This window comes from Electrona antarctica (assembly GCF_951216825.1).
Source record: "Electrona antarctica genome assembly, chromosome: 15".
Classification (NCBI taxonomy): Eukaryota; Metazoa; Chordata; class Actinopteri; order Myctophiformes; family Myctophidae; genus Electrona; species Electrona antarctica.
Window position 1 is genome coordinate 23,836,577 of NC_136796.1, and position 60,948 is coordinate 23,897,524.

Consider the following 60,948-nt stretch of genomic DNA (forward strand, 5'->3'; position numbering starts at 1 on the left):
CTATTGCCATAGAGAATGCATTGGGCGTTTAAGTTAAATAACTCAGAAACTACAAAACATTTCAAAGTAAAAAGTTCCAGCATGTGTCTCCACAGTAAGCTGAATAATAAAAAGTGTGAATGGAGTTTCTAGGTGAAAGTGCTTTTTTGACGTGCCAATGTCTGCCATTGAGCCCCATTGTAAATGTCTCAAATTTGAAAGCACTATATTTCTAAAACTATGAAACATTTCAAAGATTCCTTTTCAGGCAAACATGTCCACCGTAAGATGAACCTAAGTAGGCTAGAATGGGGTTGCTAGGTGTAAGTATGTAGGACTAGTAGCATGCCAAAGTTTGTGCTATTGCCATAGAGAATGCATTGGGCGTTTAAGTTAAATAACTCAGAAACTACAAAACATTTCAAAGTAAAAAGTTCCAGCATGTGTCTCCACAGTAAGCTGAATAATAAAAAGTGTGAATGGAGTTTCTAGGTGAAAGTGCTTTTTTGACGTGCCAATGTCTGCCATTGAGCCCCATTGTAAATGTCTCAAATTTGAAAGCACTATATTTCTAAAACTATGAAACATTTCAAAGATTCCTTTTCAGGCAAACATGTCCACCGTAAGATGAACCTAAGTAGGCTAGAATGGGGTTGCTAGGTGTAAGTATGTAGGACTAGTAGCATGCCAAAGTTTGTGCTATTGCCATAGAGAATGCATTGGGCGTTTAAGTTAAATAACTCAGAAACTACAAAACATTTCAAAGTAAAAAGTTCCAGCATGTGTCTCCACAGTAAGCTGAATAATAAAAAGTGTGAATGGAGTTTCTAGGTGAAAGTGCTTTTTTGACGTGCCAATGTCTGCCATTGAGCCCCATTGTAAATGTCTCAAATTTGAAAGCACTATATTTCTAAAACTATGAAACATTTCAAAGATTCCTTTTCAGGCAAACATGTCCACCGTAAGATGAACCTAAGTAGGCTAGAATGGGGTTGCTAGGTGTAAGTATGTAGGACTAGTAGCATGCCAAAGTTTGTGCTATTGCCATAGAGAATGCATTGGGCGTTTAAGTTAAATAACTCAGAAACTACAAAACATTTCAAAGTAAAAAGTTCCAGCATGTGTCTCCACAGTAAGCTGAATAATAAAAAGTGTGAATGGAGTTTCTAGGTGAAAGTGCTTTTTTGACGTGCCAATGTCTGCCATTGAGCCCCATTGTAAATGTCTCAAATTTGAAAGCACTATATTTCTAAAACTATGAAACATTTCAAAGATTCCTTTTCAGGCAAACATGTCCACCGTAAGATGAACCTAAGTAGGCTAGAATGGGGTTGCTAGGTGTAAGTATGTAGGACTAGTAGCATGCCAAAGTTTGTGCTATTGCCATAGAGAATGCATTGGGCGTTTAAGTTAAATAACTCAGAAACTACAAAACATTTCAAAGTAAAAAGTTCCAGCATGTGTCTCCACAGTAAGCTGAATAATAAAAAGTGTGAATGGAGTTTCTAGGTGAAAGTGCTTTTTTGACGTGCCAATGTCTGCCATTGAGCCCCATTGTAAATGTCTCAAATTTGAAAGCACTATATTTCTAAAACTATGAAACATTTCAAAGATTCCTTTTCAGGCAAACATGTCCACCGTAAGATGAACCTAAGTAGGCTAGAATGGGGTTGCTAGGTGTAAGTATGTAGGACTAGTAGCATGCCAAAGTTTGTGCTATTGCCATAGAGAATGCATTGGGCGTTTAAGTTAAATAACTCAGAAACTACAAAACATTTCAAAGTAAAAAGTTCCAGCATGTGTCTCCACAGTATTAAGCTGAATAATAAAAAATCACACCCGTGTGAACTGAGTGGTGCAAGGTCTTATATAGCCTGATCAGCTGTGGTCTGACGTGATGTCAGTGACCATAGTAACCATGCTCATTTGTTTGGGTCCCACGTACAGGTACACACACGTACAGGTACACACATACATAGACACAGACAAAGCTGGTTGTTGGAGTGGTTTGCACCACTCAAAAGTGTGAATGGAGTTTCTAGGTGAAAGTGCTTTTTTGACGTGCCAATGTCTGCCATTGAGCCCTAATGTAAATGTCTCAAATTTGAAAGCACTATGAAACATTTCAAAGATTCCTTTTCAGGCAAACATGTCCACCGTAAGATGAACCTAAGTAGGCTAGAATGGGGTTGCTAGGTGTAAGTATGTAGGACTAGTAGCATGCCAAAGTTTGTGCTATTGCCATAGAGAATGCATTGGGCGTTTAAGTTAAATAACTCAGAAACTACAAAACATTTCAAAGTAAAAAGTTCCAGCATGTGTCTCCACAGTAAGCTGAATAATAAAAAGTGTGAATGGAGTTTCTAGGTGAAAGTGCTTTTTTGACGTGCCAATGTCTGCCATTGAGCCCCATTGTAAATGTCTCAAATTTGAAAGCACTATATTTCTAAAACTATGAAACATTTCAAAGATTCCTTTTCAGGCAAACATGTCCACCGTAAGATGAACCTAAGTAGGCTAGAATGGGGTTGCTAGGTGTAAGTATGTAGGACTAGTAGCATGCCAAAGTTTGTGCTATTGCCATAGAGAATGCATTGGGCGTTTAAGTTAAATAACTCAGAAACTACAAAACATTTCAAAGTAAAAAGTTCCAGCATGTGTCTCCACAGTAAGCTGAATAATAAAAAGTGTGAATGGAGTTTCTAGGTGAAAGTGCTTTTTTGACGTGCCAATGTCTGCCATTGAGCCCCATTGTAAATGTCTCAAATTTGAAAGCACTATATTTCTAAAACTATGAAACATTTCAAAGATTCCTTTTCAGGCAAACATGTCCACCGTAAGATGAACCTAAGTAGGCTAGAATGGGGTTGCTAGGTGTAAGTATGTAGGACTAGTAGCATGCCAAAGTTTGTGCTATTGCCATAGAGAATGCATTGGGCGTTTAAGTTAAATAACTCAGAAACTACAAAACATTTCAAAGTAAAAAGTTCCAGCATGTGTCTCCACAGTAAGCTGAATAATAAAAAGTGTGAATGGAGTTTCTAGGTGAAAGTGCTTTTTTGACGTGCCAATGTCTGCCATTGAGCCCCATTGTAAATGTCTCAAATTTGAAAGCACTATATTTCTAAAACTATGAAACATTTCAAAGATTCCTTTTCAGGCAAACATGTCCACCGTAAGATGAACCTAAGTAGGCTAGAATGGGGTTGCTAGGTGTAAGTATGTAGGACTAGTAGCATGCCAAAGTTTGTGCTATTGCCATAGAGAATGCATTGGGCGTTTAAGTTAAATAACTCAGAAACTACAAAACATTTCAAAGTAAAAAGTTCCAGCATGTGTCTCCACAGTAAGCTGAATAATAAAAAGTGTGAATGGAGTTTCTAGGTGAAAGTGCTTTTTTGACGTGCCAATGTCTGCCATTGAGCCCCATTGTAAATGTCTCAAATTTGAAAGCACTATATTTCTAAAACTATGAAACATTTCAAAGATTCCTTTTCAGGCAAACATGTCCACCGTAAGATGAACCTAAGTAGGCTAGAATGGGGTTGCTAGGTGTAAGTATGTAGGACTAGTAGCATGCCAAAGTTTGTGCTATTGCCATAGAGAATGCATTGGGCGTTTAAGTTAAATAACTCAGAAACTACAAAACATTTCAAAGTAAAAAGTTCCAGCATGTGTCTCCACAGTAAGCTGAATAATAAAAAGTGTGAATGGAGTTTCTAGGTGAAAGTGCTTTTTTGACGTGCCAATGTCTGCCATTGAGCCCCATTGTAAATGTCTCAAATTTGAAAGCACTATATTTCTAAAACTATGAAACATTTCAAAGATTCCTTTTCAGGCAAACATGTCCACCGTAAGATGAACCTAAGTAGGCTAGAATGGGGTTGCTAGGTGTAAGTATGTAGGACTAGTAGCATGCCAAAGTTTGTGCTATTGCCATAGAGAATGCATTGGGCGTTTAAGTTAAATAACTCAGAAACTACAAAACATTTCAAAGTAAAAAGTTCCAGCATGTGTCTCCACAGTAAGCTGAATAATAAAAAGTGTGAATGGAGTTTCTAGGTGAAAGTGCTTTTTTGACGTGCCAATGTCTGCCATTGAGCCCCATTGTAAATGTCTCAAATTTGAAAGCACTATATTTCTAAAACTATGAAACATTTCAAAGATTCCTTTTCAGGCAAACATGTCCACCGTAAGATGAACCTAAGTAGGCTAGAATGGGGTTGCTAGGTGTAAGTATGTAGGACTAGTAGCATGCCAAAGTTTGTGCTATTGCCATAGAGAATGCATTGGGCGTTTAAGGTAAATAACTCAGAAACTACAAAACATTTCAAAGTAAAAAGTTCCAGCATGTGTCTCCACAGTAAGCTGAATAATAAAAAGTGTGAATGGAGTTTCTAGGTGAAAGTGCTTTTTTGACGTGCCAATGTCTGCCATTGAGCCCCATTGTAAATGTCTCAAATTTGAAAGCACTATATTTCTAAAACTATGAAACATTTCAAAGATTCCTTTTCAGGCAAACATGTCCACCGTAAGATGAACCTAAGTAGGCTAGAATGGGGTTGCTAGGTGTAAGTATGTAGGACTAGTAGCATGCCAAAGTTTGTGCTATTGCCATAGAGAATGCATTGGGCGTTTAAGTTAAATAACTCAGAAACTACAAAACATTTCAAAGTAAAAAGTTCCAGCATGTGTCTCCACAGTATTAAGCTGAATAATAAAAAATCACACCCGTGTGAACTGAGTGGTGCAAGGTCTTATATAGCCTGATCAGCTGTGGTCTGACGTGATGTCAGTGACCATAGTAACCATGCTCATTTGTTTGGGTCCCACGTACAGGTACACACACGTACAGGTACACACATACATGACACAGACAAAGCTGGTTGTTGGAGTGGTTTGCACCACTCAAAAGTGTGAATGGAGTTTCTAGGTGAAAGTGCTTTTTTGACGTGCCAATGTCTGCCATTGAGCCCTAATGTAAATGTCTCAAATTTGAAAGCACTATGAAACATTTCAAAGATTCCTTTTCAGGCAAACATGTCCACCGTAAGATGAACCTAAGTAGGCTAGAATGGGGTTGCTAGGTGTAAGTATGTAGGACTAGTAGCATGCCAAAGTTTGTGCTATTGCCATAGAGATCATCATTTTTTACCATGGGCTATAGCCCATATCGGACAGAATACTATAGCACGCCATTTATCTACATTTTTGAGGATTTGAAAAAAAGACGAAAATCACTCGAGACATGGTCACATGGTTTTAAAAAAATGATGAAAGTCATGAAAAAACAACATACTATAGTTCATGGTTTCAGAAGACATACTATAGTATGTCGTTTTTCATGATTTTGAAGGATTTAAACAGATTATGAAAATCATGAAAAAACGACATACCATAGAGAATGCATTGGGGCGTTTAAGTTAAATAACTCAGAAACTACAAAACATTTCAAAGTAAAAAGTTCCAGCATGTGTCTCCACAGTAAGCTGAATAATAAAAAGTGTGAATGGAGCTAGTTTCTAGGTGAAAGTGCTTTTGTGCCAATGTCTGCCATTGAGCCCCATTGTAAATTTCTCAAATTTGAAAGCACTATATTTCTAAAACTATGAAACATTTCAAAGATTCCTTTTCAGGCAAACATGTCCACCGTAAGATGAACCTAAGTAGGCTAGAATGGGGTTGCTAGGTGTAAGTATGTAGGACTAGTAGCATGCCAAAGTTTGTGCTATTGCCAGAGATCATCATTTTTGACCATGGGCTATAGCCCATATCGGACAGAATACTATAGCACGCCATTTATCTACATTTTTGAGGATTTGAAAAAAAGACGAAAATCACTCGAGATAATGGACTATAGCCCATGGTCACACTTTCTTGTCACACTTTTTCGTCACGTTTTTAAAAAAATGATGAAAATCATGAAAAAACATACTATAGTATGTCGTTTTTCATGATTTTGAAGGATTTAAACAAATGATGAAAATCATGAAAAAACGACATACTATAGTATGTCGTTTTTCATGGGGTTTATGAGATCTTTATGCCTATACGGCTTTATAGTGAACACAATTGTAAGACACTTTTCAAACAAACTCTTTAATATAGAGCATTATGAAATACATGTACAATTAACAAATTATTTGACAAATATGTTTGCAGGCATTGACTGACTTTGCAGCTTGTTCTGTACGGTCCACCAGATGGCAGCACAAAAATAAAATGTGGACATTGTGGCGTTAAAACTAGTAGAATTATATTACTTCATTCATACATCAACATTTTGACAGCACCGAGAAATAATCAAAATATCAGCAGCAAAGAAAACAAACAAAAAACAAAGATGGGGTCTATTAATGTTAACTCCCATGTTTGTAGTTCTTCATGTCATGTGGCCACTTTTGTGACATACCATGACTCGAAATTTGGGCAAAGTGACAGGCCAACCCAATTCCCAAGTGACTTCCATAACATTTTAATCAACAATTTGAAAATATAAAACAAATATAAAACAAGTATGGGGGAATAAAAGGAGCCCTTTCATTTACCTACTGGCAGAGTACACAAGATATTTGTGCCAATCGGTCCAGTGGTTGGCAAGATTAGCCCCAGACAGACAGACAGACACAGACCCATTATATTAGCCTACCTCTGGTAATATTCAAACACATTTACACACAAAATGAAATTATTGTATGACTTGGTTTAATCACATAACAAAACCCAATACTTGGTTCATGTTGTTGAGAATAATTGAAATGCTCCAAGACAAATTTGAAGTCTAAACTGAGATTTAGGCAGGCTGCTCTCCCACTGCTTTCGATCGAGGGAGACCTACATGCAGCCTTAAGTGTACCAATCAGTAGGTGCACATATCTGCTGTGCATTGCAGTTTAGCCTCTAAAATGTCATCATCCATCCATCCATCTTAAGTTCAACCACTTATTTGTAGTCGGGTCGCGGGGACAACAGCTCCACCAGAGAGCTCCAGACTTCCCTCTCCAGAGCAACATTGGTTCCTCCTTGGTGATCCCGAGGCGTTCCAAGGCCAGTGAGTCGATGTAATCCCTCCAACTGCGCTTTGGTCTGCCCCAGGGTCTCCTCCCAGTGGTACGTGCATCAAGGATCTCCCTAGGGAGACACTCGAGAGGCATCCCAACCAGATGCCCGAACCACCTAAGTTGGCTCCTTTCCAGGCAAAGAAGCAGCGACTCTACTGACTGAACTTCTCACCGTATCTCTAAGGGTGACTACAATGACATCAGAATGCTTTAAAGTAGGCATGGACCGATATGGAAATTATTGGCCTATACCGATGTTTAAAATAACAATTTAGCCGATATCCGATAGCCTACATCGGTACTACTTTAAAGCACCTTTCCCCTGATGTAATCATAAACTTGGAAATTAAATCAGTAATTTCCCACTTGGGTGGTTTAATCAGACAACCAGCTCCACCTTGGCTTAGCCCTGAAATTCTGGGGTGACAAGTGACAACCATCACATAATCATTAAACATCATAGGAAAATAGATGTAACAAATGAGAACAGCGGTCAGGCAAGGTAGAATTGTGGCTTGTGAACCTTTTAGTGACTTTCCCTGTCACTGAAAGGTCACTGGTTCGATACCGTCAGCACAAACAAAATCCATTGTTTGTTCTGGCAAAGTGCCTTTGAGCAAGTAACTGCATACAAATGACACTGTGCTTGCTCACTGTGACCAACTTTGGATGAGAGCATCAGCTAAATGCCTCTACTGTATTTCAAGATCATGTCTAAGCATGGCACCGTATTGCTTTTATTTTAAGGTCTGTAAATAAGCTTCTAAAGTGTGTGTGCCAGTAAACAGTATTTATTTAATCACTTGAGCCATAATAATAATAATAATAATTTATATCACAACATTGTGACTCGTGAGCTTGTAGATTGACGACACTGCTTCAGCCCCGAATTCAGATAAGAGCGTCAGACAGACTAGTGAGAGAAGCAAGGATACTGTATAGTGTATACAGTAGCCAAAAATGCGAAATTGGGTTTTTTTTGCCTGATGATGTCTTGCGACCCAAATGTTACTTCTATTAATGCTGTCTCTACTACTAGTGCAGACAGTGTGACCCGACCCGTTTTAGTCTTCTTTTCCTACACACCTGTCGCCAAGATAATTAAGGTGTGCAAAAGATTAGTTTCATTCTTGGGTAGTGAGACCAAACACATAGAAAACCTAGCAACACTTGTTAACATATAAAAAGCTTTAGAGTTACATTTTAAAGTCCTACTGATAGCTATCACAACTCTTCATGCACACAAAACCATATAAATATATTGCTATCGAGGTAGCAGCCGGACACTTTGTTCCTTTTCTTGTTGCTTAAGATGTTACATGATGCTGACGGTTTCGACCAGGAGTTTGAGAGGCCGTACTGTAACCAAAAGGGCCACGGTTTGACCTCCACAACGGATCAAACAGCAGCCATGTGTGTGCTTGTGGGCTGTCAACGTGTTATTGAGTAAAGATGACAGCCGACAACACCCTAATGCCTGATTTATACCAAGTTGCGTGTGATGCCATCGGGCACAGAAAATACCCGATCTACAAGTTTACAACTTTTGTTCTTGTAGATTGGCTATCTTCAGTAAGTATTAATCAAGCCTAGTAACTGCTCATTCACATGAGATAAGAGCCTCAGTTAAGATGGAAATGCAAATGCAGGTTTAGCAGTAAAATCTGTGCTTTCTGGATGAACTCATCTTGAAAGACATTGTAATTTGGCCTCCCCATGGTTTTTAATAGCATACATAAACAAATTAGTTTGGCTTTTTTTTATACTTCTCTCATTCCCTTTGCAAATAAGACTCTGAAGTAAGCCCAACTAAAGCACGGTCGTACAACGGTGTTGTGCACTGAACATAGCAGAGCTACAGTACAAGCTCTCAATGTGTGGCAGATGCAACGTGTTGTGAGCTTGTAGATCATCAATAACCGTTGTGCGACTGTGCATAAATTAGCCATTAGTATTCAACTGCTCCATTTTCCGGAAGAACACATTCTGTCCTAATGAGGCAAACAGCAGAAACTGCTTTCATGTGCTTTAAAAAGGGAAGGGAAAAGTCATGTTAAAAAAAAGGGAACCAAATTACGCAACAGACGTTCAACATACCGCTTTAGATTTCAGGGTGTCCATTCCAGAGCAAAACCAGCATTTAAAAGGAAAATATAAATAAAACCCATGTTTAATTGAGAAATAGTGCTTGCAGCTGCCGTGACATTACAAGTCAGCCGAAGTCAAAAGGAAATTAGTCTGGCACCCCATCGTCCTACCAGCAGACCATGTTTGCATAATAGAATAGAATATTCTGACCTTCAAATGATGGATGTTACCTGCCAGAGCAGCCGATAGCATTAACAACCACACTCAAATTCTGTCTTTTATACATGCGGAATCTTCCTCACTGTCTATTGGAGAGTTGCTTTTGGGAGTGTTTGGCAATCGTTAAGCTTCTTTTAAGATTTAAAATAATAAAATGTAACTTATTTTAATTAAACAAGTATTTTTTTGATAGAATCTTTGACTAATCTAAAAGATTAATTACACATTTTAATTACGAGTCGGTACCCGACCTCCCATCGGACTTCCTAACCACAAGACCATTGAGCTGTTTATTTAAGTAATTCAACATTAGCAAATACCGTTTCCGATGACGTGTTTTTGCATTCCAAAATATCGTCAAAAGCTAGGACCCTCCAGCATTCATTTTTCTATACAGACAAATGCTGTAATGCCACAGAGCTACTGGTAGGTGTCGCCAAAAGAAAGACTACTGAGATGAATGTTACATGACTTTCAGTTGTAATGGTAGTGGCGGATAAGGAGTGTAGAGTTGTGTCAGACCAGGCTAGTGTCAGACTGTTTAAGGGTTAGAGGGGTTATGAGTATGATAGCTTGTTAGGAGTTTGACGGCGTAGCAGCAGTGGGCTTGGTTGGTTTGTCTTTGTCGTCACCCATGAACAGCAATGGGAACATCCCCAGAATACAGCCAATAGCCACTCCTATTGCTTTACCCTGCAAGGGAACAAACACAACACTTTATTATATCATATTAACCATTTAAACACTTTGCACTTTGTCCCCAGGGGTCTACATGGTCCCCTCTACGCCAAATGTCTTCGCTGGAAATAGCTAATTTACAGGTGTTTGTTTTTTTGCTATTTTCGTGGAATGTTTGCCAACTTCTCACGAATGTTCATGTGGTTCATGCACCTGTAAATACATGCAGCAGAAGTGCATAGAAACAAGAAACACTAGAGCGAGTGACGCAGGCCTAATTAGTAATTAACACCACCTGTACCACCTCCCTCCTGTGTCAATTTTAAAGTTGTTTTTCGTCCCGTAAATCGATTTGATATTTTTTAAAAGGTGATGAATGCTCTCACCATGTGGGAGCTCAGCCTGGTTTGCCACATGTCAGCCTGTTTGGGGGATAATTCTGCACCCGCCATTCCTAGTCTGGATACCAGAGCTTCCACGTAACCTGCAAGACTACACACACACACACACACACACACACACACACACACACACAGTGGATTTTATGGCAATCACACACATTGGTTTTTTTAACCTCCCAATTTAGTCGTTATGCCAATTCTCCCCCTGTGTACAGGTCCTGGTTGTCCCTGCAAATCCACACTGTTTTGTGTCTCCTCCATTGCCAGCTGCTTCTCTTCACCTGCCAAGTGAAGACTTTCACCAGGAGGGCATAATGCTTGTGGGGGGAAACGCTCCCCTTATCCCCTGCCGACACCCCGACCAACCTGTACTATTCCCATGTGCAGTGACAACAATTCCAAAAAATTAGAATATCATGGAAAAGTTGGTTTATTTCCACAATTCCATTCAAAAAGATTAACTTTCATAGATTCAGGGCTTGACGCTTAGCACGTGTGCTCCTAAATAGAAAAATCTAGTAGCACGCAAAATAATCATTTTAGGGGCACGATGAAAAGTTATCAAATAATGTGTTTTTCTTTAATAGTTTAAAAGTGATATGAGGTCAATGAGGAGGGATTTCAAAGTCACTGACCCCACCATTATAACCACTGGCCCAGGACATTAATCAGGTGTTGATCGCCATAATAAAGAAAATGAACAAATTTGGTACAAAATCTTTCCGTAAAATAAAAAACCCTACTTTAATCCTAAAATAAACAAGCAAAACTAACATCTGCCTATTCCATATCATGTGTAAATACGTTCATTTTATAACTACTACACCTAGACTACATTTATTTTTTTTATTATTTTTTTATCCCACGATTTTGTAACCCATTTTTCACCCCTGTGTCAATTATCTAATGTGATCCTGGGCTCTACACACCCTCCGCCAACCTAGTCCCCATATATGAGGGACATGGGGAGAGCAACGGACTTGAACTCATGCTTCCTTCATGCCTGAGTGTCCAAGTTGCTCCTTTACACCTGACTACATATCTATAAAGCAAAATGTATTCTACGATGCAGCTCGATGCATTTTGATTTATCAAATCTTCTATCACATATTAAAGCTAATGTCATTGGTTAGTGCAGTGGTGCTGCTGCATTCAAGTGCAGCACAACATAACAAAATCACACCCGTGTGAAGTGAGGGGTGCTAATATATTAAAGTCTAACTCGTGTTGATTAGGTGATGTAATGGTGATGTAAAACAAACAGTGCAAACACAAACATTAAACGCCATTAACAATAAAGAGACAATATGACGTAATGAGGCACATTATGACGTAAATTTTCCCTTCATTGTCAATGGCATTTACAAAACAAACATTGAACTAAAGACAAACATTAAACCTGTGTATAGGAGAAAAATCACACCTGTGTGAACTGAGTGGTGTAATATAGCCTGTCTGACGTAATGAAATCATGTCTGACGTAATGAAATCACACCCGGGTGAACAGGGTGAACATAGCAACCATGCTCATTTTTTCTGCACAGACTAACAAAGCCAGTTGTAGGAGTGGTTTACACCACTCAAAAATCATGTCTGACGTAATGAAATCACACCCGGGTGAACAGGGTGAACATAGCAACCATGCTCATTTTTTCTGCACTAACAAAGCCAGTTGTAGGAGTGGTTTACACCACTCAAAAATCACACCCGTGTGAACTGAGTGGTGTAAGGTCTTATATAGACTGATCAGCTGTGGTCTCACGTAATGTCTCACGTAATGAAAACACACCCGTGTGAACTGGGTGACCATAGCAACCATGCTCATTTTTTTTGGTACGGACAGACACGTAAACTAACAAAGCTAGTTGTAGGAGTGGTTTACACCACTCAAAAATGTATTGAACGGTCAAATTCTGTAGTAGCACAGGTGCTACAAACTGCATTTTACAACTCACACTGTTCTATTTCTAGTAGCAAATGCGACTACCTGGTCGCACTGTCGAGCGGCCGAGCCCTGCATAGATTATATATTCAGTGCACACAACGTCAATGATTTCAAGTATTTATTTGTTTATCTTTACACAATTTTGGCTTCCAGCTCATAAAACCCACCAAAACAGAATTTTTAAAAATTAGAATACTCACCATTTACTCCTCAGTTTTTGCAGAGCATGAATGTTTTAATCTGAATGCCACATTAAGAAATTAGGATCACATCAAATCAATCAAAATATGGTACTTTCAAAAATCATCACTGCCTCGATACGCCGTGGCATTGAGGCAATCAGCCTGTGGCATTGCCTTGGTGTTACGCAAGCCCAGGTTTCCTTGATGCTTGCTATCAGCTCTTCTTTGTTTTTGGGTCTGGTAACGCCTCATTTTCCTCTTGACAATACCCCATAGATTCTCAATGTGGTTTAGGTCCGGCGAGTTGGCTGGCCAGTCAAGCACTGTGGCTGTATGGAGATGCAGATTTTATCTTCCAGCTGGACCTGGCCCCTGCCCATACCGCCAGAAGCACCACAACCTGGTTTGATGCCCATGTCATCACAGTGCTTGACTGGCCAGCCAACTCGCCGGACCTAAACCACATTGAGAATCTATGGGGTATTGTCAAGAGGAAAATGAGGGGCACCAGACACAAAAACAAAGAAGAGCTGATAGCAAGCATCAACAAAACCTGGGCTTCCATAACTCCCGATCAATGCCACAGGCTGATGGCCTCAATGCCACGGCGTATCGAGGCAGTGATGAAGGCAAAGGGATTCCCAACCAAGTATTGAAGATTGACATTTCCGTTTTGAAAGTACCATATTTTGATTGATTTGATGTGATCCTAATTTCTTAATGTGACATTCAGATTAAAACATCCATGCTCTGCAAAAACTGAGGAGTAAATGGTGATTTCTTCACAGTATTCTATTTTTTTTTAATTCTGTTTTAGTGGGTTTTATGAGCTGGAAGCCAAAATTGTGTAAAGACAAACAAATACTTGAAATCATTTACGTTGTGTACACTGAATCTAATCTATTGAAAGTTAAACTTTTTGAATGGAATTATGGAAATAAACCAACTTTTCCATGGTATTCTAATTTTTTGGAAAGGTGCTGTACATGTAGATGGCCCAGCCAAGACGGGAGGTTCCACCACTTCTGTCCCTTGCTTTCCGTTTCTCGCTTAACTCTCTCAAATAATACATGAGAAAAAACATTTAAAATGTTTTAATTTGATGCTTACCCAAGGCCTGCCAAGTCTGAAACCAGGTTCCCTAGAGCCGCAGCTGTAAGGGTAGAGAGAGAGAGAGTGTTAGTGATGGAGAGAGAAAGATGGCAAGAGGAAGGCATAGAGGTAAGGATTGGTGAGAGTACGAGAGATAGAATAGGTAGAGGGTAGGGGTGCAAAGTGAATAAAACATTGATTTAATATAGAATAAAAACAGTTTTAGTAAAACAATTGATTAATAAAAAAAGAAGCCCATCTACAAGCTCACAGCGTATCACACCGCATTGTGTTGTTTGCTTGTAGATGGTCTATTTTCACTCAGCCCTAGAGGAGGGAGAGTTTAAGGTGGAGGGAGAAAATGATGAAAACCTGACATGGAAAGGAGTCTGTGAGGAAGGACACAGGAGGAGTGAGAGAAATTACATTTTCCCAACATATCATAGATCAAAGAGCACCTTGTGAAACTGGATTTCTTTCCACAAAAGGAGTCCTATCGTCAGCCTGAAGCCTTTTTATTCCATCCAATGCTATATTTTACAGTCGATGGCAAGACTGCACCACCAGTTTAGCAATATTGCTATTAATAATTAATCTAGTTTTTCTTAGGAAATAAGATAATAAGTGAAAAGGGCAGTCTCATTTTACTTATCTGTATCTGCCGACAAAACTTCAAAACATAAAAATATATATCAAAAGACAGTAAATCAAAGACAGTAAAACTCGACAGCCATTTCAATGCAGAACAATGACGTGTTTTAAGACTTTGGGCTACAAAGTGGACATACTCAATTCACTTCTCCTCAGATGTGTGTGAAGTGAGGGGCACTCTTATCATCATACATCATTTCATTCTGGCCAATCGCAATTTGTGTCTTGTGAATAGAGAAATTAGGTCAAATGTCAGCCAAATATGACGTAAATTTGTGGCAACACAAACATTAAATGCCATTGACAATGAAGGGAAAATGTCCGTCATATATGTAGACGAGCAAATCGGCTAATCAATCACATGTGATTTTTATCCTCAATATGTACTTAGTTTGCTCAGCCAATCAAATATTCGCTATGGGGTGATCAGCCAATCAAATCATTGCTATTATTCACACAAACACACAAAGCTGGGCATAGGAGGGGCTAGCGCCTCTCAAAAAAGTTGAGCCTGTGAATAGTGTGGTTAGTTGGACACTTGCTGCCGGTACCACACATATGCCTGTGAATAGTGTGGTTAGTTGGACACTTGCTGCCGGTACCACACATTACATATGCCGGATAAAATGGGAAGGCATTCCACCAAAGCCATAAATCCTTCCTGTGCTTGTCCTACACTGTCGATAAAAAAAATATATAAAACAATTGAATTATGTGGATCTCAGGATTCAAATGAGATCATGGCTCCAATGTTGATCCCAGACATCATGTTGTACTAGTCATCTACAGTAGGACAGTCCTCTAGGTCTAGGACATAGGAGGTTCCAACCTCAATCAGAATCCTGATGATTTCCTGGCTTAGATCCTTGATTAAAAAAAAATCAAAACGTATAAAACGTGGAACAAATAGTGGAGGTACTTCTGTGGCCTACTGGCATGAGAAATATGACAGGTCCACCTGTTTGCAAGATTAGCACCGGACAGGCGGACACACAGACAGACTGACCCTCGTATAGACTCATACATAGAGACACAGACAGACTGACCCTCGTATAGACTCATACATAGAGACACAGACAGACTGACCCTCGTATACTCATACATAGACACACAGACAGACTGACCCTCGTATAGACTCATGCATAGACACACAGACAGACTGACCCTTGTATAGACTCATACATAGAGACACAGACAGACTGACCCTTGTATAGACTCATACATAGACACACAGACAGACTGACCATCGTATAGACTCATGCATAGACACACAGACAGACTGACCCTCGTATAGACTCATACATAGACACACAGACAGACTGACCCTTGTATAGACTCATACATAGCCACATCATAAAAATATTTATGTTTCCCATTCTCCGTGGGGAGTTTTATGGGGTGGCTCTGTATGGGCGAGCTGTCTAGGAGAGGGTCTGCCTGTGTTTATGGAGCTAATCTCGTAAATAGCTGGACCGATCAGTGCCATAAATTTATTGTGCATGCTGCCAGTAGGTCACAGAAGTACCTTCCCATGATTTATACTGAAATATGAAAATGTAATTATTTGATAAAGGAAGTCAAAGGGGGCTTTGAGTCTGAAACTTTTCCCAAATTTGGAGTCATATTATGTCAGATATGTCAGAAAATGGCCAGCCTGTGACATCAGTCTGACAACATGAAGTCAGATTCACGCCGTTCCATGTGGATCCAGAGATACACACACATTTTTCTTTCTTTTCCTTTCCTTACTCATTAAGACCCGAGGCAGATTCTACAAATGCCTTCTAAATCAGTACCAATTTGATATATATTTGACCACGGACCCCCATCTGAAAAGAGTTTGTGCCAGCCCCCAGAAGAGAAAAATCAAAATTATTCAATATTTTTCAAACATTTTGAAAAAATGTACAAGCTTGTGGCATGAAGTATAACACCTGAAATCTAAAATGACAGTAGTCGAGGGTGCCCATTAACGTCATGAGGATGCTAAACAGGTGGTGCTGGTGCTGCTGCTCAGCCCTCCAGGTACTTCAATGGGAGACATGAAACTCACTGACACATGAAAGCTCATCTGTCACAAATTCCCATGGCATCTAAGTCTTTAGTCTTTATCAACACCTGCTAGCATTACTGTGCCGAGGTAATGAGGAAACACCACCTAAAATGCATTTCAGTTTGTATTATTACCCGTTTAACAATTTAAATAATAGTAATTTAATACAAATTAAATAACTTATTACTTTTAGTATTATTTACCGTGTGTCCATCCGTCAGTCAAAGCTGACTGAATTAAACATTTTAAATTAAATAAATCTGAACACAAACCAGCCAGTTTATATAAAGGCCTAATAATGTGTCATTTTATGCAAAAGAACTGCACAACTGCATAGCATCAATACTGGACACGTCGCCTGCAGAATAAGGTCAATTAAACCATGCATATGGGCATGACGTGACTGTGATAACATGGAGGTTACTTTAGTAACCATGGTTCTTTAAGTAAGTGAGCGAAATATTTCGCTCTATGGGAGGTTTTCCTTGCAAAACCGAGGTGCAGAACTTCATTTTAATGAACTCATCGCAGGACAGAAACTCTGCCCTGCGGGTTTAAGAGATGCGTGACGTCAGACGCCAAGACCCTGGGGGCTTAAAAGGGGGGTCTACGTCACCAGCTCTCATTCGAACACTTTCCTTCTGCCAAGAGCAAGACAGAAGGGTGTTCAGCGAAATATTTCGCTCACTTACTTAAAGAACCATGGTTACTAAAGTAACCTCCATGTTCTTTTAAGTTGTGTTCGCGAAATATTTCGCTCTATGGGACCTTATGAACTCCCGTATCTTGAACTAGCCAAGTGAGTCCTAGGACTTAGGAAGTAAGGGCTAGGGAACCTTAGGTTCGTAGCCCGGTCCCACAGGGTGGAAAGGTGCCAGTCTTAGACTGTCACATGTCTTTCCAGAGCTGCTGAATAGGGCAGGGTGGAGTCTGCCCTGGGCAGCTTGGGTTTTATAGAGGGAGCTGGCAGGGGGGGTTACTGCCTTATTTCCTCTAGAGCTCTTATGAAATGGACTTACCTGAAGTACATTTAGGGTGCGGCAGCCGCAGCTCCTAAGACCGCGTGCGCCAGTGAGGGCGCTGCCACATCTAGGTTATAGTATGTGGCGAAGGTCGAGGAGGAGGACCAGCTTGCCGCTGTACAGACATCCTGGATTGAGACACCCTTGTGGAGTGCCCAGGATGCTGCCATACCTCTTGTGGAATGAGCCCTCAGTGTTAGTGGGGGCTCCACTCCCTGGGTAGTGTAGGCCAGGCGAATGGCCTGCACTATCCAGTTTGAGATAGTGACCTTTGTGACAGGCTTTCCCAGGGTTCTGGCGCCCCAGGATACGAACAGCTGTTGACCTATCCTGGAGGGGCCTGTTCTGTCCATGTAAGTGCGAAGGGCTCTCACTGGACAGAGGCAGTTCAGCCTCCTATCTTCTTCGGTAGCGAAGGGAGGGGGGTGGAAAGCCTGCAGATCTACCGGTACACAAACTGAAAAGGCGTTCTTTGGTAAGAAGGCTGGGTTTGCTTTAATGGTGACCTTGGTTGACCTTTCGTCGAATCTCATGCACTCTGGAGAGGTCGAGAGTGCGTGCAGATCGCTAACCCTTTTAGCGGTTGTTAGTGCAACTAGGAGGGCTGTCTTTAGCGTAAGACATTTTAGGTCTGCAGTCTGCAGTGGCTCGAAGGGTTCGGTGGTTAGAGCCCTGAGGACCAGAGACAGATCCCATGAAGGGACCAGGGACCTGTTGACCTTGTGATCCCTGCGTACACCCTTCACAAACTGCTTTACCAGAGGATGTTTCCATACAGTCTGGTTATTAATACCCACATGGCAGGCTGAGATAGCTGCCAGGTGGGTTTTAACTGAGGAGAGGCCTAGTCCTCTGTCTAGGAACTCCTGCAGGAATGTTAGGACGTCGACTACTGAAGCTTGGAATGAGATAACCTGGTTAGGTCGTTCTGAGCACCACTGCTCGAAGATGCGCCAAGCTGTTTCGTAGCGAGTCATTGTTGACTGGGCTCTGGCTCTCTGAATTGTTGCAACAACATTCGGAGGGAGGCCGGCCTCAGTTAGCATTAGCCTCTCACGGGCCAGACCCACAGGTCTAGGTCCTTGGGGCAAGGGTGGAAGATTTCTCGACCCGCTTGCGTGAGAAGATCTGCCCGTAGAGGGAGCTGCCATGGCTGGTTGTAGAGGAGGGGGGCTATCTCCGACCTCCAGACGCCCCAGGCTGGTGCTACTAGTAGTACCATCAGACCCTGAGTTCTCACTCTGTCCAGAGTGGGAAGAATGAGACTCAGTGGGGGAAAAGCGTAGAGGAGGGACCTGGGCCATTGGTGTGCTAGGGCGTCTAGCCCCAGCGTCGATGGTCCCCCCATCGAGAAGAAGAGAGGACACTTCGTGTTCTGCTCTGAGGCGAACAGGTCCGCCTCGGGTGTCCCGTACCTGTCCCAGATCTGGTTCGCTACCTGGGGATGTAGCGACCAGTCTGCGTAGCGGAGGGGTCCTCTGGACAGCAGGTCCGCCCCTGTGTTTAGGATACCCGGGACGTGACATGCTGTGATGGATAGAAGATGTGTGTCGCACCACATTGTGAGTCTCTGAGCCAATTGGTGCAAGCGAGGGGACCTGAGACCCCCTTGCTTGTTGATGTAACACATAGCTGTTGTGTTGTCCGTCCTGACCAGAACGTGACAACCTTGTATGCGCGGTTCGAAATCCCTCAGAGCGAGGAAAACCGCCATCAGCTCCAGATAGTTGATGTGGTAGGAGCGCAATTGTTCTGTCCACATCCCCCTGGTTGTAGTGCCTTCCAACGTGGCTCCCCAGCCAGTCATGCTGGCGTCTGTGGTGACAACTTTTCTGGTCAGAGGTCTGCCCATAGGGACGCCTTCTGAGAGAGTCTGTCTGTCTGCCCACCATTGTAGGGCCAGCACGCATTGTGACGTCACTATCACCCTCTGGTGGCGACGGTGCATAGGTATGCGTAACGCATTCATCCACCGTTGGAAAGGTCTCATATGCAGCCTGGCTAGGCGAATTATGTGAACCACTGAGGCCATAAGCCCCGCCATCCGGAGGCATGCATGGAAAGGAATCGAACGTTCCTTTTTGAATGATGCTGCGGAGTGTATTATCGCCTCTATTCTCTCTTGGCTCGGGCGAGCTGTGAATGAGATCGAGTCTAGTGTTATACCGATGAAGTCTATAGACTGTGTCGGAGTTAACATGCTCTTCTCCTGGTTGATTTGAAAACCCAGTGAGTGGAGGTGGTTGAGTACTAGATGTGTGTGTAGCAGTACCTCTCGTGGAGAGTCTGCTGACAGAATCCAGTCGTCTATATACGTGGCTAGACGAATGCCCTGTTGTCGTAGTGGATTTATAGCTGCTGCTGTGCATTTCACAAAGACTCTCGGGCTTAGGGACATTCCGAAAGGGAGGACATTGTACTCGTACACTCTCCCTTTGAACCCGAAGCGCAGAAATTTTCTGTGCGGTGGGTAAATTGGAATATGGAAATATGCGTCCTGTAGATCTATTGACGTAAACCAGTCCCCTCTGCGGAGTGATCGCAGTAGGACTGGAGGCGTCAGCATTTTGAAGCGGAATCTCTTCAAAAAACGATTCAGGGCTCTTAGATCTAGAATGGGGCGGAGTCCGCCGCCTTTCTTTTTTACCAGAAAGTAACGGGAGTAAAATCCGTTGAGAGACTGGTTGGCAGAGACCTCTGAAATGGCGCCTTTCTTTAGGAGGGAAAAAATTTCCTCCTGCAGAATGTGCACCGCCCCTCCACTCGCTCGAGAGAAAATAACTCTCTCGAACGTGGGTGGTTTCGAGGCAAATTGGAGCCTGTACCCTGTCGCTATAGTGCGCATGATCCACGGGGATGCCCCGCAGCTCCGCCACTGTGATAGGTGACAGGACAGGGAACTCCCTGTTCTCGAGGGAGGCTCTGTCTGTGAGGCTCTGGTGCCCTCTAGTGGCCTGGGCGCGTAGAGGGATGACCTTCCATTTAATTTTCTCTCTCTCTTTGTGAGAGAGTGAAACAAAATTTTGGCGTGACGGCTCTGGCCTGTGACAGCTTTTAAAGCTGGCACAGAGCGGGTTATGCCTCCCACATTTGGGCCTATGCCCTTCAGAGTTCGTTTCATTGTTGTTTTTTGTGTTTTTTTGTTTTTTTGTTTTCTCTTTATTGACAATAAAACAGACACATGTGAATTGCACATTACAACATTTCTGGGGATTAGTACAGAGGCAGCATCTGCATGTACGTCCCTCTTGAAACCTTTGAGTCTCGGCTCGAGAGTGAGGTCCGAGACCACTACTCTCGGCGTTGACCTCTGAACTGTAGGAGGAAGGGGGGGTGCGGCCTTGACCCCCCTCTGAACCCGGCCGGGCAGGTCATTTACGCTTCCCATAACCACGTCCTCTGGGAGCGTCCTTCTTGTAGGCCGGGGGAGAGCGGCGGCTGTCGGCCTTGGGACGTCCTGGGCCTCTCTGCTGCTGCTGTCTGTCCCCGCCACGGTCCTGGTTCCTAGGCGGGCCCTTGTTGTCCCCCCTGGGCTTCCATGGTGCCTTCCTGGCCTTGTTAGGGCGGCTGGAAGCGGTCTGGGTGGCCAGAGGTTCGAGAGCCTTCATGGTTTTATTGGAGGTCTCGGCCTGTTGGATGGAGATGGACATTTTTTCAAGGGCCCCGTGGAAAAGGCTGTCAGGGGCGATGGGGCCTGCCACCATGTCCCTCTTGACAGAGTCGGAGAGGGGGGCCAGGTTGACCCACCTCATCCGCTCTTGTAGGATGGTGGACACAAGGGCCTTCCCTGTGTGGTCCGCTATCTCGCACTGCAGAGACGCCATCTCGTGATTGAGACGGCGGAGCTCAGCCAGTTGCTCTGGTTTGGACGTGTTCCCCATCTCCAGGAGGAGCTTCTCTGCAGATCCCTGCAGGAGAGCTCCAGCATTGACTGCTTTGGCCACGAAGCACAGGTGGCCATGCAGCCATTTGTTGATCTTGGAGGCCTCTTTGTCTGCTGTGGTGGAGAAAGTAGGCTCTCTGTCCATGGGGACCACCCGTGGGACTGAAGGGTTGGCCAGGTATGAAGCCACGGCCTTGTCCATGGGAGGCATAGAATTCAGGCACATGTCTTCCATGCCCACCACATCCATAACGCCCCTGGTGCTGCGGGAGGAGCACTCTGCCTCCACCAGGGGTTTTTCCCAGGCGCTGGTGATGGTCTCAAAGAAGCCCAGACCACGGGGGAGTCTCTGCTTCTTTGGTGGGGGGGGGGGGAGATGTTTCTCATTCCTACCTTCCCACTTCAGCCTTTGGGTGGTGGACTCATGCCACTCATGGTTGCAGCGCTGGACCGCCTTCTTGTAAATGCCCATGATGTTGGAATCATCCATGAGCATGTCAGTGGGGTCCTGTGCCTCTGGCTGCTGCTGCTGTTCGACCTGCATGGTGCCGTCGTCCTCCTCGGGGAGACGGGGCATGTCGTCGTCATGGCCATCATCATTATTGTCGTCGTAATACTCGTAATCTTGGTAACTAGCCTCGTCGACGATAACGAAATCCTCGTCATAGGGCGCCTGGAAAGAAGGGACATATTCACCTTCTTCTTCCTCCTCCTCCTCGTCGGCCCAGCGTGGTGGGGAAGGATCCTGGCGTGCTGCGCGTTTAGGCGGGGGTTCCATAGTGGCTCTGACGAGCAGCTGGCGAGGTATGGCCACTGGAGCGGGAGGAAGAACCTCCGCGGGCTTTGGCTGCCCTGTTGGAGGAAGGTTATTCCCGCTGTCTGGCTGGCGAGGCCTGGTTGTCACTTTAGGCCTCGCTCCCAGAGCCTCGTATTCGGGGGCGTTGGCAGCCCTGACTGCCGAGGCCTGGGAGGAGGTGGCGGTGGCTGGAGCGCGGGTCCGTGGGGCCGCGACGGGCTGCTCCTGGGTAGCGTTGCTAGCACGTGGCGCCGGGGTGCTGCGTGCTAGCGGCGGGAAGTCCATTCTATGGTCCAATCTCACCCTCGGGGCTGTGCGTGGCTGTCCTCCGGTTGTCAGGACTTCAGACGGCCACGGGTCAATGGGTTTTTCGTACTCGAACTTGGCAAAGTATTCTTTGACTCGGAAGAGACGAGACCTCTTGGTAGCTTCGTTGGTGTGGTCGCAAGGGGAGCAGACCGCTCCGTCCCCGTTGACCGCATTACGGGCATGAGCGAGGCCCAGACAGTAGAGACAGACCTGGTGCTCGTCCTGTCCGGACATCGTGTTGCCGCATGCTCCTACGGCGCATCTCTTCTGGGGTCTTCCCTCGTGTCCACGACGGAGACGGCGTTCCTCAGAAGAGTTCTTGGTCTTCGACGTGTGTTTAGACATTCTGTCGAGGACGAAAAGCTAGCGTTTAGGCGCTAAGGCGTTGACGGCCCGGCGAGAAAAGCTAAGCTGAGAGAGCAGGCGTTGGCGGCCGGAGCTCTAGGCTAACAAAGTTAGTCGTAAAAGTTAAAAAGCTGAAAAGTGAAGCTTAGGCGGTGGCGGCCCGAGCTAAACTGTTAGCTAAAGCTGGTTAACTTCCCGCTCGAGCGGCAAGTTTACCTGTAAGAAACTAGTAGTTTCCGAAGCTTGTCAAACTAATAACTTGCTAGGGAAAAAAGCGTGTAAATTCTTTTTCTTTCTGCAGTTCAGTATCCAGGGATGTCGGAGAGTCTCACGGAGCTCGAGGCCTTCTCTTGCCCGATTTTCGAGACGTTAATCACTCCAAACAAACTTGGCTAGAAATTCTTGCGGTACCTCTTGGCAGAAGGAAAGCGAATGAGAGCTGGTGACGTAGACCCCCCTTTTAAGCCCCCAGGGTCTTGGCGTCTGACGTCACGCATCTCTTAAACCCGCAGGGCAGAGTTTCTGTCCTGCGATGAGTTCATTAAAATGAAGTTCTGCACCTCGGTTTTGCAAGGAAAACCTCCCATAGAGCGAAATATTTCGCGAACACAACTTAAAAGAACAAGGTGAATGAAATGCATTGTGGTGCCAGCTCCAGAGCCTGTGGCCTTGGTCCCGTGTTATTTATTGTGCATAGTGTGCCCACCAGAGACACTCCACACAGCAGAGCTCTCCCTACAGAGAATGCTTTTTGTGTGCGAAAAGATTTGCATGACAATGAAGACACCCACAGAACTCTTGACACATCTTCACATCTTCAGACTAGTCTGATATTTCCAGAGGAGGATTTGAATGATCATTGCCATTCACCAGAATTCTGTACATGTCTGTAGTTGGAGAAACGACAGCCTGCCCGTAGCGGGTACAGGATGTACAATAAACTCATGATGACTACCCCATTCATATTTTAGGCATTCAGCTCACATTCAGTTCATCTAGAGGAATGCAGCAGTGGTTCTACTCCTGGGCTAGATTCTTATTCTTTCTTGTACTGGATGATGAAAATGATTCTGACTTGTGGCTGTCTTTTTTGTTGACACTTTGAAGCACATAAGCCTTCCACAGTAATAAAGTAAAGTTATCATTTTCATTTCAGGGCAGAGAAGACTGAAATGGGAATTAGAATTGGGTTTCAGACAGTATGAAGAGCTTCTGAATGTCTCTTGTAGTATATTAGATTTTTACATTTTGCTGAGATTTTGTCACCCACACACACTAGCAAAGGTTAACCTTCAGTACCAAAACATCTGTTGTCCTGTGTTTTCTCTCAGGTCATTAGGTCATAGGGAAGGGCTTATTACTCACATTGATCATTCTTGTCTGTTCTTGTTTCTGTATGTCTGCAGTGTATCTTAGGAGGTGTCAGTGCTGAAATTAGTGTCCCATTGTGACATGTATGTTTGGCTCCAAGAAGTATTTGAATACTTTTAAATCTCTCATACTTTAAGATCTGAGTTGTTGTCTGTCTCATTATTGTGTATATGAGTTGTTGTCCGTCTCATTATTGTATATACACTGTATATATTTTCTCAGTACCCCAATACAGATGACAGTACGTGAAGCGCTACATGAGATGAAGGTTGAGAGAAGGCAGCCAGCCAACTGAAGTACACGTAACCAAATTGTGTCGCTTATGGAAACAAATTATGAACCACATAGAACCACACTAGAACACACCATGGGACCAACTTTTAAACTGAGACTGAATGTAGGGATGTGTGTTCATATTATAGCCTATGCTCCAGTGCTTAGCCATTCTACGCAATCTTCTAAAAAAAATGCTCCAGTGCTTAGCCATTCTACGCAATCTTCTATGCAATCTTCAACAACAACAAAAAAAGGAGAAAAAAGTATCCATGGTAACAGAATAAAACCCAACCATGCGGAGAGACAGAGAGGCTCAGACCACTGAGCATAGACTCAAACTACACATTTGGTGCTTGCATCCACACTCCAAACAGCCGGCACGATGAGGATGATGATGACTATGGTAGGTTGTGATTGCTGCAATCAACAACTGTCTGCAGAATGACAGAACTGAATTTTCTTGTCAGAAGAGGAAAAATAGTTGCTCAAGGGAGAAGAGAAGAGAATATATTATATTAACACCTAAAATATCCTGGCTCATGCCAGTTAATTTATCCTGAAAATTAAGCATGTCGTCTGGTGGATTCAGTCCAAGACAGGATTCAAATGACCAATGAACTACAGACAGCGAAAATGACTTTTGGGAAATCCGTTACGTTCAATCAAACTAACAAATGCGTGTTTCAGCTAATGTAAATGGTTGAGCACATGCCTCCACTATTTTCTCAGCTTTCCTATGGTCTCAGGAAAGAAACAAAACTAAGAGCCTAAATGCTCCACGCTAGCAGCCCCCGAGATTCCATGCCGCTTTATTTCTCCAGGGAGCATGAATGCATTCAGCTGAATCTGGCCATTAGATTTTGATATAACTTCCTTTTTTTTAATTCGTTTTGGGGCTTTTTATGCCTTTATCGATAGGGAACAGTAGTCAGACAAGAAATGGGGAGAGAGATGGGGAGGAAGACACGCGGCAAAGGCTGTCGGGCTCTGGAGTCGAACGCGCGGCACGCCGCCCGGCTGGCCTAGGTGCCCAGAAGGTTGAGTTGTGGGGCAGGTGTGTGTTGCATTATTACGTGTGCCTCTCTTACAGGTCTCAGGGGCTACGTTATTATATATTCCTCCAGGTGAGAGGTACATGAGAGGCAGGAAGAACACTCTCTGCTGCCATCCTGTCCAGGTCTGAAGGTGTCATGTTGCACTGCTTCAGAAGCTCCCTGATGCTTGTCCTAGTGCTTGCATTGACCACCAGCCAGCCGGTGGCCAGACTGTAATTGGTTGTAGAGTGCAAGCGTGTGCATCTCATGTCCTAGCCAGCAGAGCTGCCTGTGTGTGCCAGAGTTGTGCACAATACGATATGAAATGCCTCCAGTGATCAAATGTGCATCTGTAGGCGTCTGGCTTTCAGAGCCAGTTTCTTAGAGGAAATAGCTCAAAGAAAATAGATTGGATTGCCTGTTTTAGCTATTATCAGTTTATCACACAACACCATCATACGGCAAAGTATAATATAGGTGGTGAAGTCTGTTGATCTTTATCTTCTATTTTAACACGTGTCAGTCTATCTCTGTAACGTCTTACCAGCCATGGTAGAGATTCCCAGAGTGACTCCTATCGACAGCTCAATCTGGGTTCCCTAGGAGACAGGAGGAAATTAAAAGAGTATATTTAGTATCTTGAAGCAAACTAACTGATATCACATAAAGAACAAGAGCCCCTTAAGCCAGTGGTTCTCAACCTGTGGGTCGGGCCCCCAGGGGGGTACCCACATGATATTTTGGGGGTCCGTCCCCAGATGACAGTGACGTGACAATTTAAAGACTTTTAAGACCTTTTTCATACCTCAAAAAGGGAGGGGGGTGGGGGGGGGTATGAATCTGTGGAAGAGAGTCAAACTAAATGCAATCTGACAACCCATCGTCAAAAAATAAAGGAAAAAACAGTGCCCTCTTTTCCTTTGAATTTGAATATTGACAGAGTCTCGAGAGACTAAACTAAATGTAAGGCCTCAACTCCTACATTCCAAGTTCTTATCAGGGTGGGGAATCCCCAGTTCAAATAGGATTAGTTTGGTGGGTCACGGCCTGAAAAGGTTGAGAACCACTGCTTTAAGTTACCAATATAAAATACACCACACATAACGTTGCAATTTTTACATTGATGGGCATGCACTGAACATTATCTATCTAGCAACATGAATGAGCCTGTGTGTGTGAATATGTTATGCAACTATAAATACATTTACATGGTATAAATGTACTAGTCTACAGCTTATGCTGAGAATTTGAATTATGGTCACAATCAGTACTAATCAGTACTGATAATGATGCTTTTTGGTGTAAAAATTTGTTTGACTTTCAAAGACAAATATTGTAATTTTGACTCAACTACATTTCTAGGAAGGGAAAAAAGTACATTATGAACTAACCAAAGCCCTATTTCAATTGTAGTGAAAACAGCAAATATACAAGCTCACAACGCGTTGTTCTGGAAAAGCAAGTACTTTTTTGACCTGGACTGATCTATACTTTGACTCTCAGGACAGGTACTGGGGTCGAATACTTTGTCCAGCCCTGCATAAACCTTGATTTCAGCCTCATAGTGATGAGGAAACGTGTTGTGGATGCCACCAGCAGGAGATGCCAGATGCTGTAATGACCCTGGCTGCAAGCTGGGATTTTAATGGGCTTTCTTCTATAGTGCTTCAGCAGTGGGGGGACCAGAACAACAAGAAGACAAAAGTGTAAGTTTGCTCAGTGCTAAAAATTACTTTTTAGCACTGCCAGAACTAAGATCAAACTAATGGAGACAGAGTTGCAGCCAAAACAAACTGTCGGCCAATCAATGGCTGGCCGGTATGTGTGGTTTAAGACCATCTGCTGCCGTATGTAGACATGAAACAGCAGCAGGTATATATCGCTGATCAAACCAAAATGGCCTACCACTTACTGCTGCTATCATGATGGCGTTGTCAAGGAAACCAAATCCAATGAACGGCAGGCAATTGTGGATCAGCACTGGGGGGGGGGGGGTAAAAACAAAAAATTGTTAATCAACATCATGGAAACTTTTAAGATGTATAAATCACATGGCAATTTATTTTCTTTTGTTCTGTGCAACATGCAGTGATTGCAGTCTCAACCGAGCCATCTGAAGTCCTACATTATCTGTATTGTGTGCGCGCGCGTGCACGTGTGTGTGCGTGTGCGTGTGCGTCTCCAACAGTGGGTGGTGGTAGATTCCGAAATCCATCGCATACAATTCTTGGCAAGCAAGACTCCAGTGTTGATTGGTGTTGTGCTGCTGGCGTGGCTGAAAGCTTAGATGAACTTGCTGCACCAGCACAGTCAGCATGTGGTTGGTGGATTGTCCATAATGCATGTGCGCACTCACAAATAGTATTGTAATACAGTACTTGTGAGGACATCAATATCACAGGACAGGAATTTAATGAATTTTACTATTTATTTTGACCCTAAAATCGTGAGTTATACAGAGTCACGCTGCGTTGTGAACTTGATTTTCCACACACACACACACACACACACACACACACACACCCCTGTTGAAACAGCTAGGATGTGAAAAGGTACGTTCTTCTAAAACCTCTATGTACACTTTGTACAGTCGTCAGCTATAGGCATGTACATTCCAACATGACGAAGGAAATGTAAAGTGTATACAGTTTGGGACAAAGGACATTATAGATGATTAAATGGATTTGGTGAATACACCAACAAAAAGTTTGTGTTATGATATACTCATTTGCCGCACTATGTATACCAGCTGCGCGTTCTCCTATAACTGCAGAATTTTGGTAGTGCGTATACTTCGGCCGTAATCGTCGTCCGAAGTTAGTAGGAGGGGCCTATTTTACAAAAAATGCCACAAATCACGAACGGAATGTCCAAATCATCTCAAATTTGAATCACATGTCCCGGGTGGTTCAATCAACCAAGTTCCAAAAGCAATTCCATTTTCATCCATGGGGGGCACCGCAAATGTGAAAAATTTAACCGATTGTTGCAAAAACATGATTTTGGGGGGATAAATCCCCTCCGAATTACTTACGCATGATCACAAGGTTGACGTGACATTGTAATTGGCTAGAAACATTAGTGGGAGGGGCCTATGTAAGCGACTGCGGCAACCACACTTTGCACTTTTTCAAAATTGCAACCTTTCCAATTTATATTCATATTTGAATAGAAAAGAGAGGTCGCACACAATGGTGGTTACAGTAATGTATGTTTTTCGAATCAAAATGTAAATCTTCAAAGTAACTAGTAACTAAAGTTTTCAAATAATTCTAGTGGAGTAAAAGTACAAATGTTGGCTCTGAGATGTAGTGGAGTAGATGTAAATGTATTGGAAATTGGAATACAGTCAAGTAAAGTCAAAATTGTACTTAAGTACATTATTTGAGTAAATGTACTTAGTTACTTTCCACCACTGGGTTAACGGCAGGAGGATGAGTTAACAAAAACGTCAACAAAGAGAAGTATATGACCAAGCTGTCCGTCTGATGACAAAAAAGATTACGAAAGAAAGGAGAGAGAAGTATGACTAAGACACAGAAGTGGTCAATGTTATCCTCAACTTCATATTGACATCTGTTGTCCAGATCATATCTCACACCAGGGCTGCAGGGCTGAATCATTCAGGCCGCGGTAGAGCCATAGAGTATAGACAGAGTTGCGACATTGAGGGGGCAGAAAACAGCCCGGTGACGTGGCGAGCACTATTGACTACAATAGATTCTGTAAACTTCCAGTGTCCATATTCGCCAATAGAAGTCTATGTAGAAGAGGACTGGCCCCATGAAGTGAACGGAGTTGTCGTAACTCGGTCTATACTATAATGGGCTCTGGATTACAAGTAGGGCTGCACGATATGGACAAGATTTCATATCTCTGTATTTATGCCAAATATTGCGATATCGATACGATATACAATATTACCGTTAAAATTTCATATTCTACATTTTAAGTGTTGCAACACTTATACATACACGTGTGGGGATTGAAAAACCATAAAACCTGGGTGATCTACTGTATGCTATCAAATTGTATGTTTATTCACGCAGCATAGTACTGTACAGTATATGAATGATACATTCTCTGGCTGATTTTAGTTTCTACCCTTCTAAGGACCAGCTGAGACCCCAACTTTGAGAACCAATGGTGTAGTGACGGGCGGGAACCCCTTTTGGTGTTTTAAGAATTATGTTATACTTTAGCTATATTCGGTTTCAAAACAGGCCGTATGCGGGTACACTATAGTAGCTTTTCGTGCTGAGGCCCTTTACTTTAGAATCATATGATAGACTGACTGATCAGCTGGTTATGTTCTTTCACCACTTTATTATTTGTATATGTAACAATACATAACATTATATGAGAACCGCTATAATTAAGATTTCCAGGGTGAATGCCTCTGACTTAATTGGCCTAATTTTCTACAGTGCCACCCTGCTCTTTGGGCCCTGCAGGGCTTGTGCCCAGAATTTCCCATTCAGGAATCCAGCTCTGACGCATCTCCAAAGCTAGTTATTGTGGTTGCCCAAAGGGCAACCAGACTATTGTAATTGTAACACTTTATTATTATTATTATTAGTGCGTCATGATAGATTTTCCGCCATTTTGAATTTTCTCCAAAACACACTTTTTGCTCCTCCTCCTACAAACTTTGTCCAAATCTCACAAAAATCGGTACACATGATCTCTGGACCTTTCCGTTGAAAACACCACAGGCAGAAATTTGATAGTGCGTATCGTTCGGCCGTAATCGGCTTCCGAAGTTAGTGGGAGGGGCCTATTTTACAAAAAACGCCACAAATCACAAACCAAATGTCCAACCCACCCCAAATTTGAATCAGATATCGCGGGTGGTTTAATCAACCAAAAGCCAAAAGCAATTCCATTTTCATCCATAGGGGGCGCCGCAAAAAAAATAAAAATAACCGTTTGTTGCAGAATATTTTTTTTGGGGGCATAAATACCCTCCGAATTACTTACACATGATCACAGGTGTGACTTGAAATTGTAATTGGCTAGCAACGTTAGTGGGAGGGGCCTATGTAAGCGACTGCGGCAACCACACTGTGCAATTTTTTAAAATTGTGACCTTTCTAGTTCATGTCCTCACTGTATTGCATTACTGCTCTTGTTTTTTAATGTTTATGCCTTTCTTTTCTTTTTATCTCCATTGCTCTGTAAAGCACTTTGAGCTGCATTTCATGTCATGAAAGGTGCTATACAAATAAACTTGTATCATTATTATTAAAACGGAGACATCGAAGAGGAAGGATAGATGGGGAAGGATCAACATATGGAATGTCAGAACAGGTCAGCTCCAAAGTAATAACTAGTATAGGCCTACATGATGTTTACCTTTGTGTGTACCGGTATGAGGTATCATCGCTAGATTGTTCATTCATGTAACTTGAACTGAAAATTGGAATTGGTTGAGTAAAGTAATATACAGTCCTTGTGTGTGGTGCAAGTGATGACATTGCTTTGGCGTTATAAAAAAGGCAAAGTGCAATGTTGGAAAGGCTATGATAAACGATGCTGACCATTAATCATCATATTTCACACAGCGTGGATTGATTAAAACATAACCAATGAATGATACAACAATTCTGTGTGTTGTTCTGCTGTTAACAGGACAGAACATTCAATGTGTGATCATAGAGCAGTCTAAATTGATGGCATACTGAGAGGTTATTTTGCTGCTCCAGTCAGGGTTGAGATTTATTCTTTGAAAAACATTCTCTGATGAAAAGATCAACAAAGAAAACAATCTGATTATAGTTTAAAATGCCCCGTGTGGGGTTGCGTGAATATTTGTGCGCACAGAAGCCTTCCTCACTGATCCTGTTGCGTTGTAATCTAGTAATACTCTGAATGCCAGTCTCTGGCATATTTGACAGACAGAGCCAACTATTCTTGTGTACACGTTTGTCACCCATCTTTCACTATATCTATATCTGCCTACATGCATATTGTGTGTGTGTGTGTGTGTGTGTGTGTGTGAGAGAGAGAGAGAGAGAGAGAGAGACAGAAATGTCAATCATTTAACTTCATATGGTATGTGTAACACTGTGCGCCTGTGGTACTGTGCAGTGTGCACATATACCTATCTCTGTCTGTCACTGACAGAAAAACAACCGTAATCTTTCACAATATGTATCAGTCTGTGCTGAGCGTGTGTGGATGCACGCAAATGTGACAGGGAGGTTTAATGTCTCACCATATCGGATTTGTGCTGACGTGGGTGGGGAGGCTGCCACAGTTTCTATAAGAAAGAGAAAAAGAGACACGGGATCAATATCACATTAGTTTGCCGATATGCCAGGCAATGTTTTACCTCGACTTGTCAAAAGAGGAACATGGTTTGACAATTCTTCAAAGCGAGCTGCAAATATCTCTAGGCAATTTTCATAAAACTGCCTGCACATAGAGCAGATGGTGACTGATTCCCTGTGCTGTAACAAATGAAACATGTAAAAATGCACCAGCCATTTTTCAGCACTAACTAACAGCCACACTGTATGAACATGGCCCAATGTGTAAGTGACGCAAGCCTACAACGACATGCTCATGATATTTCACTTTGTCACAATGAAGAACACAAGATGAATGTTTATTCCATTCAATGGGCAGTGTTTTTTGTATCGTGAATTAATTATGCTACTTCGTCATACTGTCACACAAAAGTAGCAAAAACAGCAATGTGTCGCAATGCAATGTCTTGTAGATCTGCTATTTTTTTGCAAAAGAAAGAAAATAAGTGAAAGGGAAGATTTTCAAGTCTCTCTGTGGGTTTTTAAAAATATTGAACGAATGAAAAGTATTCACAATCCATCTGGTTCTTTTTGACATTTTCTGTAAAGTAAGAGTGTTGGACATAACTGTACACGGTGTCTTTCCGACAGTGACGATATATAAGACGGCACACATTGGGCAGTCTAGTGAGCACTGCAGGGAAGAATGCCTTGCTGGGGAAACTGAGCTGACTGGATATGAACGATGCGGGTTAGTGGAACAGAGTGCATTCAGGGTGAGAGTGCAAATGGGTAACAGCACATTTAGTACAGGATATCTGTGCTGAGCGAGTAGTAGATACTTGAATTGGTGATATGGTAAAGGTATATATATATCATGCAAAGCACCTGACGAAGCCTACACGGCAAAACGCGCCGTGCAAATAAAGCAAAAATAATAATCTTGTCCTGAGCGTCTCTGGAGTGTGCGGTCCCTTCCTCTTCTAAGGATATATATATATATATATATATATATATATATATATATATACACACACACACATACACACACACACGTGTGTGTGTGTGTGTATATTTTCTTTTTTCAATATCAATATTCTGACGATACTTTTTAGTATTGTGACACTAAGATGAATTATCTTTTAAATGTAGCATCACAATGTGTTGAGAACTTGTGACACTACATGTTATCTTGTACACCTGCTATTGTTGCCATTTTGTCCATTTCTGAAAGTATAAAATAAAGTTGAACTGATTAAATCCAGGAAGAGACACTTTTGCCATATGCAAAATTCAAGAGACAATATCTAGTCTCATCACAATATCGATATATTGCCCATGTAGCATAGCATACCCCCCCGCTTTTTTTCCATACTGTACACATCTTTACCTTTTTTTCTTGTTTTAACTTTTTAATGATGATTTTTCTTTTTTCATAGAAGTGTATATTTGTACATCTTTAAATGTTGTGATGAATGGAAAATGGAGGTCTTAGTGCTTTTATAAATATTTTTTAAATGGTGAATTGAGTGTTCAGCCACATTGGAGCAACGTGCTAAAGGACAGAAACAACAAATACCGGTATAAAAAACAAATGGCAATACAATTTTAAAAAGCGTCTGCATGAAAGGGCATGGCTAAAAGGACATAGTCAGACTGAGCAGAGTCGTGTTTCAAAGTCAACAGGCAAAGACCATGTAGGCCTACTGTGTTGTGGTCGGTCGTCAACGGGTTCACACATCTACCGACTCAACGGCTATTTTGGAAAAGGTCAGTGATGTTCTATTTTAGAACCAAAGAATCGAAGACTAGATCCAATAATAACTAATCTCTGCCACACTCAGGAAGGAGGAAAGCAATGCATGGATCAGATCAAAATCTAACGGCCGCTTTCACAGTGTTACCAATACCAAATTTGCATTATTTCGTTAAATTGCATAGTAGTCTGGTTGGTATGTGAATCTTCATTAGGGCATGCTAACAGTGTGCCGAAATCTCACGCTATTATCGTAAAATGCCAAATTATTTTTTAAATATTGCACATATCTGCCGGGCTATAGCTAAATGTGCTTACTAAAGTGTTCTGAATCTATTAATGGAGGATTGTGTGCACGGAAAGATGAAATTACCTACCTAGGTTCCATCCTGGAGGCTAATCTTTCCGGTGATAAAATGGCCACCAACGTAATCAAAAAAGTCAACCAAAGAACAAGATTCCTTTACAGGATCTCCTCACTGGTCGACAAAAACACCTTGAAGACCTTAACAGGAGCCCTTGTACAAGGCTTCTTTGACTATGCATGCACCTCCTGGTACCACAGCACCTCAAAGGCCCTTAAAACTAGGCTCCAGACCTCCCAAAACAAACTGGTCAGGCTCCTACTTGGCCTCACCCCCCGAACCCACCTCACCCCTGCCCACTTTGACAGACTGGCATGGCTTAGGGTCGGCGACAGAGTACAGCATCTTGCAATGGGTCTGGTCCACAAGATTCGATACTCCACCAAGATACCCATGTACCTGTGTAGATACTTCCTTAATGTTAACGAAGTCCACACCCACAACACCAGAGGGTGTGCAACGAATCATGTTCAACCCAGATTCGGCACAAACAAGGGACTAAATTCTTTTCGCTCCTATGCCACCAAAATGTGGAACGCCCTACCAACAGTCATTAAGACATGCGAATCCCTTGACTCCTTCAAAACCGCTCTCAAAGGGCACCTACGGATGGCTGCAATTCGAAACTGGCCCCCGTAAAATCTGAATCCCCCCCCACCGCCCCCCCCCCCCCTTTTCCCCTCACTGTATATGTTTCTTTTCCCTTTTTACCTCCATTATGATGAATTCCTGTACTGTTCTTTGTCTATATAGAAGTGTCTATTTGTACGTCTCTAAATGTTTTGATGATTTGAACATGGTGGACCCTGTTGTAAACAAGTGTAATGCTTAATTGGGTCGTCCACTCACAGTTAACAGCCTTTGTATTGAGTTTGTGCTTGAAATGTACTGTAATTCTGCAAACTGTTAATAAAATTTTCAATCAATCAATCAAAAAGCATCATCCATGTCTCCAAGACAAACTCAATGATGTCCCTTCTTCTCTCTTATAACTCTAATTGCAAAACACACCTGCATTCAAAATTAAACATGTAGATCGTCAATCTTTGCCAGTATCAGAAATGTACACGAAAAAAATGAAATTACCTAAAATGAAATAAGGTCACCAGGCTGAAAGAGGCTACAATATAAATTTAGGGTATAGAATTTGCATTTATATTGGGTCCGTCTGCATGCAGTAGTATATTGATATTACAAATTAAAAGAAAAAAACATTCATAACGTTTTGGATCATTTTATATATTGCAATAATAAGATCCCAAGGCACAACAGGACTTGTCTCGCTGCACACCAGTGTACCTTGACAGTGTCACAGTGTAAAAAGGCTTATTCGTCATGAAGAGAGACCATAGTGATTCTGGTCAGTGTATTCTACTCTAAACCATATCTCACTGTAGCAAATCCTACTCGTTAATAATACCCTTAAGACATTGTGCTTTCAAAATCTGCAAGATATGTGTGTCCAAGATAAATTTCTCCCCTGGGAGACAAAATAAAGTAACCATGACAACATCACTGGTACCCATTCCTTGTGTTCACTTCAACTGTCAAAAAAATGGTTCTCTCTACAGGAACAAGGCATGTTTTCCGGCATCCTGTAAAAAAACAATAATTGAAGCCACATTTCTCTCTGTTCTGGACTATGGGGACATTATTTACAGGATTGCTGCTCCATCCACTTTAAAGCACCTCGATACGGTTTACCATTCTGCTCTAAGATGGGTCACTGGTGACAGCTATGGTACCCATCATTGTACAGAATGTACAGTTTGTACACTATGGGAACGCACAACTCAGGCTTGTCCTCTCTGTATGAGAGGCGTGATAAACACTGGTATATGTTTATTTTCAAAGCCATCTCAGGAACTTACATTTGCTCTATGTTGGATCAGAATCCAAGTCCTTATCAGACCCGCTCGAGTGACTTCCTGACCCTCAAGGTTCCATTTGCTAACTCAGAGCTAGGTAAAGCAGCTTTCTCTGTCAGTGCTCCATTTGATTGGAACGAACTCCACAATGTAACTGTTTTAATTAATTCTCGTCTATCTATTATAGTTCATATATTTGATATTGCTGTTGGAACGCAGGTCATTCCACTACAAAGCTCCATCCATCTTCCTCTTTCACTCAGATCTTATTTGGCCGCTTCCGGACTTCCCTTTATTCACATCTTGAAACAACCTGTTCATGCTACTAATACTGCTTGTATTTACGTCTATTTCTAACTTTGATACAGGTCATAGTACTGTATTCTCCATTATTTTTTGTTTAAAATGAGTCGAAGGTTGGGGGTGTGGGTGGGAGATGGTGATTGGTGAGCATTGCAAGCTACTAACTGTAGCTGTTGTGCGTGTATTGTGTATTTGTATTGTATGTAATGTTTTACTTATTTGTAATGTTTTACTTATGTATATATGGCCCCCTCTAAAACGAGATGCTGCATCTGAAGGGGCTACCTTCTTTCTTCAGAAGAGAATTGTAAATAAGCAACAGGCAACAAATTAAATTCAAAGTCAACTACTATAACCACTAGTCGGCGCTGTTGGTAGCAGTCAACTAGGTCATGATTGTGTGTGTGTGTGTGTGTGTGTGTGTGTGTGTGTGTGTGTGTGTGTGTGTGTGTGTGTGTGTGTGTGTGTGTGTGTGTGTGTGTGCCTGCATGAAGAAAAATAAACCCACAAACACATCTGCTCCAATGTAATGTAATGACAGCGTTTTTTTTAATTCATTAAATTACATTGGAGCAGATGAGTGTGCAGGTGTATTCCTTTACAGCACCCCAACCAAGCGATGAAAGTATTTTATTAGTTTTTGTATGCCACAGTAGCATCCTTGGATGCTACTCCTCCTTTACAAAGTAAAAATAACATTGTATTTCTTTTAGCACATTCATTTCAGATGCCCAATGAATAGGGCACACAACTGGAGTAACCCATTTTTACATCTCATCTGTACAAAAACATCAGCCTGTAGGAAAATGCTAGATCCCAGTCCCACAGATGAACACAGAAATGTACTGCAGTGTCTACCAATCTGTCAATCACAGCACATTTTGCAACCACTCACACAAATGAGATGTGCCCTGCGTTTACACATTAAAGAGATGGCACAGGATAGAGGGCGAAGATAAACATTTTTCTCCCCTTATTGGCTGACTTTCTTTTCTTTCGTCTAGAAAGTTTAGAAACTGCAGCGAACTCGCTGCAGTTTCTAAACTTTCCACAAGACAAATTTCAATAAGAACATCTGACAGAATAGCGGCTTTGAAGCAGACGCCCTGTCCAGACTCCAGAGAGAACACAGATCGCCCCAGAGGAAGAGTGTATGTCTCTGTGTATTCTGCAAGCACAGTTTGTCATCATGGTACACTCACTGCTCCTTAAATATACAGATTGGGAGAGAAAGTAACACAAATAATAAGCTAAGAGCAGGTACACTTTTGGCCAGGACTCCTTCACCACTTTTGGCAAACAAGCAGCAAAGGTGCCATTGTCTTCTAAACATCTAATTAGCTTACCAAGGACAGCTGGTAAGATGGTTGCCTAGCCTGTGTTGTGCAGTGCCAGTGCCTTAGCTGTGAAGGGACACTTTCGCAAGATTATGTTAAGTTGCTGAATTGTAGTTGGTGTAAGGGACATCTAGACCTGGGAAATGTTGATCAAATGAAATTAAATGATATGAGTTGACCCAATACCAAGATATCAATTTACACACATTTCACACAAATTTTAAGAAATTATTTTTAGTAATGTGGACAATGAAGACCAAATGGTAAGAACCCTAGTAAGTAGAGAAACTTAAGGCCTGCCTGTAACTGGGCCCGGCGGCCCTAAAACGTTGGGTCGGGGCAGAATGGGCAATATGCATCCAACCCTTTCCGCATTCAGCTTGGGCTGCCGCTGCACTTCCGGGCGCCAGCCACTGAGAACAACATCTGACTCCTAAGTCTTAGGAATTCATTACTGGGTGAGTACACACACAGTGCTACAAGTTTAAATGCAGACTTGGTCAGTCTGCGAATAGGACCGATCTATGGCTGTGTATTTGGAATACATGAAATGTATGTAAGATCACAGACATTCTAGGGTTATTAACAATATTGGAAAGGTGATTATTAGGAAAGCCAGACAATATGCCAGACAATATTGTTGGCTGCTAGCTAGGAGCGTCACAGAAAAAGTGAAACCAAGAGTCACTTGTCAAACGGACAAGTAAAATGTGAATGCAGATTTACAACTTGTCCCGGACAACAGGACAAGCCTTAAAGGACAAGTTACGTTTTTTTTCCCAAACAAGGTTCATGTTTAGGTTGTTATTAGAGACAGTAAAAGATGTGCGTAAAAAAAAGTTTGACAGGGGGGCAGGGGCATTCGAACAAGTGGCTAAATAAATATGTATTTTTTTTTACAAAATCTTACGGTGATTTCTTTATTATTATTTACTGTAGTCCTACTAGACCCCAGGAAATTACATCTGGCCACAGTAGTTGTTTTCCGTGTGTCTGAACGAACAACCGACTACTAGGGGGATGCCATACTGTGTGTCATAGGCTACGCTCAATATCACTTGGGTTGGATGCATATATATATATATATATATATATATATATATATATATATATATATATATATATATATATATATATATATATATAGAGAGAGAGAGAGAGAGAGAGAGAGAGAGAGAGAGAGAGAGAGAGAGAGAGATTTCAGAACTCTATCAGAGTATATAATATATATACTGTATTTTTGAATCTGAGAACTCTATTCCAACGTTCACTAACTACCAATGTAATGCAGCCTTATAACAGAAGAAATACATAATTTAAGCCAACTGAAATCCCACAAAATAAAGACTTGTATCACAATATCGATATCATCCGGTTTTAGGGTCTTAAGAACACCCTCAAATTAGATAGACAGTCAGATCTATGCAGTCGAGGGAGCTATAATTAGAATACACCAGATGTCCCTAGTACCGTCACTATCATACTCTTCTCTTCAAGTGATACTGCATGTCCCCCGATACTTTAAGCACACCCACTTGTATCCCCATAACACAGGTTTTGGTCCAAAAAGCACTTTTATTCCCATGTCTTACACAGGTTTTGGTCCAAAAAGCACTTTAATCCCCATGTCTTTCACCGGTTTTTGTCTATCTCCGTTCTTGACTCTAGTATCCTTTCTTAGCAATTTCATTCATCTATCATCAGGGTTCTGATGACTCAAAAAAGGGAGCAACACCCACAGCCACAATACTAGAGGGAGCGAGAACAACGATCTGGTACCACCCACTTACAAGACAAGCATGGGTAAATTCTCCTTCTACAGCACTGCCACCCACGTGTGGAATGCCCTGACCCCTTCCCTGACAAAAACGCAAATCACTGGTGACCTTTAAAACAGGCCAAATGGAGAGGAAAATGATCGCTCCTCCGTTAGTCAAGTAACTACCCCCCACCTCTTTATAACCCCCTTACTTTTTTCTTCAACTTGAATTTTTTATGATTTGAATTTTGTTGTTATTTTTCATGTCATGATTATGAAGTGTTTGACTGTACTCTGTACTGTTTAAATTTCTGCCTAATAAATGGTTGCACTCTTTTCTATTAGGTGTGATGTGACGTGGGAAAAGTGTTCATTTGGGCTCATTAGTGTGGTTGCCCTAACAGGTCTCTCTGTGGTTGCCCTAACCACAGTAGTCTGGTTGTTTGTGTCCGCAAATGCGAAAAATGTAACCGTTTGTTGCAAAAACATGATTTTTGGGGGATAAATCCCCTCCGAATTACTTACGCATGATCACAGGGGTGACGCGACATTGTAATTGGCTGGCAAAATTAGTGGGAGGGGTCTATGTAAGCGACTGCGGCTTTTCTAGTTCTAAGTTGTTATTGACAGCATCAGTGAAATGGCTTACATTTAAAACCTACAGTATATTATATGGAATATTCGCTAATTCATCTTCTTTGCCTCAATACCAAACAAGAAGAACCAATTTTAAGAATCATAATCACTGTTATGCCCAAGGAAAATAAAGTATAACGCTTGGCTCGCATTTTGACAGATACGCATGTACCTCATCTCTCTCCCACTCACTTAGTCCTTCAAAATCTCAGAAAGCATTATATTTTCTAATCATCTACTTCAAATTGCAGAAAAGTCAGCGAAATAGTAATTCAGTTGGCCTGCCTCTCAAACACACCAAGATAGGTCTCGACTTATAACAATAAGAACCTGAACAAAACTCCACATAATTACTTTGAAGATTAAATCTTATTTTGTTCGTTGATTAAAATAACTACACCTCTCCTTGAAAACCATGCCAGATGATGAGGATCATCTTAAATCTCAAGAAAAGCACCTTTCTTTTCTTGGGGGAAATATATGAATGGAAGATTTAAACTATAAATACCATCAATAGACAGGCAGTACATATAGTACATACAAATGCAATATCTCACAATCTATAAAATATACAATTATATAAAATAATCAAAAACCTCCACTTTGGGCAAAAAAACAAAACAAATGGTCGGGGTGCATACCACATGGGCGTCATGCTCTGATCAAGTCCCTGGTTCAATTCCCGGCCAGGCGGACCATTTGCTAAAATTTCATTCCCCATACTCTCTAATTTCTGTTCCTCTCTCTGTCAATAACGGCTAAACAATTCCCCCAAAATATTAATTTTAAACAAACCTCCACATTGGCTATAAATTATAAAAACCAGCAGGTATGTGAAATGTGCAATTTACTAATTGATTTGTAAGTTCTCGATTATTATTTATATTTAGATAATAGTTGTGCGCTGGTGTCATGCACCGGCTGAGAATAGCAGACCTACAAGCCCAGATGAAAGATGTAGGCTTGCATGTCAGATATTCTCGGTGTGAGACACCAACGCATGGCGAACTATGAATTGGGCCGCTTAACTCAGGCTTTAGTTCTTCCCAGACACCCCCGTAAGTGAACCTTCTCTGAATGGGATTGATGGCTTTCAGGACCCTGCTGCTATATGACGGCCAGCTGGCTCAATGAAAAGCCAATAATCAGTCCTTTCTTCATGTCAGTGGCCGTGTATGGTAGGGTGTTTTATTACTACAGTCCTATTAGCTATATATAGACTCTGAGCAAGAATGGTCTCGTACGCCTTGTGCGTATGATTTGTATCCTGCCACAACTCCCGACGGGCTCAGTGAATTTCAGTTGCGGTTAGAGTGTCACCACTGAGATTGGGGTTTGATCCCTGGCGGCAAGGTTTGATTGGGGGTAAGTCCCTGCACCATGTCCACTTGTCCAGTGGGTGTACTTGTACATCAAGCTGCCTCACGTCACTCTGCCCTATGGGCCTCAGGGCTTGGCAAGGCTTACTACTACATCTCCATGTATATAGAACAGTCAGACCTTCTGGCCTACAAGATTTTAAATGTGCCGTTCATTGTTGTCTGTACTAGACAATAAAAAAATGTGTCCTCACCTGACCTGGACCTAAGGAGCCAATACAAACTAAGATGCACTGCTGAAATGGCCAGATCCTGCTGGCAGATGGGAAGCACGCACTATAATAAAACACTATGCAGGAGATTCCCTCCTCCAAGCAAGAGAGAGGGTGGTGAGAGACAGAGAGAGAGACACAGACAGACGGGGGTGGGTGGGCAGAGATTAAGAGGGAAGAGCAAGTAAGAAATGGAGAGAAGTGGGAACAAGACAGAAGTAAAATGTAGAGAGATCAAATCAGAGACTTAAGACAGTTGGTAGATAAAAGACAAATAGCAGAAGAGAAATGATGAAACCGTTTCCTCTGAAATGGGGAAGTTTTGTGTAAAGAATAGGGATAAAATGAAAAGGCGGACCTGCACACAAAACAGCCATCTGTTCTGTCAAAGGCATCCTTGAGTGAGATTTTCAGCCTCTACCTGTAATTCCCCCGGTGCCGTAAGCACGAAATACACTTTCAGGCATACTCAATAATTTCCTTGTTTATTTGAGGATTATCTCCTTGCCCGGCTGTCACAGATTAGTCTGCTATGAATCAGGTGTTTGCTTCTGAAATGAACTCACAGTAAGCCAAAGGTAATGGTGATTAGTACTGATAACTTACTGTTTTTGTGTTTTATGTCCCACACATACTTGTACAATACACTTACAATAATAGCCCCCAAGACAGCAGCCTTCTCCGTGCATTCTGTCAGATTGCAGACACATCCCGGATAAACATGAGTGGGAGACATCATTAGCGCTGCAGAGTCGAATTTGTTTTTATAGCTGCAAGCAGCTAGTAGTTTATATAGTCTCATTATTTGTCACCCTTCTTTTCCTTTTGTTGGCTAGGTTTAGGTAGAGGGTTCTTTTGCGTAGATCAGGTATGGTCTATTTTTGTTTGTTTCTCTGGGTTGCCCCATACAGCCATTTTTGGTCATTATATAATTTAAATAACATTGTTTAAGTTGTAACATTCGGCTCGAGCAGAGTGCTCAGCCCTGTTTGTTAATTTGGTTGGAAAGTAAACCCACTAAACTATCATACTAGTAGTACGTCATGGTTGTCTAGAAGAACATAGATATATTTATATATACTCCTATATTTATACCCTTGTAAGTTATTGCATTGTATTCTTCTATTGAAATATAACCTTGTTAAAGTGTGGGGAATAAACTACAGTTCACTTTCCAGCCTTGTTGCATCCTTTAATAACCCCTAGACCTAAGGGAATGTAACAAAGCCACTCTGATGGTCGGTCTGTCGGTTCAAAAATGTCAAGTGCAACCCGATAGCTGGTCGCAGCCCATCACAGATTATGTGCTTGCTTTAACTACCTGCAAGACAGAGGTAAAGTTAAAAGCACATGAACCATTACCCTAGAGTCAAATTCTGGGACGAACATTCAGCAAAAATAGCAGATCTACATCTACAAGCTCACAACGCCCAGACTGAGCCCTGGGGTAGGGAACTCTGGTCAACAAAGTATATAAGGTTTAAAGTGGTTATGGTGAGGTTCGGGGTTTAATGCCTTGTGGGGATCTGATATTTTACAACGTATTAAGGTGGATAAATGGTGTCACTCTGGTGGCTCAACCAGCTAATGCGGAAGCTGCATAACAGTAGCATCATGAATTTGATCCCCAGCTCGTGACCAGTGTCGCATGTGTCCTGTCCTAAAGCATGAAGGCCTTAGAACAGGGGTGCCCACACTTTTTGACTTGAGAGCTACTTTCAAAATGACCAGCTCGGCAAGATCTACCCACCAAATCAATTATTATACCATTGCTGAAAATAGTTTAAATATGTACCTGAGGGGGCTTCGGAATAGTAGAGTTTGTGTTACATTCTGTACAGTATAAGACAAATGCACTTGGAATGGGAAATAGAGGGGGAGAAATGTTTTTATTTTTTTTAATCGTTGTTTTTCTTCAATATATTTAAATGAAATACTCTTTAGGGGCATGTCATGTGATCTACCTGCACAGCCTTTGTGATCTACTGGTAGATCGCGATCTACCTTTTGGGCACCCCTGCCTTAGAACATTTAAATGAACGAGGAATAGAAAAGGTACATGTAGCTTCCACAGCTTTACTTAATTTTATAAAATCATTGCTGTATTTTCTTTTTATATGCTTAGTGCTACCCTATATTACTGGTACCCTGGGTTAAAGGTTCTCAACATTCAACAATAAGTTAACTTTCCATGCCTCTCAGGAACTTCAGGTTACTTTAGTAACCTCAGTTAATTGAGCGCCTCGAGAAGGCGGTCACTATGGGGTCCAGCCACCAGCCGCTACTTCTTCCCCACGCGGCCTACTGCAGCTCCCGGAGCCTCGCGCCTTGCGACATCGAGTCGTCAGAACTTTGTTAGCCCGACGCCTGGCCTGCTCGCTACTTCTCCGACTGGGCGAGACCCTGGCCTCTACACTTTAGCGGCCTTCTCCGGAGCCCATCCATATCCCTGAGGGGTTACGAGCTCACCCCACTAGAGGTGTGTCTGCATCCTGGGCCTTTGCGAAGGGTGTCCCAATCCAGGATGTGTGTGCGGCGGCAAACTGGTCATCCCCGTCAAGCTTTGCCACGTACTATAACCTTGATGTAGCAACTTCAGACCTAGGCTATGCGGTGCTGGGAGTTGCTACACGTTGAGTGCCTGTTACTGATACCTGTCACTAGTATTAACCCTGGGCTCAGGAGATGGCTTGGCCATCAGCCCTTCCCGGAGCATACAAGTCAGCCACGACTGTCAGCTCCTCAGTTAAGGCTTCTTAGCTACCAAGCGTTAGCTCTTATGCTTGTCGCCCTTCCAGGATGGCACACGTGCTGCGTAGTGCGTACTTACCAGGTGCGTGCATGTACGTGCGTCTCCTTTGGAGGGGGGCCTTGGATCGAATCCTATCAGCCGGCGGTGGTCATACGGGAGTCGTATGTTCCCCATAGACTCTCCTTAGAGAGAAGCTCTGATTAACTTCGGGTTACTTTAGTAAGCTCAGTTAATTGAGCGACTCGAGAAGGAGAGTCACTGTCACAGTCACTTATAGTTCACAATACGATTTCTCACGATTTTTTAAACAATTATTTTCAAGACAAATTCCAGTATTTTCTTCTTTTTGAGCACAACTTTGTGTATGTCTGATTGTCCGTTTGAGCACGGAATGTGATGATTTGATTGGCTGAGCACGGAATGTGATGTATGATGATAAGATCGCCTCTCACAAGTGTGATTTTTTACACACACACACACACACACACACACACACACACACACACACACACACACACACACACACACACACACACACACACACACACACACACACACACACACACACACACACACACACACACACACACACACACACACACACACACACACACACACACACACACACACACACACACACACACACACAATCGTTACTTACTTTAACCCCTTGATTTTTGCCCTTACTTGTGGATGCCAGAGCACCTCTGATTTACCTCTGATTCACCCAGATTAATTAAAACAGCAAAAAAAAGGCTGATATGGTTGACCACCCTGTCACACACACAATATTACAGATTCAGATTCTCATACAATTATTTTAATTGGCCGCAGTGGGAAAAGTGTGCATACAGGACGAAAGGAAGGAGATAACTATAAATAGCTACTCTATCATTACTACAACAGCAGAGTAGCTATGTATATTATTTAGCAGCCTTCACTGGAAGCTTTGCCTGATAAAGTACGTCATGCAGTCTATTTCATCAATGCCCTGGTTCCATGAATGTGCTTGCATACATTTACACCAGAAAGCTGCCAAAATCCTCTGTTCTCTCTTCTCTGTATTCTGTAAATAAACTGCTAAGCTGAGAGCATGCACAAAAAAATATCATCCACTCTCTTACACTTAAATCATCAAGGGGCGGCGGTGGCTCAGGGGTAGAGTGGCTGGATGGTAACCGCAAGGTCGCCAGTTCGAACCCGGGCTCCCCCAGAGTTAGTGTCGAAGTGTCCTTGAGCAAGACACTGAACCCATAATTGCTCCCGATGTGCTAGTTGGTGCCTTGCATGGTTTCCGCCGCCATCGGTGTATGAATGTGTGTGTGAATGGGTGAATGTAATGCACAATCTCTGTAAAGCGCCTTAGATAAAGGCTCTATATAAATGCACCATTTATCAACTCTTTTACACGTTTGGGCTGGGCAATATGGCCAATATCACATTTTTGACCAAAGTACCTTGATATCTAGATGGAAATATCAATATTATTTTGAATTTTCTTACCATTTTTTTTTTTACTTCTTGGAAAAAAGCATAAATAGTGCTAATGTGATGTGACTGATTAAAGCCAAAAATAACACGGTATAATATTACAATATCCTAAATCATAGACTGTACCTACTGTCATAATCGATATGATGATATCGATAGAATAGATCGAAATATTGCCCAGCGTTACCTGTAATTACTATTTAAGTGATCAAGTGACAAAAAAACAATATTCTGAGGTACAGCCATAGATTCTACTGCTGGCCACAAAACAATTTCACTGCACATGCACGTATGAGGCTATGAGCACGATGTGAGTGACAAACGAGGCCTCTTCAAATGTTCTACAAATCCTCTGCCCTGACTGAAGGTTAAGTGTCTGGCTCGATGGTACCTGCACACTACAGTGATTGAAGGAAGGAGAGAATCTGAACCGCAGGCCGAATCAGGGTGATAAATTAATAATCAAAAACCTCCACATTGGGCAACCCATAATAAAAAATGTTCCCTGCGCTAAGCCATCAAGCATCTGATGGACAAAATGGTGTGACGATGATTGATCACAGAATGTGCTAAACATTTGCCCCTCAGTGAGCAGAATCTAATGACAACTCAAATAAATAGCTGGGGAAGACGTGCTGCAGCTGCACCCACCACCTGACCATAGAGCTCCGAAAGTTATGTTTTGGAATGGAAAGAAAGCAGCAGAGAAATGTTCCCTCATGCTGCCTGGATCAGTGGAAATGGGAGAAGAGTGAGCACATATCACATACATAGGCACAAACCCAGAGGAAATGCCATGGGTTTGCTTCCACTGACTGCACAGCCACACCTCTTCCCCTTCTCTGAATCTGTCTTTAGAGATTACTGGGTTATATCTTGCGCCACCCCTTATCCCTTAACTAATTTGCCATTTTTTACTATTTTAAAAAACCTTTTAAAATAGTTCAAATAGCCGATCTACAAGCTCACAATGTCTCGATGTAGATCGGCTAGTTGAACTATTTTAAAAGGTTTTTTTAAATAGTAAAAAATTACAAATTAGTTTAGGGATAAGGGATAAGGGTGGCGCAAGATGGAGCCCTACATATGTGACTAAATTTGACTGAGGGACTGCCATTGGATTTTTTTGCCACATATGCACAAACCCCCAGTCAGGCAGGCAGGCAATACCATGTTTTTTTTGTATTGCTACCATCTCCCTGTTTTTCATGTGACTCTAACCACTTTCAACCTGGCACCCCATTACTTTGGGTATACCATAGGTGAAAAGTGCATCTCACACACACTCATGCCACTCATCAGGACAGTTAAGGGTTCAGTGTCTTGCTCAAGGACAAATCTATCGACGCTAACCCACTGAAACCAATTTCACCATTTGTCATCCTTCTGATTGGTCCCTAGCCTTGGAAACCCAGACGTTTTTATTTCCAGAGAGAAAATTGGTCCTGACTGACTAACCAGCAGGCTTTGTTCCGCCCTTGTTCCACCTTGTTTATGTTGAATTTGCTAAAACATCATTTTTAGAAAAAACTAAAAACAAACAAGATATGTCCAGTCACCATGCTGCACCTGTGATGTTCCCTTTTACTGACACCAAATTTAAAATAAGAATTGAATGCACAGAATAACAATACGAAGCAACTGAACGTTATTTAAAAAAAAAGTTATTTCAATGGTAGTGGATGGAGAGAAAGGATTTTTGTCCAACCACGAAACAGCAACCAATGGGTGCGAAGAGGGGCACAACCACGGGCAGGACTTGACAAAGGGTGAACCTTCCAAATTTCTCAAGCAGATTAATCTATGTTTGGAGCAGTTAATTATTGTGCAAGTCCCGTTTGAAGCTCACAAACTCACACTCGTGTGAAGTGAGGGGCGCTCTTATCATCATACATCATCTCATTCTGGCCAATCACAATTTGCTTCCTCACTTTTGTCTTCAATGTTTGTGTTTACACATGTTTGTGTTTACACACTTTTGTCTTAAATGTTCATGTTTAAACAAAACGCTCAAAGCTGGACATAGGAAAATAGCATAAAAAATAGCATATACAAGCTCACAGTCACAGTCTTCGTGCCGCGCTGCGAGCTCGTACCTCTTGTACCTCTGCTATTCTTTTTACGTTTTTAAAAAGCAAAAAATCTTTAAAGTGTGAGAACTACCAATTTAGAAGGCCTTTGGAGAATGCATGGCCTCAGGTCTTAATAACTTCAAATGGAGGTACAGCTCATTAGTGAGAATTCCTACCACCACCACCACCACCACACACCTCATTAAGTCTCACAGATAGACTGGGCAACACTGATATGCTACCAAATACCGTAGCAATTATTTTGTGATCCAGCACATTGCTGGTGTTCAAACTACATTGCATTTTTCTTTTAAAGTACATTGCCATACATCTCCCTGTAGCCAAGCTAAACATTAAATAATTAACTGATTTGTAAATCTAAAATTAACTTTCTTACATAAATGACATTTCTGACATCCAAAATGCTTTTCTGGGTATTCACTTCTTTATATGTATCAGAATTATTGCCAGAATTTCCACTGTGAAGATGAATAATTCAGAATTAAGAAAAGGAAGCCAGTACGTTGTGTTTCATGTAGAAGAAGACGAGACGGGGAGGAGGAGATACAGGGAGGGGATCCTTTTTAAAACGCCCATGTGAATGAAATGTACGCTATAGGTGTCGTACCTACTACCTATAGCATGAGTAGGGTGTGGCATTCTAGACAGAATGCTGACCATAGTACAACATGTGACAGCTAGGTTTCTTGCACTTTGAGTGAGTCATTAACAGTGAAAAGAAGAAGTAGCAGACACACAAGATGAACAACTGGAAAGTTACTTGGATAATGAATTAAAAGGATCTCAAAAGAATCATTAGCCAATGATTATTTTGAGATCCTTTTAATTAATTATTACTTGGCAATGGGATTTGGAAGAGAGTAATTGGCCAGGCACAGTCAGCCAAAGTTTACAATCATTTACTGTATATAGCTTAACTGTATGTAGTTAATCTGCCAAGCTAGTTCTGAATCCAAAACGGGTCACGGAGCTGTGTCCTAACTCCTGGGGGGTCTTGGCGTGGCTTTTGCTTGAGTTTAGATTGCAAGATAAGATCATTGTCCAATTTGAGTAACACGTCAAAACATGTTTTTAGGTAAAAACCTAGAGGCTGGTGAAATTGCTTTTATGCATTTTGACGGATCTTGTGTGAAGAGGTGTTGCATCAACTCAGGGCATTGCATGTAAATCTAAATTTAGGACCATTCTTTGGCTGAGAAATATTTCCCCTCCTTGGTGAATGGAAAATGTGGATGGTTCTTTCTGACAGACAGAAGAATGCCTTGGATTATGGAAGGTGACTCATACAAAGGTGGGCTCCTCCCTGCACATACTAGGGCACAGCCACAGAACTGGAAAAAACGCTGTTATGAATATGTCAGGATTATATGCACTTGTACATACGGTGATGTTCTCTCTTTTTTAGGATTATTATTGTTACTTATGCTGCTGCATTTGTCTGAAGGAAGCCAAACAACAAATAAGTACACAAGATGTAATAGAGCACAACTTTGAACACTCAAATTCAGTAAAATCCTGTTGTTAATTGAAACCATCTGTAACCCCCGAGTGTATTACAAATGGAAGCTCTGTGGAACCAACCCTTGGGACCATTTGGTTCCATTCGTAGTTAAATTAAACCGTAATGAGATTGCCATGCCATGCTTTTATACAGTAATACACCTTTCACCTGCATGGTGGTGGTGGTTAATGTTTTCTCACCTTGTGCAATAGCCACGGACTCGAAAGTCTGCAGCTCTTTGAGCAGACAGGTCCTCTCGTTGGGCTTCAGTCGGTAGATGAACTCCTTGGCGCTCTTGGGATTATTGAGCGTTTCCTTGGGCTCCTTCCTGCCGAGCGTCCCCATCCAACAGCCCGGGACATGGGACACCACGCCGGTGACACCACCGACAGCGCCCGGTGTCACAGGCTGAGATCGAGCCGCCAACAACAGCTGTTTGACAGCGGTGGGTCGGAGGATGGCTCTTTGTAAACACAGCTTTATCATAGTGGGGCTTTGGTTTAGCAAAAAGTCAATAAATAATGTGAATCGTTTTTCTTTTTTTTGCTTTGAGTCCAAAAAGCTAGTGGCCGAGCGTCCTCCAGTCCAAACTGAACAGCACCGCCGGCTGACTGTCACCCGTTAAAAGTCAGTTGAGCCTCGTTGAGTCTGGTATCCTACCACTGTACCAGGACATTTCCTAAACTACTTCCAGTCGTTTCCATGGACATCGTCTAACTAGTTGTCCATGGTCCAGCTATGTCAGCGTCTCCTATTGCTAGTCCCAACAGAATGCTTATTCTACTGTTTGACAGAAGCAGAAGAGAGTTTAAACTATCGTCTTTGGCTTTGGGGGACAGTTAGCTACATGCTAAGTATCCACAACACTTGGTGTTGCCAGCCACATGCGACACGCCGAGATAAATTATCTTTATCGGACTCAAATGCCCAAAGCATTAGATCCTTATTAAACTATTACGTATTTTTGCACCGCTATTTAAATCTATTAAAACGCCATAATAAGTATTACCCGGCGGCGCCTCCACTCACTCCTCAATGTTGACCGCTCATACTGCTTGTAAACTCTGTTCTGTTGACTTGACTGTCTCCTGCAGGACTGCTGCTGCTCCGCCCCCAGAGCCTCATGTACACAGCTGATCCAGAGCCCACTACTACTAGTCTACTACTACACTACACACTACACAGTACCAACTACCAACGTGCATCATCATGGAGCTGCATTATCATTTATTAAATGTATAAAATCAAACATTCTTTTTTTTTATTTAAAAGTATTTAAGTAATTTTATGGAAAATGTACAAACTGAGAACAAGCCCCCTTTTTTAAAGCTCTTTAATAACTATGGCTCAGCCTCATATTGATGAAATGGCACCATCTATTGGTGTAAACCAATAATGAAATGAAATGATTACTATGTTTACCCAGGGTATCTGGGCTAAGCTCAAGAACTTGTTTCCAGCCAGGCCCTGCTCATAGAACACATTTCATCGTAGTGGTTCAATGCCTTGTTCAAGGGCACTTCAGCGGTGGTAATTTTAACGTGTCGGACCGCTGATTCGAACTGGCGACCTTCCGGTATCAAGACCGCTCTGCAATCCGTTCGGCCACCGCTGCACTTAGATGGTGTAACCAGCTCAGTGGCCTTGTGGTTAGTGTCCGCCCTGATGACCCGGCCGGTTCATACCAAAGACTCTAAAAATGGGACCCATTGCCTCTCTGCTTGACACTCAGCATCAAGAGTTGGATTGCGGGTAAGTAAAGTCCCTGCGACATACTAGCATCATATCCAGGGGGTGTACTTGTACATCAAGCTGCCTCACGCTACAGAAACAGGAGATAGGCTCCCGCCCTATGGGCCTCATGGCTCGGCAAGGCCAATTACTACTTATTGGTGTAAAAGGTAAAATAAACAGCACTTCAGCAACTGTGATAGTGATTTGTATCGTGAAATATGATTATAATTGTGCTGCATATTTGTTTCAGGTAAACTAGAGAAACTAAAGTAGAGTGTGCATTCGTTTCAATCCAGGTGTGAGATAGTTTGCAACAGACACAAAAACAATATCAAAGATTATTTTATTTACATAATCTCTTTTTAAAACAAAAGGCAAAATTAAACAGCTTTTACCTTTTAAAAAGCTTTCCGAACTACCCAACCCCAATAATCAAGATCCTTCATCACTGAAACAACCGCCCCAAAAAAGCACAGCTTTTCAATACAAATTAGATGCAATTCACTTTCAGAACAAGAGTGATTCTTTGCAGCTTAACTCCTCAAATCAGTGACTGTCTACAACAAAAATGAACAAAACATTGTGGTCAAACCCTTGAGATGCCTCGGCTTAAAGTCAACGCTATGGACAAAATAGCTTTAAACATTCAAACGGGTTGAGTTTGAAAAGTTATGGATGCGTCAGTGAAATCAAGACCTGCAGACTGAAGGGGGATAACGTCGACTGAGCTGCCTTATAACAGCTGAAATGCAATGATCAGAGAACAGTGTTGTCAAGGTTCCTACACAGTACTACTGTTCATTTTCATCTTTCATATTCATTTATCTTTAAAGATTTAGAAGACAGTGGCTTGTTTTGGTTGCGGCGCAACAAGGCTATTGATTATGTCAAATTTCTCTACTTTGATGACAATTTTCCACAAAATATCACAATGGCTTTACTTCCAATTCTGAATACATTTTTAAATTTTAATATGTAATTTTTCAAATTATCAAGTTAGCTTTCCATACTTTTATAGCCGTTCCAGATACTGTATGTGTAGGAACCCTGACCAAAGACATTGGCAGATTTTCCAGAGAAGTTCGGTGATTTTGTTCCCCAATGAGATCACACCATCTCAGACAAGGACACCAACTCAGACATACCGACTGATCCACAAAATTAAATCAAATGATACTTTGTTTAAAAACGACATTAGGCAACCTATAAGGCCTTGGCTGATGGTGTGATCTTGGATGAGACTATATTTTTGAAATAGTCACATTCCAATGAGGACCGTTATACTGAAATATACCATTTTAGATTCCACAAAATTAAAATAAAATTATGCAAGTCTTCACATCTGCCAAATCTTGAATCCTGAAAAATAACTTAAAAAGAGTTGACCACTTAAACACTGATGTGAAGATAATGAGAACAATATCAGTATCTGAAGAACACTCCTTTAAATACAACCTTTTCTTAGTCTAAAGCCTGAATTATACTTGGTTGTGTACCGGTGTCTCTACCGAAAACTGTAGATCTACAAAGGTCACAACACCTCGCACTGCAACACACTGTGAGCTTGTAGAGCAGGTATTTGTGTACACCACAGTGGCACACAACTAGGTACAAATCAGGCATAAGGGAAAGAGCATTGATGCGTTTGTTTTATTATTATATGTACAATAACGTACACAAGTGTAAGCCAGGTCACACAAGGGACCAGTAGTTAAGTAATGATAGAGGTATATTGGTGATTACAGTAGCAATTCACTTTTAATCACACACACCTCTCACTCTCTCACTCATGCCAAGCTCTCAAACCACACTCCCATGTACCTCCTTGCATTTTCATTCTTTCCATCTGTTTATTTATTTTCTTTCTTTCGTTTTGCCTAAAAGTAGCAGATCCATTAGCTCACCACGTGTCGCAGATCGAGGCGCATTGTGAGCTTATAGACCAGCTATGTTCGGTCTGTGATGCCGAAGTATAAATCAGGCTTCCATCTCTCTCAATATAACATGAACTGCCGCTTTAAGACCATCCCGTACATTATCTAGTCAGCAGGGGTCCACACACACACACACACACACACACACAGTGTGCAGATGCTAGGGCTAGTGCCTAAATTAAACAAAATATGACAATTGCAATACTGATTATGCCACTTTCCAAATCACCAAGGCTCCAGTTCTTTCTCAGATTGATCTTCATAAAATTCGAAATCAGAATAAATAATGGAATCACGTGGATCTCGAGATCCACATGGGAACGGCCAATGGCGTGGTATCATGTGAATCTCGTGGTATCATGTGGTCTGCCTGTAACGTCAGTCATCAACGTATCTTTGATGACCTCATACTCCAAATTTGGGCATATCAGCCCGATCCGAGCCCAGTTGACTTCCGATATAAATTTTAACATTTAAAAAAAAGAAAAAGAGAAATTTGTACTTCATTGGCCTACTGGCAGTGTGTACAATAGATTTGGCGCTGATCGGTCCAGTCAGCGGTTTGTGAGATTAGCTCCAGATACACAGACAGACCAAGTCAAGCCTTCTCATAGACAGCTTGTCCTACAAAGCCACGCTGTAAAAAAAATAATTCTCAATACAATAGCCCTAGTACTTGCACACCTCACACACAAATATACACACACGCTTGCATGCACGGAATCAGAGCAGCAGTTACACCTTCCACAAGCCCTTATAGAGCAAAACCCTAAAATCAAAGAAAAACTCTAAAAAGAGAACATGAGTGATATCCCTGACATTATTCAAGAACATGAAGATGCTGTAGTTGTTTTTTTCTCATATTTTAAACTTAAATATAATAAAGATATATTTATAATTCTCTCTATAGCTCTTTTTTACGGTCAGTCCCCAGTAGAGTCTGTGTCATCATTTATATAGTCCTCCTCTATGGGTGTGCCTCCATTTTGAGTCCCCCACTCGTCCTCGTCATACTCTATACTGTCATTGTCTTCCAGCAGCTCGTTGTCTGCCTCCGACAGCCCGCCAGCGGCCTCCGCGGCCGCTTCCCCTCCCTCCTGGTCCAGAGCCTCGGCGGCCCTCTGCCCTCTCCGCTCCTCCTCCCCGTCCGCTCCGGGAGGCGCAGCGGCGTCGGGCTCAGCGTCCGGGTCCTGCGGCTCGGCGTAGCCCCCGTTGTTGTTGGAGAAGGCACCGTGATCCCGGCTCTCCTCCTCGATGTAGACCTTCTGGTGGCACATTGGGCATGTGTCCTGGATGTACAACCACTTTCTGAGGCACAGCGCATGGAAGTAGTGGTGGCACGGCGTGATCCGTGCCGACGCAGAGAACTCCTGGTAGCAGATGGCGCACACATCCTCGATGTCCCTCAGCTGCCCGCCGCGCACCTCGGGCAGTGAGTTGATCTTCTTGACGGCCGTGCGTCGGTTGATGAAGGTCTTCCAGCCATTCTTGGCCTGCAGGTAGATGTTGAAGTAGGCATGCAGGCACATCATGCAGGCGCGGATCTTGCTGCCAGATTCGAACATCATGGTGTAGGCACCGTTGCCGAACATGATGACACCGAACAGGAACTCGATGACGTTGCCCGTGGAGCGCACATAGTAGACGTAGTCGTCCAGCTTCTCCCACAGGACGTTGTAGAAGCCGTCGACCATGAACAAACCGTACACTGTCAGGGATACCACCACCTGGAATGGAGTGAGGATACATAATATCAGGGTGAATCAAAAGTCTATGACAATATGAAACAAGCTGTAGCTTCCCTGTGGATCTCAGACTTCATGGGACGGGAAGTATGTGAGGCAGCCACCTATAATGTACATATGACTCCAAAATTTGGCCACAGTTTCAGCCTGATCTAACCTCATTGGTTTCCATTGTAAAATTAAAGTTGAATATTAAAACGTGAACACCACAAATATGGCAGATGTACTTCTTTACCCTACTTGCCTCCTACAGAGCAATTCTGTAAAAATGACAAATGGCCAAGAGAGTACCACAGACGAAAAACAGTCTAAGTCCAAATTTCAGACTGACCCCTCCATGAAAAGGCCTCGTTGTCCTGAACCCTTATCTATCATTTATATATTATGGATCAATAGTGTGGACTTAGACTGTTATTCGTCTGTGGTACTCAGTTATGGGTAAGAGTAAGAAAAGCTATAATGAAGAAACCATCCCAGCAGAGCAAGAGACAGTTACACATTTACAAAAGTCAAATAGCACAGGACAATGTGTAAACTGACCACAATGAACACCATTCCCTGTGGGAGGAAATGAAGGGAGCAAGAGAAACAGCTGCTAGACAGTTTGCTATAGATGTAGAAATAGGTCATAATGAACACTACAGCCATTGTGGAAAAGGCAGACAGCAAGAGAGAGTAAACATTAGCTACATTGCAGAAGCCATCCACTCAGTAGTGCTTGTTGTGTATACAGTATAATGTTAAGAATAAACAAAAGAATTGGTACAGTTCAGGAAGAACTATGTAATACAAAGGTGTGAGTTAAGGGAAGGACTGTATTCTACCTTTCAACTTAATTTGTCACATCACAAGTTTACAGGTGTAAATTAGTACATTTTCATACAAGCTGCCATCTTAAAAGACAACTGAAATGTGCTGACACACCCCTATGCTTACCTTCAGGCAGAGCTCCACACAGAAGGCGGTGACCGCAAAGAGCCAGGTGTTGAGGGCGTAATGGTGCCAGAGGGCGTAGCTGAGTGCCACGGGCAGGATGAACAGCGCCAGCGACACGAGCAGCACCGGGAAATGTCGGCGGAACGAGGACACATGAGAGGCACTCAGGGACATGAGGACGGGATCCGTCATGCCATGGATGAAGTGCAAGATGGCCGTGAGGAGAAGACACATGTTCCTACTCAGACGGACCTATGGTAGTAAACATTACATACAATTAAAACTTGGATACAAAACAAATCTGTGTGTTGTCAGTAAAAGTCACACTTAAGTTACAGTGGCTTTCAAGTTTCCACATAAATAAATACACTTGACACCTTGCTTGTTGTGGTGGGTATCCCAGCTGATGAACCAGTCTGTCAAGATCCCAGATAAATGACAATACTGATCAAAGGATAACCGTGACAACAACATACCAGGCGCTCCTCAGGGTCCAGGCTGCTGAGGCCTGTCTGCAGAGCGAGAATGAAGAACAGAACCGGCGCCACGAATCCCAGGCGCTTGTCCTCCTCCTCTGTTGAACCTGCCAGAGACCAGATGACATCATACTTATTTGTCACCACAATATGGCATAGTAGACCCTCCATTGACTGTATTCATTCCCCCCTTATGCCTAAGCTTAACATTTACCCCATTATAACCACAACCAATCCCAAGGTTTATGCTTAAGGACTTCCGTCATCCAACTCTCCACAAAAACTAACAATGGCGCACAAAGTAGGACAGCAAATAGTGATTATTCTCACAACCGATTCATCTGCTGAATATTTATTTCTGGTTAATTTGATGAATCTATGTGTCCGGGTAGAGCAGTCGGAAGAACACTCGCCTTTCGGGTTTGACCACAATGTCATGGGTTTCATCCCGGTTTGGGTGTGGCAAGTAAGTAAGTAAAGAAGTACTGGGAGCTGATGGTACTGTATTGTTGCGCTCAACCTCAGGAAGCCATCTCCCAGGGGTCTAGCACATTGCAAAACGGTATCTGGCTGATACAGACAATAAGCCAACCTACTACTACTTATATAAGGCAATAAAAAGGATAAAATGCCTGGTGGTAAATCCTCAAGTTATCTGAACAACAAAAAAAATCTTGAAATTGCTTTCATTTCATATTATGGAACAAAAACAAGTGAAGTGAAGTCACATCACTAAAACGATTATTCTAATGCTAAAATGTAATTCAATTTTTTTTTTTTGATCAAATAATAATAAAGTAAATTATGATTTGTTTCACAGCTTCTATCACCTTGTTGGCTACAAACAAGTTGACTACACTCATTCCGCACACCCACCACTCCTTCCCAACATATAGATATAACACTTTCACTCTGCTTGTCTCATGCAGCACAAATAAACAAACAATACTTTTAAAGCCTGGATGCTTTGATTGGTATACTGTATTGTAATGGCATATTACAATACACACACACACACACACACACCTATGAAGGCCAGGATGCTGAGACCAAGGTAATGTGCTACTGAGGAGATGACTGCACTCATCCCCAGCACAGTGAGGGTGGAGTCACATCCTGAGATGATGAGGTTACTGGAAAGGTCCCAGAAAACATCCCAGCTCAGCAAGTAGCCCTGTAGCAAAACAATAGAAGTAAATCCATAAAATCAACCAATCTGTAGTTATATAGCACTTTTCCTTTCCAACATTATACTTCTAATGAAAGTAAAACAAAGTAAACAACTTGGAGGCTGTTCCAGTCTGTGGCCATAAGAACAGAAAACAATAACCACTGTGTGTTTAATTCTAGTACAGCCCATTTGGAGAATATATGTGGCTTGTGGCCGGTACAAAACTGAAGGTATCTAGTCAATTCTGCAATTTACCTGCCTCTGTTGCCTGTGGCTTGTTAATTTTGGGTTACATTAGTGACTGAACAGAGCATAACATTTCCTTAACGTCCATAACATTTCCTTACACTGCCCAGAGTAAGAGCTTATAATAATGCATATATAAAATCACACTCTGAAATCTACGAGAAAGAAATTGCTTGACCAGGCCCAATGCCCCTAATAGGCATGTACCCTGTCCAGTTCTTAAAAGGTGAGCGGTACCGGCACAGTGTCTAATGACACCACAGCATGTAGCTCCCTGGCCTTTACCTGTGGGTCAGAACTACTGTCTGCTGTGGCTCCCGTAGCATCTCCGCTCTCTCTCCTCACCGCTTGCACCACGTAGACCAGGATCAGTGCCTGGGCCGTGACCCGGGTCAGCCAGAACACCCGCAGCACGTCTGGGAAACGGATCCTCTTCCAGGTGTCTTCAAGTAGCAGCTGTAGCCCGTAGATTCGGTACATGTGCCGCACCAGCAGGTAAACGTACCGGCACGAGTAGTAGAACCACTTCAGCTTCATGGCCAGGCAGATGAACGTATTGAGGGCTAGCGCGAGGCCAGAAAACACCGCCACCAGCTGCCTGACGTCCACGGGAAGCTCTATAATGAGCCCCCACAGGGGCATCATGATGTCTAGCACCACCAGAGCAGCGAATGCCGAATGGAGGTTGAGTAGGAAGACGTACCCCACGCCAAAGAGGAGCTGGACCGCGGCCATGCCCAGCCACAGCGTCGGCCCGTTGCGGGGCACCAGTCTGAAGCCCAGTGCGGCTTTGTAGTAGGCGCTGTAGAAGTCGATGTGGGAGGTGGCATAGTAGTTGAGAAGGACTGCCGCCGCGCCCAGCATGACGGCAAAGAAGAGGGTGTAGAATTTAAACAAGGCCTTCTGGGAGAGCACCAGCACCACGCTGGAGACAAGAATGCCTGGGGAGATGAAAAGAGATTAATGTAGTTTATCATTATGCTCTGCGAATTGTATCCGGTGAACATTATAGCACTGCAGTGCATCCTGTGGGTTGGCCTTCTTGACTGACAGGCGAAACAAACACTGGTACCCGTTTATTTTTAAGGCAGTTGATGGGATATTACCAGTTAAATTATGTTACATTTATTTCAGACCTACATACCCACAAATGTCTGCAACTGCTTCTAAACTTGTGTTGTATCACATGTTAGGGGGGATGTTTGTTTTATCATCGATGAGAAAATGAAATTGTACTTGGACTGTGTACTCGAGTAAATAATCAAGCCGGCGGTGCCAGAGATTAGCTGTCCATAGACGGACGGAGTGCAAAACATACTCTCCCCATGCCTTCGGCCTGGTGGAGAGTCTGGAGACAATAAAGGTTTGAATGAATTGAATGAGGAAGGATGAGCATTAACAGCATATGTTTAACTTGCACCAGACCAAGCCACCGGGAAAAAAAACAGACAAATGCTGGTAAATCTAGAAATGTGGCTGTCAAAAGTTGTATTATCAAGGAAAAAGTGCATACCTGGAACGAAAAGCATGTAAAAATAAAATGAGCTGCTCTCATAACAAAATAAAAGATCTGTTTGTGGGACATAGCATGTAGTACTATCTTAATAATTATATATTACCAGTGCCACACTACAAATTATACATACAACAGTTAATGAAAGCTTCCAGTGTTATTTTGAACAAACCTGAGACCAGTACATGCTCTGGATTTGACTGAATGTCTGTCTTGCATGTGTGTTAAATAGATCATGGCCTGTCCAAAGGTTTAGTAACTGTTCAAACGGGAAACTCACACATTATGTAACCTAACCCACTTGCTTCTATCAGTCAGTAGCCTCTGTACCCATTTGCCTGACAGCGTGTTTACTCAGAACGACCAAACCGAAATCAACTGCTCCAGATCCCATTTATGACCATGTTTATAGAACACTGACTGTGACAGACAGTCACTGTACCAAAGGACATTAAAGCTGCCTGGTAGCCATTGCATAAAGGCATATGAACATAATCATTATTTTAGGATTTAATTTCTTATTTAAGAATATTTACAAAGTAAACATGCAGGTCTATATTTCACAAGGACTAACTAGCACTGACAACACCTGTCCAGCTAGCTGTTTGGACACACACACACACAGGCAGCTAGCTAAGATATATGACATGTTAAATGGGAATCTATGTTATTACTACGTCAGACAGGCTGTTTTCTTGTTCGTTCTATTTCGGTAACCCTGTGGTCGGGGTGAAGTCAGTCAGTCAGTGTACATTAGTTAGTTGACAATGACAGCTGACAAGAGCAGAGCCACGCAAGCCGGTAGCTTCATTCAGAGATTTCAGACCCGTCTGTTCGACAACTAAAAGCGTCGCCGGGGACAGAAATCTCGTATTTACACCTGAATTAAGTGACGCCACGAGCCGCGTCGACACTTTCTCCCGTTTAAAATGACGTCATGGTTGTGACCGCGGCGCGATGAAGTCATATTAGCCGTAGGAGTTTAGCCACACAGGCTGCTAGTTGTGTGTGTTGCTGTCATTTTGTGCCGCGTATGCTACGTTACGCTTGACAAGAAGCCAGTCATCTTACCCAAGACACGGACACACACGTTCCCCGCCGTCCCGGCCCAGGATCCCGATCCAGGGTCATAGTAGGAATTAAAAATGGCGTCGATAATAAAGATGCACGGGACTCGCAGAGCCACATCCAGCGCCACCAAGGCCTGCTGGCCTATCCGGATCTGAGCCGACGCCATGCCGGGGGGCTTCAACGCTCCTCCGGTGTTGTCGTCCCCATGTAAATGACAGAACGCACGTCCGAGTGTTCTCCGCTTAATAGTTTAGGTTTCTGTCCGCCTGCCTGGCCCCCTGTGGGCCGGTCGTTACTTAACGGAGGAGGCCCCGCCGAGCGCCATCATGTATGTCCAGTCAGTCCACTACTCTTTTCTAAACCTCCTGTTGCTATGCGAGGAACGCGGAAGTAGCCGTGAGCCTCTTGGGATGTGACGTGTGGGCGGCTCTAAGGTGGGCGGTGGGCCGCCGTCAAAAGGTGCGCGTGACGTAGCAGCTCAAGGTGGAAACCATATATACTCTATGGTGGAAACCTGTTAGTCTAGTCACTGGAAGGGGGTATCATGCTCAAGGTGGAAACCTGTTAGTACAGTCACTGGAAGGGGGTATCATGCTCAAGGTGGAAACCTGTTAGTACAGTCACAGGAAGGGGGTATCATGCACCCCCCGGAATTATACTTCTAATCAGTGTTTTCTTATTGGAAAAAATGTGCTGAAAATGATGAGCTATGATAAAAAGTTGTCAAAATGTCCCACCTACCTCAAAACCCCCTTTTTGGTATATGGCTCTGGCGAAATTGTGTAAAGGCAAATATGAATTCACTAAAATTACATAAATAGACATGGTGGTCTGAAATTGGTGATGGAGTATCTTGAGACATAGGGGTAAGTAGCAGAACAGGATTTGGGGGGTTGCTACCATTATATTCTTAAATATGACCCACATCATCCTCAGAAACACAAAGAAATATGGTGTCCGCTTGACTAATAACAACAAAGATGGTTATTTTCCAACACATTATGGTGAGTATCACTGCCTCACTTGTATATCGA

The 60,948-nt window shown here is 42.6% G+C and overlaps 2 protein-coding genes across 2 annotated transcripts; both read right to left on the reverse strand.

The window, feature by feature from the left end:
• Window positions 1-9,055: 9,055 nt before the first annotated feature.
• LOC306938854 (transmembrane protein 65-like) lies at window positions 9,056-50,212 on the reverse strand. Its single transcript, XM_079523199.1, has 7 exons — window positions 49,289-50,212; window positions 31,603-31,647; window positions 27,298-27,365; window positions 25,930-25,984; window positions 13,664-13,706; window positions 10,412-10,517; window positions 9,056-10,040 (listed from the first exon to the last, which is right to left on the reverse strand). The coding sequence occupies exons 1-7, from the start codon at window positions 49,572-49,574 to the stop codon at window positions 9,924-9,926; spliced, it is 720 nt and encodes a 239-aa protein (XP_079379325.1). The 5' UTR covers window positions 49,575-50,212; the 3' UTR covers window positions 9,056-9,923.
• Window positions 50,213-51,148: 936 nt separating this feature from the next.
• Window positions 51,149-60,370, reverse strand: rnf139 (ring finger protein 139). Its single transcript, XM_079521777.1, has 6 exons — window positions 59,915-60,370; window positions 57,616-58,271; window positions 56,940-57,087; window positions 55,914-56,020; window positions 55,438-55,689; window positions 51,149-54,483 (listed from the first exon to the last, which is right to left on the reverse strand). Exons 1-6 carry the CDS (start codon window positions 60,078-60,080, stop codon window positions 53,680-53,682), a joined length of 2,133 nt encoding a protein of 710 aa, XP_079377903.1. The 5' UTR covers window positions 60,081-60,370; the 3' UTR covers window positions 51,149-53,679.
• Window positions 60,371-60,948: the final 578 nt, after the last annotated feature.

What these genes read in the sequence shown, in the direction of transcription:
- LOC306938854 (XM_079523199.1), bottom strand. Translation starts at nt 49,574, where the DNA reads ATGATAAAGCTGTGTTTACAAAGAGCCATCCTCCGACCCACCGCTGTC. An exon ending in GTCAGCACAAATCCGATATG is followed by an intron (nt 27,366 to 31,602) that starts GTGAGACATTAA and finishes CCCCCCCCCCAG; the next exon opens with TGCTGATCCACAATTGCCTG. An exon ending in CCAGGCTGAGCTCCCACATG is followed by an intron (nt 10,041 to 10,411) that starts GTGAGAGCATTC and finishes GTTCCCTTGCAG; the next exon opens with GGTAAAGCAATAGGAGTGGC.
- rnf139 (XM_079521777.1), bottom strand. Translation starts at nt 60,080, where the DNA reads ATGGCGTCGGCTCAGATCCGGATAGGCCAGCAGGCCTTGGTGGCGCTG. An exon ending in CGTGTGTGTCCGTGTCTTGG is followed by an intron (nt 58,272 to 59,914) that starts GTAAGATGACTG and finishes TCATCTCCCCAG; the next exon opens with GCATTCTTGTCTCCAGCGTG. An exon ending in CAGCATCCTGGCCTTCATAG is followed by an intron (nt 56,021 to 56,939) that starts GTGTGTGTGTGT and finishes GGTCTCTGGCAG; the next exon opens with GTTCAACAGAGGAGGAGGAC.